This window comes from Amblyomma mixtum, chromosome 2 (genome assembly GCF_055824585.1).
Source record: "Amblyomma mixtum isolate Tamu chromosome 2, ASM5582458v1, whole genome shotgun sequence".
Lineage (NCBI taxonomy): Eukaryota > Metazoa > Arthropoda > Arachnida > Ixodida > Ixodidae > Amblyomma > Amblyomma mixtum.
In genome coordinates this window covers 286,811,032-286,882,390 of record NC_143013.1, presented here as the reverse complement: position 1 = coordinate 286,882,390, position 71,359 = coordinate 286,811,032, and the positions used below count along the sequence as shown (strand labels likewise).

The window sequence follows — 71,359 nt, the reverse complement described above, 5'->3', positions numbered from 1 at the left end:
CGGGCCGTGGCACGCACTGACACAGACGATTCACGCTTCACTGCTCTGCGACTTGTTGACGACGACGTAATGGTGCCACCCCGGTCCAGTGTGCTAGTTCTCGTGAGGAATGATTTATTCCACGACTACGAAGGTGTCGCTGATAGCCACGTACCCCTGCTGCTCGAGAAAGGAGTAGCCATCGCTCGCGGGCTCGTCCAACTACAAGACGGTTGTGCTAGTGTGCTCCTTACAAATTTTGCCAACGAGTTGCAGCACCTCGCCAAGGGCACGGCTGTCGCCTTCCTGCATGACTTCGCTGTGGTGCCTCAAGTGTGCGCCCTGGAGACAAGCCCTGAAGACCAAGCCCCACCATGCCCTGTCCTTCCGTCCGTCAGAATCAATCCCGATTTGGCGCCTGAGCAGAAGGCGCTTCTCTCGGCGCTTCTAACCGACTTCGCGGGTTGTTTTGCCACAAGCTCCAGGGTCGGTCGTACGCCTGTCGCAAAGCATCGCATTATCACCAACGAGACTACACCACCCGTATGCCAGCGCCCATACCGCGTTTCTTCGACGGAACGCGAAGCCATTAAAAGGCAAGTGGACGAAATGCTCGCCGACGATGTTATTCAACCGTCGACAAGTCCATGGGCGTCACCGGTAGTCCTCGTGAAAAAGAAAGACAACACCCTGAGATTTTGTGTCGATTACCGCAAACTGAACAACGTGACGAAAAAGGACGTTTACCCGCTCCCCAGGATTGACGATGCACTCGACAGACTACGTGATGCCAGGTTCTTTTCCTCCTTGGATCTCAAAAGCGGCTACTGGCAGATAGAGGTGGACGAGCGAGACCGCGAGAAAACTGCTTTTGTGACGCCTGATGGTCTATACGAATTTAAGGTGCTCCCGTTTGGACTATGCTCAGCGCCGGCCACTTTCCAACGCATGATGGACACTGTCTTGTCTGGGCTCAAGTGGCAGACGTGCCTCGTATACCTGGACGATGTCGTCATTTTCTCGCCCACCTTCGAGCAACACTTGGAGCGGCTGCGCACAGTGCTCCGGGCGCTCCAATGTGCGCAACTTACGATCAAGCCCGAGAAATGCTATTTCGGTTTTGAGGAGCTTCGTTTCCTCGGCCATGTTGTCAGCGCGCGCGGTGTTCTCCCAGATCCCGACAAGACCGCTGCTGTCTCCAGTTTCCCGCGTCCCACTGACAAAAAGACCCTTCGACGTTTTTTGGGACTGTGCTCTTACTATCGCCGATTCGTCCAAGATTTTTCCAAAATAGCTGAACCCTTAACAGCGCTGACCAGAGACGACACACCCTTCTTGTGGGGAAGCGACCAAGAGGATGCTTTCGTGGAGCTCCGCCACCGCCTGCAACGTCCACCGATACTCGCCCATTTCGATGACGCCGCAGCAACTGACATACACACTGATGCTAGCAACGTAGGCCTTGGGGCGGTCCTGGTACAGTGGCAGGATGGCGCCGAACGAGTCATCGCATACGCAAGCCGTACACTTTCGCGCTCGGAATGCAACTATTCAACGACTGAGAAAGAATGTCTTGCGGTAGTCTGGGCCATCAGTAAGTTCCGCCCATACCTATACGGAAGACCATTTCGCGTTGTCAGTGATCACCACTCGTTATGCTGGCTGGCCAGCCTCAAAGATCCATCTGGGCGGTTGGCGAGGTGGAGCCTCCGTTTGCAGGAGTACGACGTAACGGTCGTGTACAAGTCGGGGCGGAAGCACCAAGATGCGGATTGTTTATCACGCGCGCCAGTGGACCTTGCTTCCCCGGAAATCACTGAAGACTTCTCTTTCCTTGGTGCTGTTAGCGCAACCGATATGGCGCAGCTTCAAAGGGAAGACCCAGAGTTAGCGCCGCTCATCGCATACCTGGAAGGCTGCGACGGTCCCCGCATTCCTCGTGTTTTTCTTCGTGGACTCAAATCCTTCACTCTGCAGAACGGCGTCCTCTACAAGCGCAACTTTGAGAGCAACACTGCAACATTTCTGCTCGTAGTCCCGTCCGAGTTGCGACCTGATATCTTGAGCGCTTGCCACGACGAACCATCTGCCGGCCACCTGGGGGTCAGTCGTACCTTAGCGAGGATTCGGCAGAGGTACTACTGGCCAAGATTACTTCCATCAGTGCGGACATACGTCAAAACCTGTCGCGACTGCCAGCGCCGTAAGTCTCCTCCCTTCAAACCCGCAGGATTTCTTCATCCCATAGCGCCTCCGAAGACGCCTTTCCAACAAGTGGGAATGGACCTACTCGGTCCTTTCCCGAAGTCATCCACTGGAAAACGTTGGATTGCTGTCGCGACGGATTATTTGACGCGGTACGCTGAGACAACGGCGCTTGCAAACGGAACTGCTGTCGAAGTGGCTACGTTTTTTGTACACAACATCGTGCTGCGTCATGGCGCTCCTGCGGTTGTAATTACTGACCGTGGAGCTGCTTTCACAGCCCGCTTGACTCAGGCAGTCCTAGATCTGACCCACACCAGCCATAGGCGTACAACAGCGTACCACCCACAGACAAATGGTTTGGTAGAGCGCCTTAACAGAACCCTGGCCGACATGCTCTCCATGTATGTGGATGTGGAGCATAAAACATGGGACCAAATTCTCCCATACGTAACGTTCGCTTACAATACGGCCGTGCAAGAGACAACGCGGCTCACGCCCTTCCAGCTTGTCTTCGGTCGTCCAGTTGTTACTTCTTTGGATGCCATGTTGCCCGTCGACCCTCAGTGTGACCTAGAGCCAGATCTTGACGTCGCCACTTTCGTTCAGCGGGCTGAAGAAGCACGTCAACTGGCCAGGCAGCGAATACACCGTCAACAGCACGCCGACGCTGACCGCTACAATCTCGGACGGCGATTTGTTACGTACGAACCAGGGGACCACGTGTGGGTTTGGACACCAGTTCGTCGCCGTGGGTTGTCCGAAAAATTACTGCGCCGATACTTCGGACCTTACCGAGTTCTCCGCCGCATTAGCGACGTGACGTACGAAGTTTCACCGGCAACCCCAGGCCGCCCTTCGCGCAGACCACCGCTTCCGGATGTTGTGCACGTCGTTCGTATGAAGCCGTACCACGACCGTCCTGCTGATTGTACTTGACGCTGAGTGCCGCCGGTTGTGTGTCGTGATAGCTGTGTCTCACTTTCCGTGTCTAACCCATTTTCCCCTCTGTGAAAGCGGCCCGCATCGAGGCGATGCTGCAGGGGAGGGAGCAATGATACAGCTCAGAAGTGGACGAAGAAGAAGTGCTTCGCCATCTCGCTTGTGACGAGGAAGAAGAAGTGGTTCGTCTTCTTGCTGGTGACCGCTCGGCAGACTGGAGCAGTTCTTGTGTCTCTGTGTGCTGTGTAATATTCGTGACAATATTACACCGATAAACACTACAGTTCAGTCTTCTCATATCAATGAAATGAGCATAATATCAAAATAACAACGTGAAAAGAAAAGGATTCAAAGTTTATTCCGATGTCGTGAGCAGTGGTGGCTCTGTGGAAACCTAAGCGAATGGAAGAAGCAAGGAATTCCTTGAACAGGCTAATAACTTTAAAGAAATGCTTATATATCAATACTTCTGGATACACACCATAGTTGCCTATTAAGCTAACTGTCAGTGACTTTTCAGGGTAGCCAACTCTCCTCATTACTTTTTTTACCTCTTTTTTAAGCGCAAATTTTGAGAAAAGCTGCAGTCAGTAATTCCAGCGCAGCTGAACAATCGCAAGCGAAATCAAAAATGTCGCCTCCAGAAGCTTAGGAAAACCTCGCATTAGCTTTGCGCGACCATCCCACTAATGTGTCGGCGGCCAAGATGGGCAGTTGCAGCATAAACTCCTATTCACTCATCAAATGCTTCTCTTTAGCCTGACCCTCACAAAAGCACCAATAATTCTCCCAATAGGCACGCGCTGGGCCGTTACTGAAATTACGGTTTGAATGACTTTTGTTTGCAGCCGTTGAAGCCAGCCCAAGAAACTTATTTGCTTTTGAGTTGACTTGACGACAGAACATCCGCATAAACTCTGCTCCTTCTGTTCCGTAGTTATTTCATTTCACGGCTGGAAACACTGTCTTTTTTTATGGAAACTAACAGTTAATAAACGATATAAATACGTAAAGCCCCATAACAGAGATAAGAGAGAGAGAAAAAAACAAAAGGACCTTGGCCACTTGATTAGGCCTTGTTTAAGCAAGAACTGAATCCGGCATCAGCAATACCCGGCAAACAAAGCTATCTGTTGTTTTCTCCATGCCAGCCGCTCATCACAAGCGCAGAGCTTATGCATGCTGTTCGTCGATAATGGTTATGGTTTCTCATGTAGAGCCCGCCTAGTTCATACGCCTGCAGTCGACAACATCCACGTGCGCAGTTTTTTTTTTCTATTCTTTGCTAGCAAACGTAGAGGTCGTCGGTCTTGAACCTATACCATACTTTTTATTATCGGTACGTATAGCAAGCCTTTCAGTTTGCGAGGCATCAAAAAGTTGGCGACCTGAAATCAAAGGTCACCCAGCTATCGCCATTTGGAAGCAGAACGAACTAAGATTGGTACCTGAATTCTGAAGGATGTGTGCTCGCTATCTCATCAGTAAAAAAAAAAAATTGAACACAATTGGCCTACATTTTAGAATACAATTGGCGCACATTTTACAGCATACGGGAAAAAAATTCTTCTGTAGAAATGCCTTTCACAAAATTAAAAAGAATTATCAGCTTTGTTGAGCATTCTTCGAATGGCTCTGAACAGTGCGCGATGTTGAATCAGAAGCGGGAGTGATAAATCGTAGCAGTCAGACCACAAGCAGTCTGGCTGCCATACAGCCGTTTCGATAACGCCCCTAAAAGGTCTTATCGCACATAATCTGCAGCGTCTAGACTGCAAGGCATTTCCTTGGACAATAAAAAGGCATGTCTTGATCGAAAACAAAAAGTTTGTCAACATTTTCTTCCGGCGCCCAAATCATGGAGGAAAAAGGCAGCTTTGTTTTTCTTCAGGGAAGTAATAGTTGAAACTTCTGCATACGTGAACACGCTGGGCCGCTCTTTGCAAGCGTGGTCCATAAACTCGCCGCTGATAAGACCACCGATAAGTCGCCTCTTCCTTTGTCTCTCCCGTCCTTGAATGAGGCCCCGTAACAATACCGCGTGAGTGGCAACAAGTGGCGTCTCCTTCACGCGGTGTTCCCGTCCATCATACGTCAGCAGGCCGATAAGTCGTTTGAAGTGCTTCCATACACTCTTCAATGGCGATCTCAGCCACATTCCTTTGCTAAGCTATTTAAATCGGTGGTTACTTCAGCATCGCCGTAGGTGTGCGTCGTGTAGGCACTGTATCACTGCAAATACCCCACACTACCCCGACCGAAGAGTTGGAAGTCTCGTCTTCCCGCCAGCATGATCCGCTTTGTTGCCACTGTCCTCCTCTTCGGCTTGGCCTTAGGCCAACGCAGAGAGTTCACGTACGAAGACTGCGGTAAGCCCCTGGAATTTCCTTATTTTATGGGAGTTTTTGTTAATGCACAAAGCGAGGCTTGATAGGGTCGTGTGGAACCATTGTCAGAGTTATGGGGTTTTCAGTTCACTCGAGAACAGGAGTATCTGAATGCTGCGGCTTTGCACTGGTCGTGTATGTACTGATTCAAAGCTGGAGGCACAAAATGTTATGAGGAAAGACGTGTCGGTTAGCTATAGACAGTCCCTCGAACTCCCACCCGAGGCCTTACGGTGATGTGGAACCTAGTTGCTAAAGACACAGTGGCTTCGGAATGTGGGCCTTTGAGATACGAAAGCAGCAACGCATACTCAGACTCTTAGGTTTTATAGTAAATAAAAAGTTAAGCTATGCACAGTTTCGGCCCAGCTAAGCAATTTTTTACAAGTCTTTGACATATTGTTCGACATCTTCATTTTCTTTTATATTTGTTGCTTTGAATTGGGGTTTGTCACTCTGGAACTGTTTTGTACAGCTTGTTCAGCTCTTTCTCATAGTAGGTGTCTCCAGCACAGCAAAAAATGCCTCTTCGCTTCTTGATTCAGAGAAATACCATGAAATGTTTTCGGAGGAGGTTTACTGACTACAAATTTGCATATTGGGGTTGGCTCTGCGGGGAACTATACATTCAGTGGCGCCCGAGACGAGTGTGTAAAGTGCTGGTTTGTGCTTTTCGGGGTACTGATCCTTGCTCTACGAGGTACATAAAAGAGCGGGACGTTAAAAAAGCTCCAAAACTTCAATTACAGGCAGCAAAGCCGAAATCAAATCAGCGGAAATCGAACCCTGTGATTCTGACCCCTGCGTCTTCAAGCGTGGCTCGAAAGTCAACATTCACTTCACACTGACTGCCGGTAAGCATTTTTTAATAACTGCATTATTCGCTCGTGCGCGCACAGAAGTGTACAGTACAGGATATACTTCTCTTTAAAATGAATACCGTAGAAACTTACTTGAACTGTGTCTACTGCAGACATTTTTCAAACCCTTCAATTCTTACAATGATATGATAAAAATGGCTCTAAAACCTAATTGTGCGGTTAGCGATAAATAAGCCATTAAAACTAAAATGGTTGCTTTTAAAGGTCCCACAACACAGCAATAATTAACATCACTTTCTACATTTGAGTGCAGATGAGGTGCGATGTATTACAAATTGCTGAAGTAAGCCTATTTAAATTATAGTTGTAAATGGAGATACAAGAAAGAGAGTTTAGCAAAATCAGCTCTTAGAACCACGTCGCGTAAGTGTCAGCTTCCAAAATGAAATACAAAGACAGCACCACGCAAGATGACGTTTCATATAGTGCCGACTCATGTATTGTACTTTCTTGTAATTCAGTAACGCTTTTTACAGCATATATTGATTTATACCTTTGCCCCGATGTCGCCATTTGCTAGGCACTGCCCCTGACGCCTTCTTTAGCTCTGGCAGGCCTGAATTTTTATTTTGTTCATTGCAAGAATAAATTATTACTACTATTACTGTTATTATTATTATTATGTAACTAGCTAAACGATCCAAAGGCCTGCCATTCAAAAAAGATCAATCTTTCATCAGGCATTTCGAAACACTCTGTCACAAATAAAGTTCCTGCTTCAGCAACGTGGACTCACTTGAGAGTGGTCGCGCGAACTTCTAGTTTGTGAACTGCGAACCTTGGATCACATTTTCTAATTATTACTCACCTGATTCATCCTTATTCTTTTTTACCATTGGTTACTGCCGCTTCGGAAATCATGACTGACATCTAAACAATGTCGCTCAACGGCTCTTCTATCAAAGGCGGGGCTGGCAAAAATAAAAACAAACAAATTTATATGAAAAAAAACATTACAAAATGCAGTCTCCGGGCTCTTCTTATGCTAGATTTTGCATTCCCTGTGCGTACTTCCTTCAATTAGAGCCTTAGTGCTGTTTTTTCTTTGTCATGTAAAAATGAGAGTAGCCAGCCACCTGCCATAGGCGACAGCGTCTTCTTTCGAAAATTTTTAATTGAGGAAAAGATCTAACATTTAACCTGAATAAATTCTCCAGATCTCTAAATGGAGGCCAATACCTTCCGCACATTTGAGTTTAATTCCTCGTTGGCGCCGGCCTGAGCACAGCCGTAGGGCTACAAACGAAAACTCTACTGCTTCTTCAGAAGCTTCACTTCGCAGTTGAATGAAGATTCATCCTGGTCCAGTAATCGAACCCGGAGCCACTGTCAATCCGTGCCAGTCAATCTATTAACTAACTAAGGTAACCACGGTGGCTTGCAGATGGTAGGGCGAGGCCGTGTCTATCAGTAATACGAAGTGGTAACGGTGTTATCCCAGATCCCGATCTGAAGAATTACTACTAAAATCATTTGCTTGAGACAGCGCTTATGCTTGGCCTCCTCTCACTTTACTTGCAAAGCGCTTGGGCGAGAAGTGTATGACCCGCTTTCAACTCTCCCCTATGGTGCTCCCACTGCAGACCAGGACAGCGAGACGGTGGAGCTCGATGGCAAGATAAAGATGTTTGGTCTTTGGATCCCCATCATCGGCCTTGAGAAGGACATGTGCAAAGGGGTGGTGCAGTGTCCCGTCAAGAAAGGCCAGACGTACACGGGCACCTTGCAAGTGGCTGTTCCAACATTCGCGCCAGTCGTAAGTCGATTATGGTGGCTTTCGAAGTTACTGGGCGTAGTACTGCGAATAGAACCACTCTTGAGCTTACGTGGTTTGTCCGAAAGAAGCAGAAAAACACCAACAACACTGTATTAAGCACAACAAACGGCACAGACAAGCGCAAGAGAACAAGTTTGCGTTTCTATTCTTTTTCTGCCCTCCGTAATGCAGCTTTGGTTTAACTTTTCACGAAGCCTCGCCTGCAAGACGCGATGTTCGGCTAGAGGCAACAGCTCTTTCTTTTGTCTTTTGTAGAAATGTACACAAACCTATATGTGAGCGAAAAAAAATCTTGGCGTAGGCATTTTCACATCCTTAAAAAATGCCATTGCCAATGGAAAGGACGAAGGGCATTATTTTCATTAACAAGAATGCAATAATTCATTGTGTTCAAATCATAAAGACTCTTCGGATACCCGCAGAAAGAACTACATCACCTACCTTGAGGTCCATAGCAAGAATATGGCGGCCAGCTTGCTGCATCTGTTGGTACTTTTTTTTTAGAAACGCACTACCTGTGTGGTAGCCATTTTGTTATTCCTCCCCAAGGGAGTGTTGATCTAATGTGATCAAAAAATTACTTTCAGAAAGAAGAACACGAGAGATGCATCTTGGCCATTTGCATTTTTTTATTACTTGATTGTCTACATTTACCGTAAATTGAATTGCTGCGGGAAAACAATCCGTCAGAATGTGAAAACACAAGTTAGTACACAAAAGCAATACATTGAACAGTTCTATGCAAAATAGTGAACCTCACCATTGTCGACATCTTACACACTAAAGTGAGGCTGTCCCTTAAAGCAGTAGCGAAGTGGTAGCAATGGAAGAACTTCTTTGGCATTCAGCACAAGCGAAACGTCCTGCATTCTTAAAGCAGGTGCGCACAGGTACATAAGAAGGAAAGCGAAGAATCTAACGCTTAGTTCTTACTATGCACATAATTATAAGCCACTGAGAATGCAGTGCAACTTCCCTGCATCAAAACACGCGACTTTCGCATGAGTCGAGCCGAAATACCGTCACTCACAGTATTATTTTTTTCATTCTGCACAGATGGAAAGCCATGTCCAGCTGAAGCTTGTTGGTGAAAAGGGCGTGAGCGTGTGCGCCAAGACACCCATCTTGATTGAATGAACCAATGATGTCCAAAATCGGGGTTGCATTTCAACGCAACACAGGTGCTGGTTGTGTAAGAAGCGATGCCATCAGAAATTTCGGCATTCAGTACCTCTTCTGAGAACCCGCAGTTGTCACGTCGCCCTAAATAAATTACTCTAAAAAACAACCCATGTGCAGATTTTGTTTCTCGCGAAAACGCGGCGGAGTTTGAGGTACTTAGGAACTGAAGAATTCAGGGAGTGGTCAGTCGCCAGAAGCTGGACGGGTTAATCTGCTTTCGCTTAAGAAAACGAAGGCCAGAGCTGCGGTACGGGTGCCAACCGTCGCTTTCGATAAAGCTCTACGTCCTTCGCTCACGAGCTGGGTGGTGACATCATCAGGCTTCGCTTGCGTTAAAGTTAAAATTCTTGTACTAGATGTAAAGTTCAGTTTCCCTCTGCACTTTTTAGTGAAATAGCACTTGCAGTGACCGTTCCCCGCATCCAGTCGTTGTGTGTTTGTTTGCATGCCTGCTTTGGGCAGGCTGCCCACGTGACCACAGAGTGATGGGAAGCCTGGCACCTGCCCTCCGAGTTGTGGACAACTGCCCACGCACGCGCTTGTGCATGTTGTTCGTGTGCGCGCGTGCATACTATGGGGTTAAAAGGGGGAGATAAACACGTATTCCCCGTTTAAGCGCGGCTGACACAGTTCAAAACCGCGCTTACCCCACCCCGTGGTCGCGTACGCTACTGAGCGCACGCCGACCACGGCGGGCCTTGCTCTGCGGGAACAAAGGAACGACACACTGGCTGACACAAACAAGGCATTTATTGCTATAGCAACAATAACGCCAGCTAGCAACAAAATACACTGAGGAATCTAGGATGTCCGACTCACCAGCACGGCTACGAGCGAACGTTCGCCCACGGTAGGGCAAAGGGAAGATCCGAGGCCCGACGGGGCGAGCTGAGGGGAACAAGTTTCCACACGAGGACGCCCGCGGCACAGAGCGGAGCTTTGCGCGTGAACGTCCAACACGCTTCCCGATGCCGAGCAGAAGAGCCCTAGCCTTCCCCCGCGCCCGAGCGGCCAAATACGCCATCCGTGGCGCTGCTGTCGCTGCGACGCGAGCGCCCTCCCCTGTTAGCTAGAGTAACCAAACTAAAGGGAGTGCTTTTCGGGGGCAGCTAACAACAGTGGGGTGCAGTGCGGGAAAGTGAACGCAGGGGACGAAGGCGTCCCCACATCCCCCCAACCTTAAATAGACCCACGCGCCTGCAAGTTACATGCTATGGAGGAGTCTCCTGGTCTTCATGCACTTGAGGCAGGTCGTGCAGCGGAGGTCATGCCGACAAGGTGCACGCAGTCTTCCGCGGTATTCCGAATGCGGCGTGAAGGTCTCCGCTGGGACGACTCGCATGGCCCGCGGGCTATGTGCCCGCAGGCCCGCGAAGAGGAGGGCCGGTTGACCACTGCAGGCCAAGATTCCGCAGTAGTCGCCAGGGCAGCAGCAGCAGCCGGAGGTGGCTGCTGTCTGGTCTCGCCACGGCTGCCCGGGATGGATGCGGCGAACAGGATACAGGCCGCTCCGTCGCAGCAGGCGGCAGCGAGACGATGTGCACACGCCAGCAAGCCGGAGTGGCTCCACTGGATCTGAAAGATTGCCAAAACACACTCCGCATGCCTTTAACGTAGGTCACGGGAGGGGAAACGGCGTACACAAGGGCCACGTGGCTCAATGCTCAACTCGCTAGCAAAACGTGTCGGGCGGCTGTGCAACGCAAAGTTCGAGTGAACAAAGCCCTTTCTTGAGTTGAACGAGAATGCTCGGTTCATGCGAGGTTAAAAAAAACGGGTGGGCCAGCAAAGTGCGCCCCCTCTCAATACCACGGTCCGGTGGTCGTGTCACTTTTGACAAGGTGCAGGCAGCTATGAATAGCCTTAGGCCTCACTACCACTGTGAAGGTCGACGACCCCCAACAAAAGAAAGACCCGAAACGGGTTTCGTGCGCGCAGCCGCGAGGAGACATCAGCGTTGTGGGGTGGTCCTCCCCGCTCACTGCACGAAGCAGCTGCTGAGTGATCGGCGCCCACCGTATCGGACGGTGTCGGAACGCCCGGTGCCGAGCTGCAATACCAGCGAGCTCGTTACGGCACCCGTGGCCCCCAGGCCACCCGGCTCCCGGAGCCGCGACTCCCAGAGTCGAAAAAGAGACAGCGAGAAAATATATACAGAAAACTCGGACCACCCACGCGGCTTCCGTACTCACTCGCTTCGGGCTCGGCAACTCCGCGGGCGCTAGGCCTCGCGCTCCCTCGATGCGGACCAAGTGGTTCTTGAAGAAACTCCAGGAAGAAAACTTCACAAAAAAAACATGCTGAGCATGTCGAAAAGTTCAAACATGCTGCAGCGCAATACACCTCGCACTCAAGAAAGCATGCCGCATGTCCTAGCGATCAAAATTCACTCTAGGCCTAGCACTTGTCAAGTCCGGACAAAGAGCGTTCCTCGAACCGAACAGACTGTCGTCCAATGTTCCAAGAGCAGGCCCCACGTTGGGCTGCCAGATATGGGGTTAAAAGGGGGAGATAAACACGTATTCCCCGTTTAAGCGCGGCTGACACAGTTCAAAACCGCGCTTACCCCACCCCGTGGTCGCGTACGCTACTGAGCGCACGCCGACCACGGCGGGCCTTGCTCTGCGGGAACAAAGGAACGACACACTGGCTGACACAAACAAGGCATTTATTGCTATAGCAACAATAACGCCAGCTAGCAACAAAATACACTGAGGAATCTAGGATGTCCGACTCACCAGCACGGCTACGAGCGAACGTTCGCCCACGGTAGGGCAAAGGGAAGATCCGAGGCCCGACGGGACGAGCTGAGGGGAACAAGTTTCCACACGAGGACGCCCGCGGCACAGAGCGGAGCTTTGCGCGTGAACGTCCAACACGCTTCCCGATGCCGAGCAGAAGAGCCCTAGCCTTCCCCCGCGCGCGAGCGGCCAAACACGCCATCCGTGGCGCTGCTGTCGCTGCGACGCGAGCGCCCTCCCCTGTTAGCTAGAGTAACCAAACTAAAGGGAGTGCTTTTCGGGGGCAGCTAACAACAGTGGGGTGCAGTGCGGGAAAGTGAACGCAGGGGACGAAGGCGTCCCCACAATACATACAACTAGCAACCTGGCAACCGGGGAAGTTCAGTTCATTGAGGGAGGTCGGTCGGGGGCTCGGGAAGAGCAGTCATAGTCTCACAGTTAAGTCCCGCCGATGGCAGCACCTGCCACCTAGCGAGGCAGCGGCGCATCGCTTAACCGCTGCACCACTGCGCCATGAGTGATATGGGTACTTCCAGGGATCTATGAGTGCGAAGAGGAGAATGAAAAATTTCGCATATTATGGGCATTCAGGCATTATGGCAAGCTTTTTGAGGCAAGCTTTCTCTGTGTGCTGTGCCGGTGCTCTTAGTGCATTGTCTGAACAACTGTCAACTTCCGGGAGTTGGGGGGAAGGGGTGGGGGGGGGGGGATGGCGCTTTGTCAGGCATCTCACTCCCTTTTCGCCATTCTCCCAGGCATTTGTACCTGTCTAAATAAACTTCTTATTTATTATCGCTACCCGAGTGAATTCCATCCGTGAACAGTGGATCCAACACCCGAACCGAAGTGAAAACCGAAATGCTAGTGCAGCTAATTCGCATTTGATCTATGCAAATTGACCGCCATTTTTATAATCTTTTGCGCATTGAACGTTATACGAAAGGTCCTGTTGACGGTACTGGTTCTGTATCCGGCAGCAATTAGTTGCTTATTTATATAGCATTTCTGGCACTAAGAACTGAGTCGATTACTAAGGTGAGTATTTGTGCTCTGGAAGGGAACAGTCCTTGTCTTCGAGGCGCCTTTATGAAACTGCAGGATAAAATAATCATCAGGCTGGTCTAATGGTTTAAAAATGTCTTGAGCATTAATGTTACGAACATCGTTTTTTTCCTCCTTATTCAAGAAATGTCGTCGAAGTCTTCTCGCTAATTATTAAGCGCAATATGGCGCAACTGCAAAAATCGTCTGATTAATGAATTTAGGGTACATTTATTTCAGCTGCAGCAGTGCTGGATCTCTGGGGCTGCAGACAGCAAATTGAAAAAAGCGGCCTGTACTTTTCTAGAGTCTGTTTCGGTGCTGTAAGTGGCAGCTCGTACGATATTGGCCTTTAAGACATGAGACATAATAGCGTTATCACTCGCCTCTCATAGATAGCCGCCCCTTTCCTGCCATTCACAGCAGTTCACATCTTCAGATCTGATAATTTACACGTAAAGGAGGTCCTTTTTGTCCAATGCTTTCTAAGAAGCGCTGTCTCTCCCCCTTGCTAATTCACAGGCAGTTGGACATTTCTTTGTATGACACCCACTGCTTCTGTCAGTGGAAACGAGGAAAAAGGACGAATATCTGTCTCGAGCACCTGCAATCGATATACCTTTTTATTACACAGTAGTGTGCATTGTTCCCAGCTTCTTCTGGCAATAGTAGTTATGCGCCACGGAAGGTTTACTCAGTGCAAGGTTCATGTTCCACTTGATATCAAAATAGAAGATTTAAAATCAGTGCGAACTGCTTCTTTCATCAGCTAGCTGTTTCTATTTTCTCTCTTTTCCGAGGGGTATGGGGAAGCTCTCTTCTTTGTGCAAATGAGTTCCAGAGTGATATACGCGAGCTCGCAGCTCGATTTCGCGCAATTCAAGCATGCTACGTGATTCGTTAAATCTTCCTTTTCAATGTTCAGAGTTTTTCCAGGGGCCGTATTGTTTGATGATTAATTCCACTTTCATTCAATTTGATCCTGCCGTTAATCGTGAGAAAAACATTAGGCGGGGCGGAAAGCAAACCACTAATTGCACTCACGGCTGGCCTGGTCGCGGTGCCGGTGCCACTATAGCCGCCCTAATGCCACCGCATTCAGTCCGGCTGAGAGACAGTCGTCATGATCCGCGAATTCGTCACACAGCCGATACACAGATTCTGTCGTGTGACGGGATTGGCGGCTATAAAGTTTGTCTGGTGTGTAAAACGCTTCGTCATGCTCTGTCATTCGTCAGCGCCGGCACCAACCTGCCAGTATGGCATGGATGTGGAGCGCTCTATGTAAGTCGCATCATGAGCGTGTTCGTGCCTCGGCCAAAGAGACGTCAACACCCGCGGCCTAGGTCACCGGGAGCAGCTACCAATGACAAAGGACCAAGAGAAATAAAAATGAGATGAATTACTGCAAAGTAAGGCCCCTGGAACACTTTTCGAACTTAGTAGAGGAAACGATCCAGTAAGTAAACCGACCCAGTTAGGATAAACAAGAGTCCGTGTGCAGGAATGCGCAGGCCGCTCCGCAAGGAAAGGGGAGGACAAAGTTCATTGTAGACTTTCGAGTACATCTCTTCTGAAAAGGGGAAAAAGGAGTTAAACCAGACTTTCCCCTACCCCTTCCCCCTCCCGCTACTGGCTTGTGTGAACGATGATTAAAAGGTAAGATGACAATTTACTCGACCCCAGCCCAGCCCTCAAGTACGTCAGCAAGGATACAGGGAGTTGTAAATTGTAATGCCTGTGTCTTATGTCTATTTCAGCTATGGATTTCTTCAGCTTTCTTCACCGTAGGAAGATTTCTGTTGTTGCGCACAGAAAACGTCTCGCGGATCGGTGACCGCTACCCTGTCCCTGGGTCAGAGTAGCCTCACATAACGTCGAAAAGAATGCTGCCTTAACCAAAAACAAATAGGTCTTACGTTTAACTTACAAGGTGCTAATCACGGCTACACAATGCTGTGGGGTAAAAAAGAAAAGAAATAGAAGAGAAATTCAAATGCGCCTTACTTGCTTGCAATCACGGTTCTATGAACTCCAATCTACATGCACCGAGGCACTGAGAAGGACCGAAAAAGAAAGAGGTGATGAGGTAGAGAGAAAGAGAGAGAGAGATGGAGAGTGGCGCGCGCGCGCGCACACCAAGTGTCACAGGAGAGGCTGGTTTCCGTCCGATCCCGTTCGCCGCCGGGAGCGCCGTTTTCCTTTCTCCCGGCCGATTGGGTTTCAAGGAGAGGCAGAGAGCGCATTGACATTCCGGTCAGCGCAACGCCGGTGCCAGTGCTTTCGCTAAGTGACGTGGCCACGGCTCGCCACATGCGTTCCTTGGAGGAAGAACAGAAGAAAAAATTGGCTGTGGTTTAGCTCTGGTTAAACCTGGAGGATTGCGAAAGCAACGAGGAGATAAAGAGAGGCGATGGAGAGCGCGCAGCAGTGGCGGCGGCCCCGGCAAGCTAGCGCGGCGGCGGCACCTCTCAGTCACCCGCGCAGCGACGACGGCGGCGCCCCAGCTGTGCGTCGTGTGACGTCACCGCTCCTCGCGCATGCGCAGTATGGCCTTTGATCAGCTCAGCGAAATGGCTCGGCGACTCGCGTAGTGTTGCTTTCGCTAAAGTAAAAAAGAGAATAAATAGCAGCGCACACCGTACATTATGCTAAATTGCGTAAATTGAGAAACTGAAACTGTGGTGTGGCGTTTCGATCCTTAAGCTTATAAATCAGCTTCCTAGATAAGTTCTAGATGAACACTTTAATTTCTTCGAGATGAGGTTGTTTCAGCTACTGATGTGGCCAGCCTTGCGGATTCTGCCAGCAATTGCTCCAACGCAGCGACACTTAACTGCTTAATATGGACCACAAACCAGGCACATACCTGACACCCGACTGATCTACATGACTCTAAACACAATTACCTCTAACAGTCAATAACCAACTACTGCTGCCATCACCTGGAATCCAAGTCCGAGTATTGGAGGAACTTTAAAAGAAGACGTGACGATGTGAGCTGTATACGAGGCGTCGGTGGTGTATGAGCTGTGCAAGGCTGTGGCGCGTTTTAGTCCCGTTTCTTACCGATAGAACCATGAATGTATTTCTGCCCTGGGTTCAGTCGCAACAGCAAATCATAATACCAATGATGACAGTGTCAATCATCGCCGCTGAATGAAAACATTCAGAGGCGGCAGTCGATCTCTTTGCGAACAAGTCTAGAGTATGGAATTAATATCCTAGCGGATATACACCTTATCATTTTGCTCTCAAAAACACTCTCCGAGTCAAGATAGGCTGCTAGCTTCTGTGGGACACACAATGCACATATTCTGCGTTATATCACAGACAATGTCTTCTACGGGGTTTCGATAACGTGGTGCCCTCGGATAGCGTCTGTCAGCCGTTCAACAAAGGTGGCAGGCGCCCTTAATTACACGTGATCTCTCCGTGGAGCGACCGTCAATACGATAAGGAAAAGTCACCAATAAAAGCATGTTTACATTGAGGCCTTTGTGAGTTTTAATTCTTGTCATGGTATCTTGTGAGCGATTGCAGTTTGCTCTATGAAGAATGCATATTTCTGCAATAAAAGCTCGTGACAGAAGCATTCGCTATTAGTACAGGCCCGTGGGATCTTTAGCGCCTGACTGGCAAACACCCTAAACTTAGGACCCTGGCTGCGGTGTCATTTACAGACGCTACTAGGTTGTTCTGTGTCGCGGTAACAACTGGTTTCATCGACGAACAATCATTTTCAAGTATCGCGATCAAGGATGCTTCGCTTCGTGACTGCCGTCGCTCTCTTCAGCTTGGCCATGGGACAGCGTTATGAGTTCACCTACGAAGACTGTGGTAAGCAGACCCATCTCATTCCTCCACTTCTGTCCCTGCTGTGTAAATAGCTCATTTAACGCATGTTAATTTAAGCATCTTCGCTCTACAATTTCTCTTTGTTCATTCTTGGCGAGGAGAACTACTGCAAATAAGCTGGATCTTAATTAAAACTATATCAGCAAAGTGCTACCGCAATGACAGCAAATCCTTCATCGAAATCCTCGAAGTCAATCCTGGCTTTCTCATCTTTGTCTTTTTTAATTAATCTTAGTATGCTCTGCATCCAATCTTCTGGCACCTGCTTACTCCGAAAGACTTGCTCTGTAGGCTTGAGCAGTGCCGCTTTACTTTGCGGCGCCAGCTCAGTAACCAACCTTATCGGAATTACATCAGGACCGATGGTTGCATTCTTAGGAATCCTTTCCTTCGCTATCCTCCAGACCAGTTTCCCCAAGATTTACAACAAATACTGACGTCAGTGAAAACAGGACTGAAGAAGAAAGTTTAGGAAGCCAAAGAACGGTTGACGACACTGACAGTGCAGGCTGAGAAGACCGCTTACGCTAGGCTTTTGGTTCGCCGAAAACATGATGCTACAGGTTACACCCACTGCAAAGACAGTACGTTACGTTATTCCCATACTGCACTGCAAAACCTTCGTGACCAGAGGCGGCGTGTGTCTCATGTGGCACTCGCGCAAATCCTACAACTTGTACAAATCGGCGAGTAATGTTGGTGTGTGAAACTCCACTCAGTACACCACCACCATCAGCAAAAATCTGTTCCAAATTGTCAAATCACAGCAGCAAAGTTCCCAGAATACGGGCAGACTTAAGAACGCAGAAGCAGAGCATTTCTCAGCCTTCTAAGTCTGTACAGTAGGAGCAGTAGATCCTCTTTATCTCTTTATGAGGTAATCACGGCAGCAAGATCCTTTAATTGCTGTGGCGTTACTCGCCTACTGGGTCAACAGGGACGCAAAGCTTGCGCTGCCTATCGTAGAAAAGTTGCGCACCCTCCCTCCTGGTTCTCTGATGATTTACCTTTGTGCCGGTTCATGTTCGCTGTGACAAATCCTAGTCATCTCGTCTTGTGTGGTTCCAACGGCCATGTGACGGTCGTGAGAGTATGGAGCAAGGTAACATCGCTTTGGTGACCTTTACACAATCTTTGCTAACCTATTCCTCCATCTTAATTCATACGCACCCTGTGAACTGCAAAGAAATAAATATACAAAAAAGAGGACTGAAAGCACTCGCATGCATCATAACCGCGAGCACTCACAGTCAAAGCGAGGAGCCATCCTGATGATGTTGCATGCAAGGGCGTCCGCAGAATTTTTTGCAGGGGGGGGCCCCATTGACTGTTGGCGCCGGAGGGGGGGGGGGGGGGGGGGGTTATGTTCGTAGCAAAAAGGCACTATTTGCGGAGTAAATTTATTTATTTATAAATAAATAAAATAAATAAGTAAAATACACACATGAAAGAAAAATTACAAACAGCAAATTAAAGCGTGGCTAGGAGAGATACATTGGAGTTTATCAACGAAGAAACAATTAAAATTAATAAAAATGCAAAAAGATACTATCACTTAGTGGAGAAGAGTGCTCAGTCTTGCTGCATACGGGTTCTCGACACACCCGGATTGATGACCAGCACACAGCACAATATGTTCACAAACACGCAACGACAGTCAGTCAGTAAACAGCAACTGTAGACGCCTCGGATTTTTCTGGGCGAATTGCGTGATGACACGGGTGATAAATTCATTCCTGTGCTTCATTACACGCTCTCGGTGCACACTCATCATACAAAGGCCGTCCAGTCTGTCGTTTGTCATCGTTGAGCGTAGCCACGTTTTCACTCTCCTCATTGTACTGAAGGAGCGTTCGACCGTACAGGTAGTAACTGGCAAAGCCAGAGCCACCTCAATGGCTTTTGCAACACCAGGGAAGAATGTCTTGGCCTGATGTAGAAGCTCGCAGTAAGTTATTTCTGATGGGTCCCCAGTTTTGTTGCACCACATCTCGTACCAAGAGATGGCCTCTTCCTTGAAGTTGTCGATGCCGTAAAAGCACTGGAGTTCTTCGGCGAGAACAGCGAACTCAACACGGCTCAAGTGCTTCATTTTTGATGGATGCAGCTGGAGAAGTTTGAAGCTCCTCTCATTGCTTTCAGAAAAGCGCCGAGCTAAAGAAGCAGTGAGGGAGTCCAAGTACGGCACATATATTGCCACACGGTAGTATTCCTCCGGCGACTGAATCCCGTAGTTGTCTCGGTGGGCCTGACGAGAGACTTGTCTTGGCACAGATATCACCACATTTAAGTGATTGGCTGCCTCCCTTGCTGCATTCATGATGTTAGAGAACTCCTCTACAGCGTTCGTCCGGTGGCCGCGAAAAATACGTTGCAGCTCAGTGATGTGGTCATGCACAGAATGGAAGTCCATGGATACACCTTGCAGAATGTTCGTAACTGGTTCGAGCCGAGCGCTGTACTTCGCTACATTATGCAAGCAGACGATGAAAGATGAGCTTGTTGTTGCGCAGTAGAGGATGTGAGCTCGTTGTCTAGTTGCAGCGTTCGAGCATGATTCCGTGGACGCGAGCTCCTCGAGTGCTTCGACTATGGCCACGTAATGCTGAGAGAAGATCCTAATAGACTTATATTTTGCAGACCATCTTGTCTCACACAGCATCGGAATGTTCGGCACCAATTTTCTCCGGAGTACGCTCTCGCGGAAGAAGTTTATGGTTTGTTTGATTATGCCAATTGTGTTTCGAATTTCAGAGACGTCGTTCAGATCGTTGATGACGAGATTTAGTTTGTGACTTGCACAGTGGAAAAACAGTGCCTTCGGGAACTGTTTTTGTATAATTTTGTTCACTCCAGCTTCTTTTCCAGCCATTGTAGAGCATCCATCGTACCCCTGTCCAACGAGGTTCGAAAGAATCAGCCCGACATTCGTCAAAAACTTCAAGATTGCCGCGGCGATGCAAGCGGAGTTTAATTGCTCCAGCTCTACAAATCCCAAAAACTGCTCTCGAACGCACACTTCGGCTCCCGCCTTGTCAATAAAGCGAACGCCTATAGACATCTGCTCTTTTCCTGAAATATCTGCAGTTTCGTCAGCAAGAACGGAAAAAGCAAACGCTTTGTTAGCTTCGGTAACTATCTGCTCTTTCAGGATGTCGCCACAGATTGTGATGATCTCGTTCTGGACGCGGACAGAAGTGTACTTGGCATTGCCAGCAGAAGAAGCGAAGTGCTCCTGAAGTAGAGTATCTCCAGCTTCTACACGAAAGTCAAGCAGATCATTGAAGACTCCACTATCGGACTGCTTGCCGCGAATTGGCAAGTCATGCGTCGCGCAAAAGACAATGGTGGAAACTATTGGAAATAGTTTCTCACGGTTCCTTTCAACTTGCGCGTGGAGTGCTCTGTTCAGCTGCTCTACAACGGGTAGCTGCTTGCCTTTCATCACATCCATAAAGTTCTGTGAGGCCGTCATTGCCTCCTGGTGCCATTGGGATTTTACGTGATCCCTGCACGCCTCGTGCATTTTTCTGTAGTTACTGAAAGCGCGCACGATAAAACTTCCTTGAGTACCCCGGTGAACACGTGGAGGAAAAATGACGCAAAAACGACAAATAGCGCCTTTCGCTGTCGCTGAGTACGCAAGCCAGGGGGCGTAATCTCCCAGCCATTGATGTCGAAAAGGCCTCTTTCCAGGTGTTACATCCTTCTTAAAATCGTATGTAACATTTGGTGACCATGGCTTAGTAAGAAGACGTAACTTCAAAAAGTCCGGTATGCCAGTGAGTTTAGCTTTGCCTAGAAACTCTCCTAAGTCATATTCTTGAGGCAAGTTATTTGTTTTCTTGATGTTGTCTCCGGACTTCGATCCCAAGCAAGGAGAAAGGGAATCGTCTCGGCTTACTGCGTGACCGGAGCTCGCTGGTGAAGTTCCTTCCATGGAGACGACGACGTCGGCTACTGTCCGGTGATGAAAGGTTGCATCGCTCTGGTCAAATCCGGACTTAAATCCCAAGAAAGGAGAAATGGAATCATCTCGGCCTGCTGCATTACCTGAACTCACTGTTGACAGAGTCCCTTCCATGGAGTCGACGACATCAGCTACTGTCCGGTGATAAAAGCTTGCATCACTCTGTTCAAATGCTACACCGTTGTCACATATCACACCAGAATCTGCAGGGGCGCATTTGGATAACGCTTCGTCAGACAACCGCTGACGCTTGAAGAAGCGCCGAATGTCCATCATTCGGAACCGCGCGAGACAAAGCTGGCTATGGAGTTCTTCGGGGTTGGTAGTGTTAAAAATATATACACATTGATTGAAAAAACGGTTGAATGCGTACGTTGAAAACAAAAAATGACTATATATACAACGAAAACTTATTTACAAGATAAATGCACGCTCGCAGCTTCATACACCTCGCTCCATCTTGCTCGCGCAACCACACAGTCGAGTATTTGCACACACACTACTCGCCGCTCGTCGTTTTCTCGTCCGCTGTCTTGATTGTTCTCAGCTTCGTTGACAACCGGCCACTAAAAATACCGAAGCACAAACACAGAGGCGCGCACACATGCAAGGGCCTACTTGCCGCAGTATCCCCGAATACGCACTGTTGGATTTGAGGGTTCAGGACAGGAGTGCCGCTGAGCGAAGAGGTAGATGGCGAAAGGAGAATAGGTTTATTTACATTTTACATTGGTGGTTAGAAGTGAGACGATTCTGCCGCATCCGTTGTCGAGTTTTATATCCTTCTTGTTCCCTAAAGTCCCTAGGTTGAGGACGCCCTTGCCGGAGTGGGAGGGGCCTAGAGCTTTCACCTGTGCGCACACACACGACACTGCACTCATGGTCACGCCCCCTTCACATGTGGAGTCTGAGGGAAAGAAGGTTGTCGTCGAGGTAGCGTTGACGGCGGTAGGTGATGGCCTCCGGCCAGCCGAAGGTTTCTGCGGGTCACCGACATCTGTTGATCATCAAATGCCACCCGCCGCTCGAGGCCAGACGCGAGGTCACGAAAACGCCGAAAGTGGTTCCTCGTGCTTGGGTCGGAGATGAGGCCCGCCAGCTTGTCGCGGTGCTTGGGCACGCCAAAGAGCAACCGGAGACGAGGCCCTTTGTTCCCTGGCACGGTCACGGCAAATCGGGAAGATAACGTTCGTCTCCCCGAGGCGGCGGCGGCGTTCTACACGTGCAGGCACTTTGTGAAGGGGGTCTGGTTTTGTTCCTGCACTCCAACCGGGCAAACTCCGTAATTGAAGTCAGCTGGCACCTGGGTCCTCTCGGTGCTTGTGGTCCATGGCGGCAGGCCCGAAAGCAATCACCCTCAAGTCGCTAGCAGCCATACACAGTAGAAACAGGCGTGCTGGCGGCCACCCGGCGAGACTTGTTGTCGTCGTTCCTAATAGCACTTTGGGGGTGAAAGGAACGCCTCGCGACTTCCGAGGGGAAGGGACACTCGCCACTCCGGTCGGAAAATTTGTTTTGTGTGTTTTTATGGGGTTCAGAGCCCCAAAACGACTCAGGCTATGAGGGACGGAGTAGTACAGAGTTCCGGATAATGTCGACCACCTGGGTCTCTTTACCATGCACTGACATCGCACAGTACATGGGCGCTGTTGGGATTTGAGGCCCAGCCAGAGGTGACAGGCGAGCCAGGCGAGCCAGGCAGGCGCCATCGGGCTGCCTTGACCAAAGGCGCTGGCTTCCGGAGAAGATGCAAGGAACGCTGGTGTGGGGGCGCCTCTGGAGACTGCATCGCCGTGAACAAAAGCAACTGCTAATCCCCTTTGCCGAAGATTCTGAAAGCGGCGCTTCTACCGAACTGCGCTCTCCCGTGGATCGGAGGAGACAGCGAGCGGCGGCGGCGCCAACTCATCGCCTGCTTGCCCTTGAGCAGCCCGACAAAGCGGGGGTGGACACGGCTGATTTGTCCCTCCCTCCTGAAGAATTCATCGGTGGCCGGATTGTGCACTGTCTGCCTCCGTGTGGCTATCTCTCTAGAGATCAAAGAAACAGGCACCCATCTCAAGACGCCTCGAAACACATGCTCGCCGGTGCCGCTGTATGTCTGCAACGACGCGTCCCCGGACGCGGCACTTCGCAGATGTGACCCAAAGCTGGAAGCGGGGCCGCTTTTACTCTTTTTGCTGAGCGCACCGCCGCCCCTGGTGTGCGGCCAACACTCACGGTTAGAGTGAGTGATTTTCCAGGGGGGTGCAGCCGCCCCCCCTTGCCCCCCCCTCCGGACGCCCATGGTTGCATGCTTTGTGTTGCCTCAAGGTCGTCTGAAAGCATATGACGTTTTACTTGCAGGCAGCCAGGCAAAAATCCTTTCGGCACAAATCGAGCCGTGCAATTCCGACCCCTGCGTCATCAAGCGCGGCAAAACAACCAAGATCCATTTTTCATTGATTTCAGGTAAGATTGTCCTCGCTGAGAAAAATACTTTCTTAAAAAAAATCTAAGTCGTTGGACTTCTATGCGACAGTGAATGCGTTAAGAATGATAAAAAATGCAAAAATACGTGATTCTAAACAGCCGATAGAAGGAAGAAATTCCATCGCTTACAGCAGGCTAATCAAGTAGATTCATGGTAAGGGTCGATATTCTGGCGCCTGAAAGGAAGAAAGTGACAAAGTTTCGCACTACTACAACAGTTTACATCCAGAGAACTAGAAATAAATATGACCGAATAACTTCATTACGAATAACAAGTTGGAGCCATCTTGTGTGTCATATTGCATAACGAAAGCCATTTGTTTCCGGGATGATATGGAAATGAGGAGTAACCGCTGCCTTCAATTCGATCAGGGAATTCAGTCACTGCTGTGCAGGTGGTAACAGGACGGGCGTTGTATATCAGGGCGGCCAACACCCGTCCTGTGTTCTTTGCTTGTGCATTTTTCTCACCGTTTAAGAAGAGCATGGGGTGTGAACCAGCTCGACTTATTCACAGCACAGGCTCATTTCCAAAAACCTACGACATAAAGTACCGGTTCATTCATATGGGCCACTAGACAGCGTTCTGCTTACTCATATCGCATCCTTATTAAGGTGTCTCTAGAGAGCAGCGAAAAAGCTGCAGCTATTAGCAACGAAGAAGTAGCCCACTTGACTTCAGTTAGCGTTCAGAGGAATAGCAATTGTGTGACTCCCTCATTCACTTTCTTCGCATTGAACTTCAACAGAATAAAGAAAGTTTGTTGACTCGAGTTGTCTCAGAAACTCCCGTCCCTCGAAAGAAACAGCGACACACAAACAACATAAGTCCGCTAAGGCACGAGAAGAAACACACATTCGGGGAGCCCACCAAAGTTCGTCTCACAAGATAGCATTTTAGAGCGTCAGCTCAAAAACTCGCGTTACTTAAGGTCGCGTTAGTATGAAATGCAAGGTCATTCAATTGGGACCAGTAGGGGGTACCATTGGTGCACACATTGTGCACCACATCATTGGCGTAGAATGTTCGGAGTGGTATCAAACGATTGATAGCGTTACGGAGCATAAGATTACTTGTAGAATCAAAGCCTAGCCTATCACAGGGATTCGCACCGACGACCTCTGGTTCCCCTATGCATGACTTCTTGAAACTTGAAACGTCCTATACGGCCAAACTAATTGACGTAGGACATTCAAAGTGGTGCCAAACGATTTGTCTTCTTGCGCTGTATATACTGACATCAAAAAAATAGATATCCGGATATAACGAAAGATTTGAACCGGATATAGCGAAGACGGCTAATGACGCAATATTCGTTCCATATTGCTAACGCTCGATCTGCCTCAGCGTTTTGCTCTTTAATTCTTTTGTTGCCCACGCAGAGCAAGACTCCCAGACGGCGAAGCTGGACGCAAAGTTCGAACTATTCGGCATGATGCTGCCGATCCCTGGTCTCGAGAGTGACCTGTGCAAAGGCTCGATCCAGTGTCCTCTGGCTAAAGGCCAAACCTACAACGGCATCATAGAGGTGGCCGTGCCCTGGCTCGTCCCTAATGTGAGTTGCCCTCGCCACGTCATGTGTATGAGGTGCGAGTGCGGTTTTGGCAGCTTACTCTACCTAGACCTTGCACTGGTCGAAGCCGGGCGGGTGTTTCCCGATTTAATTTGAGCTGCGTTTGCTAAACATGTTCAAAAGAGTACGCTTAGACAAATGCCCAAATACCACAAGTATCAAATTCGAAAAACAAATACACTTTCAGATAAAGCTAAATAATAATCCGGGCGAATTTGCTTAATTTAACTTCTCTCCCAGTTGCAGGGCTTCGTTCCAAAATGTAGTCTCCCATCAACATTCCCAACTGTGACTGCGGTCTTAATCCTTGTACCTCCCACCTTCCCTCCAAGTTTTCGAAACATACGCACCTAGCATAAAAGTCTAACTAAAAAAAATGGAATCAAATCCTTAAACCACTTTTCCGAATGAACCTTTTTTTTCTGCACTACTCTGCCACTTTTACTGGTTAATTGGTACGCCCCACCTTTGATATCTGAATTCATGACTGACAATGCTCGCAAGCAGTGATTGCTGACATCGAAGCTGGCACTTCCATTATAAAGAGGGCAAATATATGTGATATTTAACCTCCCGAAGTGACACAAGACGAAAGGGGGGTAAAATAATGAATGGAAATACAAACTTTTGCAAAAAACGGCCCATATGAAAAACAAGGACAGTTGGTTTGACGAGAATTCTGAACAGGTGAACTTCGCCTGATGTCCTGTGTAAAACATTAGGATGGTTCACGCAAAAGGTGACAGTAGTGAAATTGGTCTATAAGTACTTGCCCTTTGAAGTAATTTTATATATCGCTTTTAGGGCTTTCTAAATGACTTGAAGATACAAAGGTATTGTAACCTTTCACAGAGATTTTGAAAGTAAAAAAAATGTTTAGTTTCTAAACCACTGTCACACCTTTTCTCATCTTCTAAACAATGGTCAGGAAGAATTCAAGCTTTTTAAGTATCTACTTCAAGCAAGCTACTTTTTATTTAGTTCCCTGGAAATTAAAAGCAAGAATAGTAACTTAGTTTAGTTCCCACGTCGTTGTTTATAGAGTTAATGAATGGAGGCAATTGTTCAAAATGGGAAATGATTTCGAATTCCGTTAATTTTGCTAACTTGTACGCAATGCAATTATTTCTAGCTTACGTAGTCTGTAGCATAAAGTAACAGTTTTCAAGGAAAGTAAGCTATGCTTAATCTCTGGTCTCTTTACATTTCCTGGTAGCTTGAAGGAAAGCTGAGGGCAAAGCCATGAGAGGTGATAGTAAACTCAAGGTGTAACATTGAGGTATTTTGAAGTGGAGCCTGAATTCAAAGCCAAATTCATGCGATACCACACTATCTTCATTATGAACGTGGTGATATGAACTCAGAAAGGGCATCTGATATGCACCACACATATTCAGTGGCCTCTGTAAGCAACATTATAGATCCTACTACAAACAAAGCACAAGATGAGGTCGTGTGAAAAGGCTAGCAAATTCTCATAAAGATAGTCGGCGCAATTGGTATACGACAGCAGTAATTACATAGCACATGAAAGATGTCTTTACTGTGTCGTATTCTTAATATAGCCTGCGACGATGATTATGCGACTTGCTCGGTTCGGGAAACGTTGGCGGTTCTGTGTTTCCCTTCACTCTAGAATTCAAAGCTCAATGCGCAGGTAGAGATTACAGTTAAATAGGCCCCATGAATGGTTTGCGTGTTTTGTGCAGATGCCACAATAATGCATAACAGTATTTTCATGGTAAACGAGGACAGCTTCAGTGCACTGAGGAATCGTAAATGTACTGTGGAGCTATGCGAATTAATGCAGACGCGACTGTTCTCTCCGATTCCTTAATACGTGTTAAAATTAACTTCATCTAAACAACACAGCACGAAGCCCTGTCCTGGTTATAACCTATGCCTTCTTTTTTTTTCTTATTTTCTTCCTCTTTGCAGATGAAAAGCTCGGCGCAGTTTAGTATCATAGGAGACAACGGCGTTATCGTGTGTGCCAAGACCAAGATCATCGTACAATAAGCTGGCGTGCGCCCAGAAGAAATTTATTATAAAGCGTGGTCCATGCGCAATAGCCATGGATGGCAGCCCTGCCCCAATGTTTTGGGAGAAAATAAATTCTCTACCCAACCCCGGGTCTTAAAACCGGCTCCCTATCCGCCTTCTAGAAAGTCTGTAAGTTGCTCTCTCCCCTCCGGTCGTCATGAAATGAAATGCGGGTGTTTATCTTTGTCTTCCGCTACAAGCACTCATGACTTCAGCATTCTCAACCTAAGACCTCAATTTTCCTCCAGCGTTCAATTTCTTTGCATTGTTTTTTTTTTTTCATCGAGTCACATGCTACACAAGTCTGGCTTAAGGAAGCATTTACTGTCTTTCTAGGCCAACTTCTCAAACTGGACATTTTCTAGTGGAGATTAACCGAAGTGTGTTGGCTTGTTATTTGCTAATATTGCGAAGGGACAGATGTAATAAAAGCCAGTTATAATTCATGTTTGAAGCGTCGATAATTTCAAAGAAAAAAAGACCTTGAGACAAACTACTCAGAGTAATTTATCAACATCCTAATTCCACTCAGTGTCAACTCTTAGCGCACAGTACACATAAAAATGAACTGATCAGCACAGATTTAACACGCCGGGGTTGGCTCAGTGGTTACGACGCTCGGCTGCCGGCCCGAAAGAGGCTGGTTTGATCCCGGCCGCGGCGGCTGAATTTCGATGGAGGCGAAATTCTGGAGGCCCGTGTAGTGTGCGATGTCAGTGCAAGTTAAAGAACCCCAGGTGGTCGAAATTTCTGGAGCCCTTCACTATACGGCGTCCCTGATAACCTGAGTCGCTTCGGGACGTTAAACCCCAATAAATCAAATCAATCAATCAACGAATCAGCACAGATTTGTGAACATATAAGCGGCATAATTTCAAATACAGAGCCGAAGTAGCGAATTTAAATCTACAATATGCAGTATAATGAGACAGCAGTTGAGTTTGGCAGGGGCAGTGGTGAGCGACGGACACGTATTACAAGTTTTGCGTACTTTTCCCAGTTTGGTGCACTTTTCCCTCTCATTTTAACGTCAGTGTACCTGTCTTACCGCCACTGTTGCTGCCAAAACTATTGATACGCGATTTCTGTACTCATTCTGCATAACCAGTTATCATATTGTTGCCGGTCAGTTGTGTCCGGCGTCTTGTTCCAGCGTGTGAAGTATTCTTCATCTGTAGAAATTTGAGGAATAGCCGAAGAAGTTCAGAAATTGTTTGAAGACCTTAAGCGTGAGATGAAACAAGAGTTTCGCGGGCTGAAATAATGTTTCAAGCAAGAACTCAGGAAGGATGTCAGAGATATTACGGCCAGCATGACTTTCATAGACTAGTGCTAAGAGGAAATAAAAGATTCCGCGAAAAATGTTGCAGCAGATAATGAGGCTCTGAAAGAAAGCATAAAAACGTTACAGCAAGAACGCGAAGCCCTCTATACGCAAGTAAAAGAACAGGAATCCCGACTCATGCAAAACGAGCAACGCTCGCGGTGCCTGAATATCGAAATTAAAGGAGTGCTAGAGGTACACGGTGAAAACCTGCACGAACTAACAAAACAGTTGGGTGAAGTAATCGGGATGCCTCTGAAGGGCACTGACATTTAACTCTGCCGTCGGGTTCAGACCATCGGGAATTCTGCCTTCCCTAACATAATTGTGCAGTTTACTCGCAGAGTTCCGCACAACTCTTTCTTAGAAAAAGCAAGAAAGCGCGGGTTCGTGTCCTAGCGATAGAACAAGGGGATATAATTTTTGTCAATGGGCACCTGTGTCCGGCATTGAAGCGCCTCTTCGGTGCTGTAAATGTCGCGAAAAAGGAACGAGGGTGCAAATACGCCTGGATCAAGAATGGAAAAATTTACGTTCGCAAACTGAAACGAGAAAAGTTATTCCTATCACTAGCAAGAATCAGCTGTCCAAGATTGCCTGAAATGTTACAGCTTATCCGTGCCGCATGCATGCTGTAAACATGGATTTTCTACCACAGCAAATTCATGAATTGGTCAGAAGGAAAAACCAGCTCTATCCTTTTTTCGTCGAAACGTCCGATCTTCAAGAAGCAAAAAGAATGAAATGCATGCTTTGCTAGAAGTATTTGCAGTCTTTCACTGTATGAACGCAAATCATGGTATGAACGCGAAACGGCTATATTCTGCCCACCTGGTTATCAGTGCTTCTAGCGCAATCGTCAGGACAAGAGAGGCGGTGGTGTTTCTATGCTGGTAAAAGATAACCTGCTGTGTGATACCGTAGAGAAGTTCTGTGCTGTTACTCCTGATTTTGAAATGCTTACCTTACGACACCTTGACAATTTGTTTTGCGTGATACACAGACCGCCATCTGGTACATTTAGCCGTTTTTTAACCTTCCTAGAGGAACTTTTAGAATATGTGACGGAACAAAAACTGAAGATCTCCTTGAGTGGAGACATGAATTTAAACATGATTGTACCATCCGCCAGAAAAGTAAATGGTCCACCGCTCAGGGCAGCGGATCCGGCTGCGGGGCCGCACCTCGGCGCTGTTCTCTCGCGCCGCTCGCTTGCAGCCAGAGTGCCCTGAGTGACGACAACCTTCGCCTTCAATCTCACGCGGGGGCTTGTAGCACTTGATTAATATCTAGTGTTGCCCTCAGCTGCTCTGCTGTTGACGGTCTCGACGAAGGGTAGCGCGCATCGGAAGAGAGCTTGAGACATTTGAAATGAAAAGGGACGTTAGGACAGTAGCAGCAATACGAGTAATATTAAAAATTAAGGAGGGCACTTAAGGATACTTACGTGCTTTGAATGCGAGAACATAGTTTTTATTTGCTTGATTTCCTTTTTCTAATTCTGTTTATTTTTCTCTTCCTGTATAATGACACGCCTACTCATTACCATACAGTCGTAAGGCAGCGCATACACTATGATCCCCTTTGTTCGCCAAGATGCAACGTGATTTTGTGGCCCTTGGGTTGCGTGCTCGCCTCGTGCTCAAAGACCTGGGTTCGATTCCCTGCACCTGTGGGAGAAATTTCTCTTTTCTTTGACGCCACCGTGACGTCACCTGGGACTTTTGGTACCACTGCTGCTGGTCAACACCGACGCCGGCTTTCGTTGCCAGTGAGCCACACAATGTTTTCCCATTAAAAGAATACAGGACTGCGTGAGAAGGATTAGAAGCAGCCGGTAATCACGCAGGAGGTTTACAGATAGCTGCGAGCGCTTGTAACATTACGTCACTGCAATTTCAGCGCAGGCATCGGCCGATATGATGGATGGGTTCATAGTCGCGTGGTCATCTGGCGAACAACTGCCGTCCGTGATGTGATGATGTCAGAGATGGGGCGTAAGTTGTCTGCAGGCGTAACATTGGCAGTGATATCAAAGCGTAGCTTAAATAGAGCTGCACAAAGCAAGCTCAAGATAAGGTACCTAGCGTGGCGGCTTATGCAATTCGCAGAAAAATGTTCGTTTACTTTACGCATTTTGCTGCCAATTGCACAAGGAGATAAAGGCTTTCCGTTCTCTTGTCTTCTCACGGTCGTATATGAGAAACGCTTAATCGCTGTATTTGCCTTGGATGCTATTGTGCCAGAATGTGCCTAGAGTTGCACCGAGATCTACATCAGATCGTGCGTCTGAAACTGAAAGTTTGATATTTTAATCCTTTAATGCACAGTGTGGCTAATCCGCTACGCACCGTTTGCAAGCCAAAAACTCATTACTACATAGAGCTTGGATGAAAACTTTGAGGTCAACATGTTCTCAGTAACCAACGCGCTCCGGTGAAAATGTTTGACGTCGCTGTGAGCAAGAAATGCGAAGAAAAAGGGATCGGGAAAGTGTGACTTTCAACCATCGTCCAGCAATTCATCGTCTCTCGTTTTCTGTCAGATGCTGCCGAGAAAATAGGATAATTTTTCGATAAAAATTGTTCCCTGTCACTTGTCTATTTAGTTGAATCAAGGTCTTCGATTTGTTCTTTTACACAGCTTGGACTAACTGCGCAAAATGGTCTAGATGCTGATTGTAGCTCAGTGGCGACATACCAAGCTCTCGAACTATTGCGGCACTAAGAGATTTTTTTATATTTGGATTTGAATTTACAGGCCCATTAGTCAGCATAATGTGGATGCAATGATTTTTCTTTCGATCACTTCATAATTTGGGAAATGTAGGATTAAGATTCCACAAAACGAAGCAAAGTTTCTCTCCCGCCGCTCGCTTACTTAACTAAGGAGGACAAATTTCTTTGAAGTTCTAGCCTATTTCACGGCATCTACAATAGTTTCATGCGAAACTAGAGAAAACTGTCTTTAATCGTTTGATTTTGTTTTTGGCGTTCGAGGAGTTCTCTTAACGCACGCAAACTTTCCCACCAAACATATATTCTCGTTCATTACGCTTGGTGAGCCTCCCTGATGAATCTAAGCAAAATAGCAGCGCTAAATTATGCAACCACAGAAGAAGAAAGAACAGGACACATGCGCTGTGTCTTGTTCTTTCTTCTTCCGTGTTGCATGCTTTAGCGCTGCTCCTTTTCTTAGATTCAAAATGCACCAAGTGACCCAGAAAGCAGTTTTGAGTAAAAGAAGAAAGGGAAAAAAGGTGCTGTAGTGGAGAGCTCCGGGGTAATTTCAACCACCTAGGGATCTTTAACGTACACTGACATCGCACGGCATACGGTCCCTTTCGCGTTTCGCCTCCATCGAAACGCGGCCGCCGTGGCCGGATTCGAACCCGTGAACTCCGGCTCAGTAGCCAAGTGTCCTAACCTCTGAGCCACCGCGGCTTGTTTTATTAAAATTTCCTTCGTCCGAGTCCCTGTGCTTGAAGGTAAGGAGGTCAAAAGTCCTCCGCCAAAGCAGCGAGAAGGTGCTCAAGGACAGTGACCTGAGAAGAGGTCGTTCTGCCAAAACGAACAATACAGGTCTCCTACGTGGGTAAGTTGCAGGAAAGTGAGGACAATCAATTCAGGCAGATGCCAAAATCCCCATGCGCGCTGGCGAGAACAGCGGCCCCAGTATAAATAAGCACGCTCACATTGAAATCTCCAGCCAATGGCGGCTGATCCATCAAATTCGACTATGACGGGGCTAAATCAATAAAATAATGTCATGAGATACATGCCCTCAAATCCCAAAAAGCGGTGGTAGAGTTCTTTTTTTTTTTTTTTGACAACATAGGATACTGCTGCGTGATGGAAAACGCCGATACCGGTGAGATGAAAGCTCCAGCCAATGACACCTGCACATCTGCGGTGTCCTGACACAGACACAGCGCTTGTGTCTTCTCCTTTCTTCGTCTGTGGTTGCATGGTTCGGCGCTGTACCTTTTCATAGGTTCAGAATGCACCAACTAGCCCAAAAAGAAGTTTTACTGCGGTGTCCTGTCTCATGACTTACATACAGCGCGTTACGTGATTTCTTTGAGGAAAGAAAAAGCTAGGGCTGTTCTTTCGCTATTGCGATGTTATTTTACGTTTATCGCGCAATTAAACTGATATCGACAATGTTTTCCATTTGAAAATAAACTCTCTTGAAGATGGCGTTTCGAACAGAGTATCGTAAGTCTACGTCTGTACATAATCATAGTTACACCTACACTGCATATATCGGCTTCCACAAGCTACGAATAGTCATTTATTTCGCGCAACTTCTCAGAACGACCACCCGGCAATGAGCCGATAAGATAGCGGCATAGCGCAATGAGACGCACGCCCGGTGTGTTTTAATTATCACGATAATGGCAGACATGCACACGGGTATCTGCATCTGGTTTCCTGGAGTAGCTGTAGCAATCTGCAATACTGCACGGCTCCACTGTGTCCGTGCCGCCGACGGGTGGGCGTACAGGATCTTTGCTGTCAAAGATGGTTCTCTGGGCCACTGCCGTGCTATTCTTCGGATTGGCCCTCGGCGATCACGCAGACGTCAAGTATGAGAAGTGCTGTAAACCGCCAACAGGTCAGTACTGAAATTAATATTCTGTTGTACTTTTTCTGCGCGGAAACATCATTCTGAACCAGTGGCGTAGCCAGAAATTTTGTGTTCGGTGGGAGGGGGGGGGCTCATGTTGCAGCGCGGCCTCCTCATAGAATTTGTGGAGTGATCAAACGCAAAAATAATAACTGCATTCCCATTGAAAATGACGTTGTTTATTAGATAAAGCTACTCACTGTCTTGACAAGTGAAATGGGTATTTTTTAATATCAAAGAAGGTACATTCGTATGTCTTAAAAATCTTGGCAGGCTTAGCTGATACCAATGCTTCCATCTTTTCGCGTATTTCCGAAGTAAAGAAAATATCACACGAAGTCTACAACTATATCAGACCGAAACCAACAAAGCAGCGCATGCCACTGATATGAAAAACGTGAAGGCAATGAAATGCGCAAGTAGAGGACAAATATTTTAATCTTTGTCGCTCAAGAACCTTTACATTTTTGTACATATGCAACGGCCAAGGAAAAATCTCAATGACGCTGTCCTTCGTTCCAGTGTACTGCGCATCAGCAGCTGTCACCGGTGATGTATTGCGGGTAATTGGACCAAAATTTTAGTCGCAACAGCGAGCACATGAACCAACGAGGAGTTCTGCAAAATATGCATTAGAAGTGCGAAGATAAAATGGAATGTTAGAATTCCGAAGCTACAACTTGACAACTTGAAATTTTGAATAAAACCACCTTGGTGCGAATAATTTCACGAAGTCATAAAAGACGAGGAAATTGTGAAGTTATTTGCGCCAAGGTGTTTTTATGCGAAGCATATTACTAGAGCTACACTACAGCCCGTCGAGCGCGGCGGTGGAGCTACCATTGACCTTTAGCGTGACCACGTGACACCACGTGACAACATGACGTCACAGCAGAGGAGCGATGGGCTGCCGGCTCGCGCGGTCGGCCGCGGCGGTGGAGGCTCCACATCAGAGGCGCGGCGGCTGACCACGTGACAACATGACGTCACAGCAGAGGAGGATGGGCTGCCGGCTCGCGCGGTCGGCCGCGGCGGTGGAGGCTCCACATCAGAGGCGCTGCAGCTGACCACGTGACGCTACAGCAGCGGTATAAAGCTGAGCTTGCCTCGCTCTCCGAGCACTTACGAGGCGGCCAGGTGTTGGGATGCCGCCTAGAAGCAGGGCTGATTTGAACGAGAAGCGAAAGCTTCAGCGTGCCACAGAGACCGATGAAGAGCGGGATGAACGTCAACCAAGGAAAGCCACGTATTATCAAGCCTAGCCATCAATATGCTTCGCATCTGACTAGGCTTAACCTTAGCTAAGCCTCAGCCACTTTTATTCCAAATTTCAAGATGCTCAACCAACTAGCCCAGCAACATGCCTGACTGAACAACTTGACAAAGGACAAAAAAAGTGTGGCTGGAAACAAAATCACTGTATGTATACACAAAACCTCGCAACAAGATATGTAAATACCCGTATGCCGCCATTACATCTACGTGTCTAAGCAAAAGTCAGTCCATATAATGCGTCAAACAAGGCAAATAAACATCTTGCGCAGTCACAGATAGTAAACTTTACACACGGAAAGACAGACGATCCAGGCAAAAACAAAACTATGATAGCAGAAGTCGCGATATGTACTTGGGCCATGCTGCGGTCGGTGAGAGTTCGAAAAAATTTCTGGGGGGCTGAAGCCCCATAAGCCCCCTATAGTGTTTGTATCACGATAAGCAAACGGCCAACTCACGGCCACGTGCCGGTGTTTGGGCACCGCCCCCTTGCCTGTCTGTATCTCGATATAAGCACATGCGTGTTGGTTTGCACGGGCAGTCGTCGACCAGCGGGACGCGCGGTCTGTCGGCCGGCTGACAATAAACCCGAGTTCTTGTTGCACCTCGGCTACAGTGTCGTTTCCCTTCGCAAGACACGACACCCCCCCCCCCCCCCCCCTCCCCTTTGGCTACGCCCCTGTTCTGAACGAAATATTATCCCCAGATACTACGCTGTATATTGCCACCTCGTTTCTGAATAGTGCCAATGGAAGTCGAAGGAGCTGGAGCTAAGCGCTTGAGCCTGGATCTCGGAGCCCGGGCTTTTTTTTCACTAACAACGCAATCCGCCTTTCTCCGTCTGTCTGCTGCATGCGCTTTCGTCCGTCCGTTCTCCAGCTCGTCCTCCCACCCTCTTGCCCGCTTGCCCTTTGTCGGTCCGTCCGTCCGTCTTTCAATGTTTCGTTGTTCCCACACCATACAAAATAAACAACTAGCCTGCCAACTCACTCTTGTAAGCTTGCTTCTGCTTTTTTCCTCAATTTTTCACGACTTCGTTTTGGATTAGGCACTTTCATCCTAAAATAAAAGGCGCTCACTATTTCATGCATGTATATTGTTTCGTTCACGCTATAATTCTGGATTACTTTTGACCACAGCAAATCGGTCTCGCTGCCCAGACCGTGACTATCATGATTCACGACGTCGCAAGGTTTGAGCAACCAGTGGCGTTTCGAAACCGTCACCCCTGCAGAAGACAATGTACAGATTTGATGCTATATTTTCAATTTGATGCTCGCATGCAGAGTGTAAGAAATTCATTCGATATGTCATTATAGGTTGGCCCCCGCCGAAGACCTTGTTATTGTTTTTGTTTTGTTTATGAAATAAATTACGTCAGTGCGTTAAGAACATCGGTGGAAAATAAAGTTCTTCTTCTTCTTCTTCTTCAACGCAAAAGGCCCCGCCGCAGTGGCTTAGGGGTTATGGCGCTCGGCTGCTGTCCCGAAAGACGCAACATTAGCCAGATGGTTGCCTCTTTCCTTAGTTCTAACTATAACGGAGTCGTCTTGAGCGCAGTTCGAAAAATAGCACTGGCATATTAATAGCCCGCTCTTGTGCGATGAATGTGACGTAGTCAGTGCACCAGAAAAGGCTAACAATATATGAAAGAGCGAAAGAAATTTATATACCAACAGAAAATGCCACCCAATTGTTATCAGTGTTCTCCACCTGGTCCGCATCTTCTCAATTTTTCGCTTATGTCGCCTCCAGTAAGTTGTTCATACGACAAGCACTTAAGTACATACCATACGTGGCACTCCAGCCTTTCCTGCAGGCTGCCTTTCCAAGGACCTCTCACTCCAAATCAAGTCGTGCAACCATGATTCCTGCATCCTCGACCGTAACACGACCATCAAGATCAAGTTTACGTTCACTTCAGGTTAGTTCTGTGCGCTGTCAGAAACCTCTCATTGCCCTGTAAGTAGCGTAACGGCTAATTTACTCAATGGTTAATTCTGAAATGCAAGTAGTAATCGTAGAAATTTTAAAACGAATAAGATGTCTCAGGTTGCACTTCTCTGAATTTTCTTATTCATTTTTGACGCCTCAACTACCATTTGTCTAGTTTCGTTATAGAGGCCAGAAAGTTCTTCAAGAAACTGCGTGAATTAAAGTGATAGGTTGATGGTATTTACTGTTTGAGACAAAAGACTCCAGTACACGCGTGCTTCAAATGAAGCGCAGAGCTGCATTATCGGCCGGTGACTTGGCACTACCCGCTTGTCAAGGTGAAAGCGGGACTTATCTTCTCTAATGTTTGCTAGTGAAATCAGGCGGTCGTTGGGTCAAGCCGCACTTATGTGCCAATACACCGCCATACATTCGTCATGGATACTTTTGTCTCCGGCAGTACATGAGCCTAACACACGTCATTAATTTTAAAAGATAGCCAAACCACCCGGAATATTTTCGACGTAACCAATCATTCTCAAAGGATTTCTGCGGAATAGATACGCTAAATAAGTCATTTCTCTGTCTGTACACATAGTACATCGAGACATAGAAAAAAAAAATCACCGTTGGCGTTGTCATTTCGGCACCTGGCGTCCATATCTGTTTTTTTTTTTTTTCGAACGTAAGCTTATTAGAAGCACCGGCAACGGTGAGCCACGTTTTTCTTTCCCTGACCCGACCATACCACTAACCCTGTAAGGAAATCTATATGCTGGGTTTCGAGATGTCGTCAGTAGTTTAGATCTCTATTCGTATTTACTAATATCTTGCCATTTTACGAAAAGGGCAAGATCATCGACTTCGAACAGAAAAACATGAGGAAATAAAGCGGATATTGTCACAGAAGCAGGTAGGCAGGTTTGTATTTGCCACAACGTCCAAGCGCCAGCGGAAACGGCCCGGCCGGCTAACCGACTAGCGAGCGAGCTCACGGGCCAAGAAGAGCGCGCGCCAGCCTCCTGAGCGCGACTACTAGGCGGCGCCAGTAATGCGTTGCGGCAATATTTTAGACACCGAGACGGAACATGCAGAATGAAATAGCCTAACTGCCACGTGGAGACCCTCACTACGGCACCTCTTTCTCTCTTTTTTTCTTTCACTCCCACCTTCCTCCCTTCCCTTACGGCGCGGTTCAGGTGTCCACCGAGATATGTGAGGCAGATACTGCGCCATTTCATTACCTCAAAAAAAAACAATTTACCAATTTACTGATTGCCACAGAAAACACTAATGCGGTTCTCACGTATTTAAAACATACTTTCCCCAAGAAGGTGCACTTTAAGCTTTTACAATTTTCCTTCACCGCCTCCTCACTCTTTCCAGCAAAACATGATATTAATTCCTATGTTTGTTCATGAAGGTCCACTGATCGAATAGTGCACAGAGTGATGCCATACAATCCAATGTCATCCAATTTTTTGACGAGGTTTAGTATATCCAGCATCAATGTCTGCGCGTGTTCGGCTGCGCTTATTTCATCCTGGAGCGCTTCGATCACTGCTATTAACTCGCGTATCTTTTTGCGTTTCTCACAGGCCAAAACACCAATGATTTATTCCTTGACGCCGCGATCAGCTCGTGGGCCGATATTATGATGCCCTTTCCCCGCCTGGAATACAACCTGTGCCATCGCCTTCTTAAGTGTCCCCTCGCCGAGAGCAAGAGGTACACCTGGAGCATGGAAATCCCCGCGCCGGATTTTGTGAATCCAGTAAGTTGGCCATGTAATGCTAAGTGTGCACAACTTCGGCGTTTCAATAGGTTGCATTTTCCAGAGAGCGTTCTAGTTGCGGGCAACCCTTCTTCAGCAAGTCTTGTTGAACTAAGCGCAGAAGTTGCGTGCATCGATGAAATTGCGTATTGCTCATATTAGGTCTTCGATTATTTTGTTATTAAGGATCTTGCGCCGACGGCATTGAGTCTGCATGAGCTGCCTGCGATTTCATCACTTCACTGTGAAATAGCGTGGATACTTACCAGCAAATCAGCGTTCAAGGGACAGTTTTTAAATTTCCAGTATTATACGTTCCGGTCTAACGTACATAAACTGAAAATGTCTTAATAAGGACATCATAAAGGTTTCCACAGTATATCATGTAGACAAGCCAACAAGGAGAACTGTAAGGTCCAATGTTTTACGGCTTACTCTGTTCGTTCCCACATCGTCATCGGCGGCCATGATTTCTGTTTGGCTTGAACGTCTTAGCATATCATATTGTTACGTTGCACTGGCGGCAAACAGGCAGGAAAGCGGACGAAGGCTTCGGCGGCGAACTGTCCGCTGGGTAAACTTGTGCGATCTTACGAAAAGCAAGCAACTCGTCGTTAGTGATAGCGATATGGGCATTTTGTGCAAGTCAAGATCAGAATAGCCACGATTCTCCAGTCCAAGGTGCCTTTCATCCTGAATGAAATGCATGCCTTAGCGTGTCATGAGTATTATGTTTCTGTACTCTAAGGATCGGTTGAAAACTGATGCGCTGCTTAACTCTACGAGCCTGCCAGTCTTGGCTTCATTTCAATAAACTTCGTTTATTCGCCTTATTCTCTGATGTCTGCAGGGAGAAAGGATCCTGAGGCTCAGAACTGTTGGCGACAGGGGCACGATGTTTTGTGCCAACGTCAACGTCACCCTGAATTAAGGCCGCAAGTACGCGCTTTTCCTAACGAAACCACATGTGCCACCCTTTGCAACTGCAAGATGTGTTGTTCGTCCTAATCGTTTTTATGTGTATCACTAGCGTGTTGCGTAAGCAGGGAAGTTCTATAAAGCCCGAATAAATTTACTTTTATAACAGAAGTGCAGCCCACCTTCTGGCCTCATTCATTAATGGCTCTCTAGGCTGGACCTAGCAGTTGACCTCACGCGTATTCGAAACATGCTGAATGCGGCTACATTTGCGTAAAGTTGTTACAAGTACTTTTTCTCGCAGTTGCTTCAAACAAAGTTGCAGCGTCTCACCTATTTAGAAAAAGTGGACATTTCTGTGTTTCGTTAATATACCCGACGTTATGAGCTACAAATATCACAGTTCATGCAAACATATTGCTGGTGTGACCGCAGTGGGGCACAGTTTGTATCAAACATCCGCATTGCTAAAGCTGAAAACGTAGCTCATACACTTCGCTTCTCTCTGAAACCTGTTTCTAGCCTTGTGTTACCTACAAGATGCACGTTATTGGATCTTATTACAAGGTGCACGGTAATGCGCTGTACAAGATGCATGGCATTAGATCTTATTCTCACTATCACATCCTACCTTTCCGCTTCCTAAAGCATATATGCCAGTTGAACAGAATTACTCCCTGCAGTCTGAAGGCTTCAATAACTCCATATGGATCAACAAAACTTATTCGTGACTCTAGGAGCACAGATTTTGCCAATTTCATTGCTGAATTAGAAAATCCCGTCAATACTTTAATTCCTATCTTTCATACACGAAAGTTAGAGGAAACACTGTTCTTTGTTCAAGCAACAACTAACTTAACTAACAAGTGTTATCGGAGCAAAAAGTGCTAGGACAATCAGAAAGCGATATAAGCCCATAGCCGCCATGTTTGTCGGCGATCCCGTCAATTCTTTCAGTACCGCACACTAAAAAAACGCAAGTTTGATTTTCACGTCCACTATTCTCAGTCCGGCAGCTAATAATATAGCTATGGGCTTGCTTTTCACCTCACGTGTCTTAAAGACCTTTGTCCCCTTTAGTAACTTCCACAAAAGACCTATTACATTTCACGCCCATACTCCTGTATACTAAACAAAGAAAAAAGGTATTTCGATGAGCTACAAAGATGAGTTGTGTTGTGAGCTGGACTGCATATGTCTAAGCTGAAAGCGAGTACAAAGAAGCCGTAACACAAACTAAAGTTGATTTTTATGGGGGCACATTGCCATCTTTCCTTAAAGAAATCACTATAGTAAATTTTGGAGTATGGTCTGTGGCCAATAGGCGAGTACTGTCTAAATTTACCGCCAGAGCCGCGCCTATTCCTATAAGCAGCTCTGGTTACTGCCTTGTGTTTAATCAAGTACATGCGACTTTCAACTCGCTCCCTCCATCAAATATAGTTATCCCTTTGTTGGTAGCGCAAATTTTTTGGCCATGTTTCCATTGTATGTTTATTCCTCTGGTATTTATTGTTACATGCAAAAAATAAAGGCACCTTCGTCTGCTAGAGTTAACGTAAATTCTAAGTTTTTGAGAACCATAGTGGGGACTAATTCATTATACTTCCGGCGACTTTTTGCTAGTCTCTGCAAAGGCATACCGTACCAAATGATTGCAAGCTGAGACTGGTGCTCTACGTGGTGCTGTGTGGTTTTTTTCTGGGCTTCCAGGAAGGCACCCAAAAGAGGCAGCTTGAAAAACTTGAAATAAAGAACTTGAATAAAGGATGCTATGATCTCAGGTTTACCTGAGAGTTATTAAACCAAGCGCTTCTTTAGAATATTCAGTATTGTAAGCGTGCTGATTCTTTATAATTACAAGTAAATAAATATTATATAACTGAACAAAAAGAGCATTTAAACATTATTTCCCACTTAGCCTCACTACAGCAATTCCAGACCCCATACTCACAACGTTACAAGCCACACTGAACAATACAGGCTGCGTGGAAGAATTGCGGCCAATAAATGCTTAATTATTGGCTCCCATTAATTTTAAACTGGCTCATTGGCTTAAATATTGAAGTTCTTCGTTTTTCAATTTCGTCCGCTCAAACTTATCATTGAACGCGTTAATTCAATGCAGCCAGTCTTGGACACGAGCAACACCACAGCCAGTTGTGGTACGAAGCTCTTTATTGTGTATCTTTGTTGTGTTTTTCTTTTTAGTTTGCACTATCTGTGTAGGACAGATGTATTTCTTACTGCGTGTTGTTGCCCCAAAGGTAGTGAATTCTTTCAAGCGTCCTCGCTTTTTTCCCGCAGCTTCCGTCATTTCTTTACAATATGACACGAATGCAAATTATTAATATTTTTAATATGAACGTTAATATTTTAACTAACACACGACACGCCCGCAGTGATTTCACGACGATCAAACTGCATTTAACGCCATCTTATGAAGAACGTTTCTTCAATCTAATTCAGCTGTCGGCTTGTCAAAATAATTTTTTTTAATTCTGCTTTTTGTTTTCTTTGAGAAACCGGTAAAGGTCGTTAGATTGATTTTCCTTGCATTCGCTCTATTTGTCATTTTCAAAAATAGAGAACAGAAGTATAAGGCACAGTTTAATAATAAAAAAGGTTTCGTGCCATTTATTCAATGATGCACGCTTCCTATATAATGCAGATGGAAGAGCTAGTTATTTTTAACATATTTGACATGATGAATGTCAAGTCGAAGCATACATTTCTTCATCCTGCAAGTCAAGATGAAATGCAGTCGTGTACCACGCAGAGTGAAATTGCATGTGCGGCATATTTAATTTTACTTCCGGTTCAGCAAACAAACTCAAGAGTCAAATGTGCGGCCCTGTCACCTTCCCATGGAGCCATCACACCGTTTGCTAAAAAATAGCAAAGATACTGCACGCCTACAACGAAAAAGGTAAGAAGTGCAGATATTAGGTGTGCAGGCATAGGCTTTATTTTGTATTGCACAGCTTCGCATGAAAGTCTTCAACGACGTATACTCCCTGACGGTGTAATGGAGCGCGCCTCTTTAATCCTGTGCATCGCAGACAGCCTCATAATTAGATCGTCGAGGCGACGCGCAACTCAGTATTGTGCGATTTGAGGGAGCAAAGTTTTACTCCGAGCCAGCCCACTGCAAGCTCAGCATACACAATCCACCACTGCACTGTTAGTGGGTTGGCGGAGGGAGTTGGGGTATCTGTTACAACCGTCGTCGTCGCTTCGGCTGACGCGGTTGTTGCCAACGCTTTTAGATTATTAAGAACGTTGGTTGTTGCGACGCGCGTCTGTTCTGTCAATCTTTCCTCTCACATCTTTCACCTCTCCTCTGTCTGCACGTGGCAGCGATTGTGGGGCAGCTGAGCCAGTGGGCAGGCCCATGCCCTTTCCTTTTCATCCTTCCTTCAATCGCAACAACACTGTTAGTGGTGAACACTTGATTTTCGTTTAGTAATTTCCTTGAAGCAGACACCACGTATTTTCCTTTAAGCAGATGTTCCCGTCCCCAAACCAATCGCAAGTGCGCATCGCCAGCACCGCAGAAGCGGAAGCTGAATGACCGAAAGTGACGACGGGCAAATGCGCCAAAATCGGTGGGGACCGGCTCTGGCCGGACGGAGACAACGACGAGCCGCGACTGCCATTCTTAACTTCGCCCGCGGACGCGTCCATCCCCTCGCGAGGCAGATATTGAGAATGTTAACCCTAAATTCATATAGGCGTATTGAGCTCGTGTGGGTACTGCACGCTAAAGAACTCCCGGGTGGTCGAAATTATCCGTAGTCCTCCACTGCGGCCTCTCTGATAGCCTGAGTCGCTTTGGTATTTTAAACCCCATCAACTAATAAACCGATAAGCGATTCGCCGCCGGCAAACCGTCTTGTTCTCTCTTATGGCCCCTGCATACCCGCGGTGTCGCCATAAAGACGGTCGCACGTGGTGGGCTCTACCGGGAGCTTGGAGTTCACGGCCTAGTCCTCAGAGAATGATAGCGACCTAGTTAGAATCCTCCACATAATTAAGACTTTTGCTTCCGCTTTTGCTTGTGAAATGCGATTTCACAAGAGCGCAAGCAAGCTGTGGTTTGAGAATTTTCAGAAAATTTCCCTAATGATATTCCGTGTGCTGTGGGCAATGTGAGTTTTCCTGCGGCTGTTGACACAGTTCCAACGCCGCGTTGGGAGCGTGCAGGTGGTGGCGCGATAACGAAACTAAGTCGCGTGAAAGCAAGCTTGTGGGTCGCACAGCAAGAGATATGGCTCCGTGCGCTGGCTTTGGGGATTTCGTTTGCGTCATCAACTTTTCCTTGCCCCATGCGCCTTTCAAGTCTCAAAAGCAGACGCTGCGACCGCAGCAGCGCACGTGTACGGCAGCTGCGCCCTCCTCGTTGTTCTCTGCAAGCCCTGTCTCCTTGTGCGCCACCGAACTTTAATCGTATACAGCAAATCGAAAACTATAGGACCACAAGCGCCCGTTTGGTTTTGCTCTAGCACGTTTACGGCCAGTCGTCGACTGTCTACAGGTAGAGCACAATGACGCGCCACATGGTGCTGCACTTCGTTTTCAGACTAGCGAGCACGGAACTATTGCAGCTTGAGAACCGTTCACAAACACTTGAACTGCATGCTCAGGGCAACAGGAAACTCCACGACTTTCTAACAACCATTTGGTTGCTTCGAACTGCCAAAGCACGGTACGAATTGCAACTAATAGCAAACTCTACGTAAGCCATTTCAAGTATAGGATACTCGCAGATTCCTCATTTCTGTAACACTGGCGCGGAAAGTACGAATCCGCGCCGTCAGTGCGTCTGCATGCACGGCTACCTTACGCAAACATAACGCAGTACTAAAAAAAAAAATAAAGCTTCCACCGAAAACCCTCAGTAGGGCCGACGCCATCACCTGGCGCATCTAATTACAGGTGAACTCAGGAGGGACGGAGAGAGAGGTGCGGTTCTTCGGCGTACGAAAGGGAGAAGAGTCTGAAATGTCTTCTATATATTATTCTCATCGTGGGGATCCGAAAAGGCTCGAGAGAAAAAAGTGACCTATGTTTCATCTCAAAAAAACCTGCAACGTCCACATGCCTGGCACACAGTATATAAGGACTGCTAGTCCTTCCATATTCCGTGATCACGGAGAGAACAAGAACAAAGGAAGAAAAATTCTGTAATAACTAAACAAGCATAGAGTATCAGGAAGACAAGTAGCGCATTTATCATGATTATAGTGAAACTTTAAGGGTTCAGACGCCAATTACATTTTATGCGACGAAGGACATGGAACAGCCGCCTGTATTGTAAGCCAGCTTTAATTATTTCAGAACAAAATAGTCATTGTGACAGCTGCAGGAACAGCAGTATGATTGAAAGATAAAAAGGCTGACTAAAGATGCAGAAAATCATGGCCAAGTCATCGGCCTTGAGCACTTAAATGATGTCGCCACTCTCTTCGAGCAGTCATCGGCCCCGTATGACTGATGGTCTCACGTAGTCCTGCAGTCCGCTGGCGAGCCACACTGACTCCGCTGATGTCACATGTGGCTGCGACGTGTAGGCTGGCTGATGGCTTAGCGCTGAAGATGTTTAAAAGCAAAGTGTCAGTGCAGCTGCACGAATCGGGCTGAAGGTAAGCCAGCACGCTTGCGAGGCCACTTTCACAGATTAAGTACACTGGAAGCTTCCTGTCGATAACTGCACGATAAAATCATGAAGTGTTTGCCGTGAACCTATCTTCTTGCAGTCATATTCAAAAGGCAGAAAATATTTAAGTGCAATGTTGTTGTTTTTCTGTTTTTTTTTCGGGTATGCTTTTGCGCCAGAAAGCAGCTTCAATTGAACCGAAGGCTGTATCAGGTCCCGGGTTTTGAGTTCAGAAGCTAAACATTTTGGTATTCTGTAAAATTATTCAGGCTTTTGTATGCGCAATTCGTTAGACATAGAGGACAATATTATTTCGCCCTATGACATCTAATTTTCTGGGGTCAGGAATTGATGTATTTTTATGAAAATAGAAAAGGCTACTTGCGGCCATGTTCTCTTTTCTCGTTTTGTTGCCTCTAGCCTGAAAAGCGCTTTTTGTTGCTCTTTTTTCTTTTCCTGCCGCTCAACGAGTCCCTATTGCCTGCAGAAATTTCCCCTTGCATTCTCAGGTTCTACGTTCGCCGATCTTCTTCTTAGAAGCTCTCTTACTCCAAAAAAAAAGTACAAACACACGTGCGATGTTCACCCTTCCGATATCTCACGCTGTTCGTTTTGTTCCACTGTCTTCGAAATTAACCACTTTGCACCTGTCTCGCCATTTGTTACATTGTTAAAAGGCCGCCTACTGTGATCACTTGTCTTGTAACAAAAAACATTTCACGCCTTTTCCCGCTCTTGAGTATAGAGTGCGTATAGTAAATCCTTAGCTGGCTTGCGTGACAGCCGCGTTTTCCGTGCTCCTGCAGCTTATGACGAAGCAGACTTCCGAAAATGCCGAACCTAAGCCCAGGATAACTAAGCTCATGCTTAAAATTGAGCTTTCCGCGAGTTTTCTTCGTCGTAAAACGTAGGAGCCCAGAAAAAGTGGCAGTCGAGTAACGCAAGCTAAAGACTTGGCCGCCTGTACATACACCACTTCAAACTTAGCATAAAGTCCGCTACCATACATACTTGGACAACATTCGATATGACCGCTATATAACTTCATCACATGAATGGCATAGAGAGAGAGAAAGGAATTTTAATGAGGAAAAGGTGGAGAGGTCGGCCGGTGGTAACATGGCCCTGGCCTGCTACTCCACACAGGGGAAAGGGAAGAGGAGGAAAAGGAAAGTGCGAATGAAGGTCGATGATGGCATAATACAGTGAGTTTCACGGGTGATGTCTACACACACACACACACAACACTGGCTGGCTGGCACTCGCATCGCGGTTAGTAGACGCACATAAAACTGGTGTCTGCAACACAAACACCGACACATGTCATTAACCATGTAAGTAGTGCACATGCGGTCACAGATGAGTATCCAGGCCTGTTTCACACATAAAGTTGAGCACGATCACAAGCCACCAATCAGAACGTCTCGTCCTGGCGCCCAGAAGAGTTTCCTCAGAGAGAGGGCGAGAGTCCAGTTGTTTCACGGTCGCCTCCAATGTTCTTCTTTCAGTAGTATAGTTCGGGAACTTGCAAAGAAGGTGTCCAATAGTCTCTGGAGTGTGGCACTGTACGCAATTTGGGTTACTTTCGATGCCGATCTTGTGAAGATAGTGTTTGGTGTAGGCAACGCCAAGCCGTAACCGGTGGAGTAAAGTCCCATGACGTCGCACTACCATAGAAGGCAAACGTAATCGTGAGCCAGCGTCAAGCTTACAGACGCGGTCCTGTTGATGACTCGAATCATGCCAGTGCGACTGCATTGCGGCTTGCATTAAATGCGCCAACAAGGCTCCAATCTCCGATCTAGAAAAGGATACCGAGTCATTGCAGCATAGCGGGAAACGAGCGTGCTGACGCCGAGGCTCGGATGGCACATAGTGAATGACATAGTGATCAGGTAGAAGGTGCACACAAAGTCACGTTATGTAGGCAGCTGGGCTAATGCTTTCAACACTTTGAGATACAAACACAGTCGGAGATCGCGAAATAGTTCGATATGTCGGTAATCTGATCCATAAAAAATGGCACTATATAATCTTATCCTCAATCTAGAAGCAATAATACATTGCACCTACGCGAGTGACGTGTTTCTTGGGGCGACATGCAGCCCGCCGGCGTGCTCTCAGGTCTAACCAGTTTCGAATCGAAGCCGCAGCGTGCGGCACTTTGGAAATCGCCACTGCCTAGATCTCTAATTCTGTTGCCCGTCCACTTCCGCAACGTATTTCAACCGCTAAAGGATGCGAAGTACGCCAGGCGAGAGCCTCTCCTAGGTTTTAATAAGGTTGTATTCACCAAATGACAGCAATGTGGCGAGGAAAATGAGCACAAGAGACCGAAGGCCGCCCTCAAGCGAGCCCCCCACTCAACTCGTCACGCGGTTTCTTAGCGCTAGCGCTGCCAATAAGGGGCATAGTGCGACCTTGAAACGTTCAGTAAAAGCTGTCGATGTTGCGGAGTACCGGCGGAGTAGGCCCGGATCATCTCACCCTAAGCCACGTTATTGGTTTGTGGCCTGGTCGCCCGGCCTTGGACACTCCCTCCTCAGTACGAGAAGAGCAAGCTAGGGGAGAAAACAAGTGCATGGTTGGTTGGTTGGAAGCACAGATGGATCCCCCCGGAGGTGTTAAGTCATTGTGCCGAGGGCCGGTGGGCCGATAGGCTGACGACCTAAACCTCTACTGGCCGGATCACATCGCACATACTTTCGGTGTATGAAAAACCCCGAAAAGCACTCGACGGCTAGTAGCTGGCAGGTTGGAAACATACCCTGTAGTGGAGGGGCCCCAGGTAGCTGACCCCGAGTTAGGTTTTGCTGTCTCCGGCGGTTGGAGCCCGTTGCGTTCGGTGGGTGGTCGTGCATTCCATGAGCGGGGTCGCACTATTGGGCAATCTCGATGCTCTCCCTGCCCTGGTCAGGCAGGCCAGAAATGTAGTCGAAACAAAGGATCAGAGCACGAACAACGCGCTGTCCCCATTCCCATCCCTTAATCCCGTAACCCATTTCCTGACAACCATTCATCCCATCAATTTCGCCCATACTTTCCGCTACTTCCCAGGGGAGATCAGATTCCTATTTTTTTTTTCCTTTTTCCCACCTACGGGTGGAAAATTATCATTGCCCACGGGCCTTTTCTTTTATCTTTAAATTGGTTTAAGCCTGTTGTACTTATGTGGTGCAGGCCGGGGCTTATTATTTTTATTTCTTTTTAGGTAGCTCCAACCGCATGTATGCCAGTAGGGGATAAAAACGATAAAGCGTTGCCAGTAGGAGATAAAAAAATAATTGAAGAGCGCTGTTAGAAGAAGTGCTGCATGCAGGGCAGCGGCGCGCAGTTCGATATATCAAAAGAGCGGAGAAATTGTGTTTCGATATCCTGTGCGACTTTCCTATACATTTACACTGAGTTTTAACAGGGATTACCCGTGGCCGTGTGTTCGCTGTAGTTAATAGTTCAAAACTTTTCGATATATCCGGGTCCGACAGTATTATACAAGCGATAGCAGACGAGGACTGAAGACGACCTAGTCCACATGAACATATGCCATACATGGTGCCCCTTCGCGGCCGGCCGACCGACTACATTCCCGCTAAAAAGTTTGCAATCGGACGTGCTTGGAACAGGTGGAACAGGGATAAGCAAATACGTGAATTAAGAAGCTAGCAAAATCCAGCTTTTCTTCGACGCGCTTGTATAGCATATACGTGTATTGTGCGATTCCATGTTCGTACACTATACTACGATTGTATACTATGAACCTCTATAAGACGTTTTTCCTAATGGGAGAAAAAAGGCGCTCCTTCCGTAATAGTTGTTCATGCGCTGCAAGAGCAGAAATTTTGAAGGTTGAAGACGTTGCGCAAATCTAAACACAGAGAACGCAGCACGTAGTCGCAGAAACACCACGAGACACGAACACCTGTCTTGTGTTCCTGTGTCGACGACCAGCGTCCTTTATGTTTAGGGGACAAGCAACGTTTTCAGGCTTCAAATGTTGCACCATGTAGCCTGCAGGTCAAACGCTGTCAGACCGTAGGCGCCAACAAGCATATGTGCACTGGAGAGAACAATTACCTTGCTCGAAATAAGTATTCACAATCACGTCGAAATATCGAAGCAGCGGTGACCGATCCATCAAAGTCACGGGGCTATATCAATGCGATATTTCGTGGAATATGAGTTCTAGAAGCCCAAGAAGCGGTGGTTTTCTTTAATTTCAGAAAGTAAATATTTCCGCGCGATGGAAAACACAGATTGCTGTGTCATAGAAGCTGCAGCCATGGCGAAATACGCCTCTGCTGTGTCCTCCCTCATGAGATCCATACAGCGTGTAATGTTTTTTACGGAAAAAAATGAAGGGAATTTTTTGTGGACACTGCACTTTAATTTTTCACTCAGCCTGCAACTAGCAGCACTGATACTTTGCTTCCTTGGAATAATACAATGAAAAGAAAATTGCGTTTTTGACAGAGCAGCATACGTCGTCTACTGTAATTACTGCTGTCCTCGTGTTCAATACGTACGCGAAATGTTGCTCTGTGCTGCTCGGTAGGGAAAATTAAGTGCTAGTCGCCTTGGATTTGATACAAATGATCCCATTAACATAAGAGAACACCTGTGCGTCGGAAGCAAGATCCTGCTAAGTAAAGCTCAAAAAATCAAAGAGGAAAAGAATAGGAAGTGCGTGTAAGTGTGCCGAAAGATTTTTAAAGCAGATATCAATGCAAGTGGAGATTCTCCGGTCATGCCTATCGCCTGTGATGTGGTTTTGGGCAGCATACTTTAGCCGTTCTGCTATCTGTACACAGGTCTTCGCAATCCAATCGTGTTTCTTGAGAATTTCTTGCACTTCAAACGTGTGAATATTACATTTTTTATTTTCGGATATGATAAATTTACTTCTTGAACTGTTGAAACACTTTTTCATTCTTTTGTTACCTTACAGCTGGCTCTTGCGTGTGATGCCAGGTATACCATTAGTGAAATCTCTACGTCCCTGCCTGATGCTCTTGCTGGAAGAGTCTGTTTTATTTTTTATTATTTTTTTATGGTGTTGAATTCTGCCGTCTTTGGTGGTGGGCTCAATAGACAGTACTACTTGTGCACAGTGGAGCTTGGAGAAATAACTTGTACGAAAGCCCGGAAAAGTTATAGTGGAAAGACGACTGATGGCACGTTTTCCGGCTTGTGTGTGCACGCGGCAGTTGTCAATAAGGTCGATCGCGGTGCCACAGTGTCGAACGAAAGCTTACCAGTTTTCTTTTTTCTCAAAGACTACATCAGAATGGAACGGGCTTACGCGTGACATAGTCTACTTGACAAATGATGAGTCTTTCATACCTGCTGTCATGCAATTTTTGCAAGTGCGATGTGTGTTCTTCCACTTTTTTCGCCTTTATTTTGCAACGCAATGTTTGCTTATGCTCCTACTGTTCTCGCTTCTTTCTTTGTTCGTTGCATTGCTATGTATACAACGATGGTCACTTGTACCACTCCTGCCTTGGCTACCAAAAGACGGCTGGCAGTATATTAAATAAATAAATAAATAAATAAATAAATAAATAAATAAATAAATAAATAAATAAATAAATAAATAAATAAATAAATAAATAAATAAATAAATAAATAAATAAATAAATAAATAAATAAATAAATAAATAAATAAATAAATAAATAAATAAATACTGAATCTCTCATATCACAGCGATGCTAAATCCAGTAATTTCTTACACTTTGTGAGCTGAGCACCCGTTTTCAGACCACAGCAAGCACTGTTTCTTCTCTTCATTTCCATGTAGATCAGCACGGAACAAAAACACTAACATATGTGCCTTTCTTGCCATTTTAGCTTTACTTTTGATGTTATCATGTTTTCTGAAGCATAGTACGAAATCCACTCTGACGCAGTTATGTAATACACCTGGGTACATGACATTTTTTCTTAACTGGGGCTACAAGAGACGAGGGGGATTGCGATCCTGTTCAAAAAGGTACTAAAATATGGATTGCTTGACAGTTTCTGAGCTGTAACCGTCGTCCAGTATGGCGTCGTCGTCCAGTATGGCCATCTTTGCCGCGTCCAGTATGGCCCTCTTCGTTGCTGCCGTGCTTTCCTTCGGATTGTGCGTTCAGGATTCTGGAGGCGTCCAGTACGAAGAATGCTGCAGAAACACAACAGGTCATTATCGAACTTCAGTATTTGCTGCGCAGAGAACTAGTGTCGTGTTAACTGCTGCTGGAGGTGCTTTGCGGGTATCTATTACTACTTGACCATGTAGCCGAAGCGGAATTTGCGCGATTTTAGAGCCCTGGCACAAAAAAGCTGTTAATCAACAATGTAAAATTTTTGTCCAGTTTCTCGGAAATCTTCCTATCCTGTGCACCATATCCCTTCTAGTAGCCGTGAATGAAAATGGCTGCTAGGAAACATATTCTTTGCTCAGAGTTTCTTTTTCGATTAAGTTTATAGGAGTGACCAATATCTCTATATTCTCGCCCTGTCGTATGTGCCGTAAGTTCCTGTGCGTTCCGAAAATAACACAACGTTAGAATTCTGGCAGCTAGTGTAGTACACGGAGAAATGTCACCACGCCTCTTTTCTTTTTATGCGGAAAAGTGGCAGTACTCGGAAGTATACGGTTTCTTTGCGGTATAAGTGTCGGCGCAAGTTGCATGTTTCGTGCGTTTCTACTAAAGTGTGGATTGTTGCTGGTAAACCACTTCGGCGAGGCACCCGCCGCAGCGGCTGAGTGGCTCATCTCATCCGCAGCGGATGAGATGAGCTTCTCGCAACTACGAGTAGGTGTTGAGCGCCCCTAGGGCCGTGAGGTGGGCCGTGGAGGTGTTAATCGGGAGGTCCAGAGCTCCGGTTTGGTTTATTGGTTCACGGGGTTTAACGTCCCAAAGCGACAAAGGCTATGAGGGACGTCGTAGTGAAGGGCTCCGGAAATTTCGACCACCTGGGGTTCTTTAAAGTGCACTGACATCGCCCAGTACACGGGCCTCTAGAATTTCGCCCCCATCGAAATTCGACCGCCGCGGCCGGGATCGAACCTGCGTCTTTTGAGTTAGCAGCCGAGTGCCATAACCACTGAGCCACCGCGGCGGCTAAGGTCCAGAGCTCCTTTCACGACTTTCCGAATCAAGCTAGTTGAACTCAGGTGGAGGTACGGCGCCGAATACAGGTTACGACTAGTGAGGTAAGCATGAGCGAAACGAAGCGCATCGCGTCCCCGCAAGCCCCCGAGCCGGTTAGACACGCGTCGTAGCATACGGCCTACCATTTCCCCCACGCGCTTGATTTTGGCGATGATGGTGTCGGCTTTGAGCCAGCAATGAATATGTAAGCCCAAGGCTGTGATCTCGCCAACCTCGCGGACAAGAACTCGCGGAGGGCAATGCACATCGAGGTGGAGTCGGTGTTGCAGGCACGAATGTGTAGTAGCTCGAACTTCGCTAGGGCACAAACGAGAACACATGAGTTGGTGTAAGTATTGACTATGGTCGCGGCTTGCTGGAGGTTGTCCTCCGTCTCGCCGACGCTGCCTTGGTTAGCCCATGGTGTTACATCGTCGGCATACAATGCATGCTGCACGCCCACCCGCTGCTGGAGGGAAAGTCGCTCTATCATCGCGAGAACACCGCCTTTGCTAAGCTGGTTCGGTGAGAGACGCAAACGCCTCCTTAGACAATATGCTTGCCAAAGTCGTTCCACGTTGACAGGTTTCGCAGAAGGTTTAAAAGTACTCCGTCATATGTCTGAAGCATAAGCGAACACCAAACTGAAGCACAGTTATTTTGCAACATACTGATTGCCGTTACTTGTGCAGAAGAGGCATGGATTGCGCAAAATTGCTCAAAATGAGTCATTTTGCGCTTTTTTTAAAATGGAATGATTTGAATAGGCGCGGTAAGGAAAGAGTTAAAACATAAACCACACCCGTGTAACGGTGTTGTTCGCGAAAAAAAATGTGAAAAGACATGAGTGTGATCGCAGCCGGCTCAGTCGCGATCGTGACAACGTTCACTCGGTGCCTCCCGGCGCCTGATCGGTGCGTTCTTTCCTCGCCACCGCCGTGGGCGTATGGTCTCGTCTTTCCGCCCACGAAAAGACGGAACTATGCCGGCCAGTGTCAAGTGCACGGTGCCGCGGCGACAACCGGACGTTTGCTGCTTCAGAGTACCACTTCGCTGCCAGACAACACAAATTCATATACTTACAGACAGTCTGTAGGTTGAGTTCGAAAGAAGGGGACCTTGCCTGCACCGCTTATATCGGTGTTGGTCCAATGTTTAGGGGAATCGCTCAAGTTGGAGTAGATTTTCAATGAGAGGCGCAGGACGCGGAGGGGGGGGGGGGGGGGGGGGGGGTAGTTACTTACTGACATCTATCAAAGCACAGCCATACGGCTACATAGGAAAGCTATACAAGTTCCACGGAAACTTCTTAGTTAAAGCAAAATCGTGTAGGTTCGAGGTTCGAACACGGGACCCCCGCTTTGCAGGAACAAGTCGCTCTACCAACTGAGATTAACGGGAAGGCTTGCACATGATAGGGCGAGAGCGAATCTAACAGCAACTCGAAGCGGGAACTACGAATCTATGCAGGGTAAACAGCAATGATAGGAGTGAAATATCGCATATCCTTCACATGCAAAGCGCGACTCACCGCCATAAAAGTTTCCAAAGCGTCGTTTTTATACCACTACATTGTCGGTTCCTATCGCTCCGATGCTACTAAACGTTTCTTGAAGCAGCAGTCTTGGCTTCCGCAGGAATAGAGATGGGGCTCTCGTCCATGAGCAACCATATCCCATCATATTTTTCTTTCGCATATAGCGTATTCTCGCGGACTTGGATTGCAAAATGCTACGATTCACTAAGCAGCAAACATTGCATCAAAGTTTGTAACTTTCGGTGAAAAGAGCAAGAAAGCAGGGACTGAAAATGATGGCGTTCGCCCCTCCGTTCGTGTGTTTGAAATACATAGGGATGCCTCAATCCGCTGTTAGTTTTTTCGCTTACCAAACTTCATCTCCAGGGACTAACGGTAGTCGTTTCTACCGAAAGGACGAAAATTCGCTTAGAATGTAAATCACGACATAATAATAAGAAAACTGCGTTGTTATAGTGGGGTTTCGAAGTAGTTTTTTTTTTTTGTACAAAGGAGAAAGTGTTGGGCCCATGTCTAAACGCTCGCTTCTATTGTAGGTAAAAACTGTTCCCTTATTCTAGCCCTTACTCTGCCTCTCTCAATACATGCACGATGCCCGAAGAGAGAATGCTCTCAGGTAAGGTCCAATAGCGTCCACCCCTAGGCCTCCTGGCTGGTTTTGTATTGCATGTGAAGGAAGTTATGTCTAGATGAAAGAAGTCAAAGGGGGACATACGTAAGAGAAGTTTTTATGTTGATATACTATACTCATTCACAGCTAGCCCTATACTGGCACGTACTACATGAGTTTCCACAGTGCATAGAACGCGTCTCCTGAGGTGCGAGCCCTGCGCGCCTGCTCACACGCTGGTATGCCGCAGCCGGTATGAGCATGCGCGCGGCGCGAGACGCGTGTAGTTGTTGTTGTACTGAAGGAAGGATGAAAAGGAAAGTTCAAGGGCCGGCCCACTGGCTCGAGCTGAGCCGCAATCGCTACCACGTGCAGAGCAGAGGAGAATTGAAAGATGTGAGAGGAAAGATTTGAAGAACAGACGGACGCGCGTCGCATCAACCGCGTCCGCCGAAGCGAAGACGCCGTTTGTAACAGATACCCTCCGCGCGAGCGTGGCATGCAGATCTGTACATGACAGATATCGTCGCCTGCGCTTGCGCGCACGTGCGCGCGTCGGTAGCGAGGTTTGGTTTGCAGCAAAAGGAGGACCGCGCCCTTCTCATCGAAACTTTTCTTCACGGCTTAAAGCTCATTCACTTGTCGTGAGAGTGGCAGAGAGCCAGCACCAGAAGCATGGAGTTGCATGCCCCTTTTCGACGCCTGCGCGAAGTGGCGCTTGACGGCCAGGCGCACGCTCATACAGGTCGCAGGCCTCTTTTGAGTCCCAGTTTTATAGTCCGGCAGTATACGTCTTTAATATCGGCTTCACCCAATGCGCAGTGAGTAGCATAATAATTGGCCTACGGACAGCCGTAAGAGCCTTAGCAGATAGCCTAGCTTGTACCGCAAACATGACATAATAGTCGCTACTCAGGACGCTAACAAACGCAAGAATGAATGAGCAAAGAAAATTTATTGACTCTGAAAGGTGTAAACCAAAGTAATCAGCTCCTCTTACTGCGCAACCGAGCTAGCGGTGACCTATTTCTCTCTTTTTTTTTCCTTTTTTTTTTTGCTTTTGAGGTAGACTATATAAGTTGATAGCACGAAACGTTATTGATTATCTCCCATGCTTGGAATTCTAGGCCACGCTGTGAACTGCACAGCCAAGAACGTCTCTTTCCAAATGGAGGATTGCACCCCTGACATATGCAACCTCAAGCGCAATACGACCAAAACGATCAACTTTACTTTTACTGCAGGTAGGTTTCCACACTGTACTACAAACAACTTACTGCCATGAAAGTAGTGAAACGGCCAACTCTCTCGATATTAAATTCACGAGCGTATGTAGCCAAGTACGCGTGCGAAAGAGAAAGCTAGTGATGGAGCTTTTAACAAACTCCGGTAGTTTGGTAGAATCGTAGTTTAAGAAGTCATACAACTATAAAAGTGGGTAGCAAGTCATATATTGCACTATTAGGTGTATTTTTTTAGAGGACACGATCTTTTTTATACAGTTATAAGATAAGATAAAGTTATAAGATAACAGCTTGCACAATAGCATGATATTTACGTCAATAATACGGAAAATAGAGGAACAACTGCAACTACCAATGCAATCGATCTGACTCAAAGGTATTGCAAAGTAGGTACGGAAAGCAACCGTCAGTTTTGTGGCTGCACATATTGTAAATGAAGAAATAAGCATACTAATAAGTGCAGCACAGATAAACTTTGTTACCATTGCTACTTTGTCAAAGGCATTTGAGCTTTCTTTGGCGAATGTCATTTAGGAGCAGCCCAGTGATTATTACGTTATGATACTTCTGCCCCCTATTGACCAAAAATTTGGCAAGGAAAAGTGAAAAGTGAGTTTCGTGCTTTCGTCGGCAAAGAGCGTCATAAGTGCATGCGAAACTGAGAGATACTCGAGCGTAAAACCGATAATGTAGCAGACACTGAGACTGAGCATGCAGAATGGAGTGGTCAGACCACCTGTGATCATGAGATATGGGTGCTCTTGATTCCACTAATATAGCATGCTTTTCCTAAGATGGCAACACTAGTAAGATTGTTCATAAAGGTTTACTTATCGCAAAGGGTAAGGGCGTGCGAATATCCGAAAACAGAATCGAATATCCTGCTATTCCATTCACAGGACACATCAAATAGTCATGCTCAAAATTATTTGAAATTAATCGAACATGTTCTCAAGTTTTCCCGTGGTTTTTCGAATGTATGGCACGCCGTAGTCTTCCTGGACGGCTGTTTGAAAAACAGGGTCCCCTCCGACTCCTCACAGCATGCTGCCGGGATCAGCCTGCATGGGAAATAGGGTTCAGGGCAAGAACGCGCTCCACTGGCGTGATAATCTTCATGAGATTGGGGCGACGCGGTAGGGCAGGTTTAGCAAGCTCTGCCTTCGTGCCCAATCTCCTAGGCTATAGCTTGTAACTCTCTTCCCTCTCGTTAACTAACATGTGGCGCTCGTTTCTTCGCTGTTGTAATCAACAGCAAAATGTAAGTTTCTTATATGTGTCACATGACGGTGGTAGAATTGACATTGGTATGACATCAGTTGATTTAGTATTGCGTGCCCGCAGTGGAGATCGCTGCTGTGTCTTTCGACAGCTCCAGCTTTAACTCCATCAGTCATAGTGCCGCCGCTAAGGACTCACTGTTCGGCATGAATATTCGTTTTGGGCAAATATTCGCGAAAGTTGCGAATTTAGATCCAAATATTAGATTCGTATTCGGCTCAAATTCTAGCTACACTCTTCGTATTCGATTCGCTAGCAAAGCCAGATTATTCTTATTCGAATAGGTTTCGAAAAAGTACTATTCGCACAGCCCTACGAAATAGTGTGCCTAAATTTAGATGGCCACATCGTTTCGGATCACGAACATGGTATATGGATATATGTACCGGCACGCTGCGCTATCCTGACGGGGGGCCTCGATCGCCCCTAATTACGTTTATGCCTTTTTGTGTGCATCGCAGCCAACAAAAGCCTAGAAGTGTTCCTTGATGTCAGATACGACTGGTTCGGTATTTGGTTCCCATTTCGCGGTTTACAAAATCATATGTGCAATGCCACTATTCAATGTCCCATCATGGAGAACAAGGCGTACAACGGCACCGTGAAAGTCCCCGTGCCGGCGTCAGTGTATGAGGTGAGTTTACCAGCTCAAGCAATCTATGCACAAATGCGGCTTCAATAATTTGCACTTAGCGGGCAAACTTTTGTCAGTGAATGACTGCACCTCGAGCAAGATCGTGTTAAACTAAGCGCAAGCTTAACCATCCGTGGATGAAAATATATTTTTTCCTTATTTCGGCTTTTAGACTCCTTATTCAGTTAGTAACTTGCATCTATATGCTTTGCGCGCTGGCATTACATTCGCTATTTTTTTTTTATTATTATTCGGTGCCTTAAAGACTCCTGGTATAGGACATAACATGGGGGATGGGTGGGACAGTTAAACAAGAATTGTCTTGATTGCATTCTTAAAATTGATAGCGTTGATATGATGCACGGCATCCTGTGGTAGATCATTCCAGCACCAGGATAAAATGATGAAAAAGGTCGGGAATGAGTGGTAGTTCTCGCGTCGGGGCGCAGACGACTATGTGGTGACTAGTACGGCTGGACAGATGACGAGCTGGTGATAAGACATGCTTCTAAACATAAATGATAAAATATATGAAAGAGGCACAACCCAGCAATTTAACACCGCTTTTCAATGTTGGTAGCGGCCCTCCAGCAAACGGCGTCAACCGATTTTCATGATGCGATGGTTCATCCGATTAAGCCGTGGTGATTACCCATTCATCTGCAACCTCCTGCGATTTCACGCTGGCAGGCCCAAATGGATCGGTCAAAGAAGGGGGGGGGGGGGGGGGGGGGATTCGGTCAAAGGGAAGAATCGGTCGACGCCATGGTCAGGAGGGGCTCCTTTCGGGGGAATTCGCCGCTTCGTTCTTGAACTGTATCCGGCTATAATATAATATAAATCAGAATAAATGAAGCGGATATCACGATTTCGTATTCTTTCTAAGGTTAGAAAGAAGTTAGATTGCTGAGCATTCTATATTGCTCAAGCGTATTCTAGTTTAGGACGAACAAAAGTTAGGTTTGCAAATGATTTGATGGTTGGTTTGCAAAGTACAGTCTTCGTCAAAAGTAACCAGGCTACATGGTTAGCCTCTCATTCGTATAGTAGACCCCTCACGTCTTCTCTAAAGATCAAACACTTATTTGAAGGTGAGGGCAGAGGTTTCCCTTACTATACAGATATTTAGAGCTTGAGGGCTCGCATAATAGCTTTACTATACGACTTAGAAGCAAGCCGTGGAGCCTGGTTACTTTTGACAAAGACTGTACATACAGAAAGAAACGGAGGACACTTCCGGGTCAAAAAGAACGTATTTAGAAGTAGTATGCAACTGCCTTGCATACAACAAAATCAAACATGTTTTAGTAATAATAAAAGACATTAACTATTGTTTGCACCAAGTTTCGATTCGATTAAGATCTCGTTGAAGAATGTCAGCGTCAATACTGTTAGAGATTGGGCGTTAAATTATACAATCGTCAGGAAATAACCGGAGGGTAGAGCAAATATTGGAAAGAAGATCGTTAATCCAGATAATACAAAGCAAGGTTCCAAGAACTGTACCTTCGGGAACACCTGAAATAACCGGACTGCAAGGAGAAGAGTACTTATTAACATAGACAAATTGCTCTCTGTAAATCAAAAAGTTGCAAAGCCATTTCAAACTAAAGGATAAAGATTGATGCGCGAAAGCATTAGCAGAAGTCTTTTATGAGGTACTTTATCAAAATCTTTTTCGAAATCAAGAAAGAGAGAGTCAGCCGGAATGTTTAAGTCAAGGTTAGAGTTTAGATCGTGAATAAAAGGAGCCAGTTGGGAATCACATGAAATTTCTTTCAAGAAGCCATGTTGGTTAGGATGAAAAAATTTTATGGAGTCGCGGAGCCTGACGACGTGGGAATAAACAATATGTTCGACTAGTGAGGGAAATGGGGCGGTAATTTTTGCATCAACAAGATGAACTTTTGGGGGAGGGGGGTGACTGGAATGACTTTACCAATCTTCCAATGTTGTGGAAGGACGCTTGTCGATATGGACTGCTCAAACAGGTTGCTCAATATAATGCTTACAGCGTCCCCAGTATTTTTGGGATTGTCGAATTTATGCCATAAACACCAAATGAAGATGTTACATATCCAACATTCTTGGTCAAAAATTGTGAATATTGGAAAATGGGAAGGTATTTGTATAGAAATATCGAAGGTAATGGGCCGTTCTTCCTATAAGCATCAAAATCTTTCTTTTATTGTGTTTCCATCGCACTCATCGAACAGTTTAGACGCCCATGAAAAACCGACGGGGAACGCTTTTGACGATAGCAAGAACTTTAATAGCAAAAAAAAACCAAGCCTGCCAACGGGCGATCTGCGGATATATTGGTCGTTAGTGAAATCTTACAATGTATAATAAAGAATTGCGCTCATAAACTATTTCCCGTTCAAAAGTGATTTTGTCCAGAATTGTTGGGTATGCAGTGATTCAGTGAATTTCATGATGCCATTAGCATAAAATATGATCTGTGGCATAACTGATTGGGTGAGAGCTGAGAATTTCGGTAATTCACCGTCGAATTCTTTGGTGAAAACTCAAAAGAAAGAGTTGTTAAGTGCGTGGCTAGATTCGCATTCCACAATAAGGTTACTACCGTCGTTGTCTTCTAATTTTAGAGGCCTAGAACGTGTGGGGTTGATAGTGTTCCAGAACTTGCGGAAGATGGTGCGTACAACTGGAGGTATTACCGCTTCGCTGCCCGTTTGTGTAATATTTGTATAACGCGGAAAATTTGTAACATGCAATAGTTCGAGTGCATACTGCTGTTTATTACGTCGACTGTATACCATTCTGTAACGAAAAGTTTTTGTAGCATTTATTGATAGAGCTGCACATTACTGTATTTTATAATGCTTGTAGCCACTCCCTTTTCTAAAGCGTCTGGCATTTAAGGCCAGAAATTAATTCCAGTAATTAATCATTTCATTATTAGGTAAATAAATAACACGCAGCTTCATCTGACTATCGATGCCACCAAGCTAGTTTTAAACTTTTACAGTAGTTCACATTTTGAGTTATGTGAACTGAAAAGACCGAAAAGTGATATATACGAGATATTCGCGCAGTACCGGTCCAGACAGTAACGTTGCTGCTCCTTCAGTTTTGTTTGCTGGCTGTATCTGCGACGGTTATAAAGTACGTGTTGCTCGCGCACACAAGCATATACCGTATATATGCGGGTAAGGGCCGCATTCGTGTATGGGCCGCTAACACAAATCTTGGGAGCCGATAATCTCAGAAAAAAAACAAAAACATGCCGGCTTATATCAACTGCTGTACACATGTGCACGCGTTCCCCGAGAAGCTGCCAGGTAACAACAGCTGCCATTACCATTTTTACAGCATGCACCGCTGTTGAGCTTAGCTTTATCTGTGAGGGTCTTACAGTTTCGCCCGTGAAGTTCGGCATCATTTTAATATGTGCTGCATCTTGAGCCAAGCATTTTCCAACCGGACGGCTAAGAAGAGCATCAGTTCAGCTCGCTTGCCCCTGGATTTTGAATAAGTAGCGTGCTGTGTCCCCAGACTTTGTTGTTCACAGTTTTAGATTTACGGACATTACGAATGCAATAGACGGAACAGAAGATGGCTGGATATATGTCGATAGTGACAAGAATTAGGACGATGACGGCCCGAGCAGCGGCGACAACGACAGCGATAAAAAATTATAAAAAGGGATCTCGAACAAACCGCTAGATATAGCGTCAACCTGTAATGAACAGTAAAACAGTTTCCAAGAATGTCACTTGAAAGCTGAAGTGAAAAATGCCCCGCCAAAATTTTGAAGAAAGAAAAGGTACAGCCATTACCCGCATAAATACGGTACGTTGCTCTAGAGTGCAACATACCTCTGCATTAGAAGCAGCGAAGGAGAATCAGAAGGACTGCGGGCCCACTGCTCTTCGTTCCAGTTGTAGTACATTACGAATCCGCGCAGATGCCACAGCAATGTGTGAACGTATGTCGTTGGAATGACCTAATAGCACAGTACTTTATCTTCTAACGTATGACGCTCCACCTTACAAGCGCATGCGTTTATGCGTCCTTAGCTTTTCTCTATCACTTCCGTGAAGGAAAGCTGGAAACTTAGTTGTACTGCGCCCTTCACAAGTCCAGTCCTTACTTTATAAATGTCACCTTCTTTTATACGTCTTACTGTCCGCTCTCTGCAGATGCCAACTACCCTCATGCTCAGGTTCGCTGGCAGCAAACCCGAGATCATTTGCGCCATATTCCAAGTCAACATCGTCTAACGCCACGGGCGCACACTTTTCTCAAACACGCCGTTTTTTTTCCGTGCGGTGTGACTTCCAGGATTAGCTCTGTACTCAACCGCATTTCCGTGTGTATTATAAGCGTGTCTCAAGCAAAGGACGTCTGAAACCTAAATAAACACTTTTTATCAAAATGGTGCCCTTTCTTCTGATCCCACTTCAAGCAAGTCCCCTAAACCTCACTAGAGGCTGGAGCAGACAAGTTGCGTCTTACGTTCTGCTCTGAGCGCGATTACAAATACTCAAATGATCAAGCCTTTCCGCAGACATTCTCAACAGAGTGGTAGCGTTTTAATGCTGAGGAAAATTGATCTTAAAGTGTTTCGTTAATATCCCCGACTTTCTGAACCGCAAGCCTTAACGTTTTCCCCAGGCAATATTACTACAATCGGATGCAGTTCAAAGACAGAGCGGCAAATGCCCCTAGAAGGAGATCCTTCAACCAATGGCAGCAACCTACACTCTTAGAAAAAAAGGTAGTGAAAACGTAGTAACGGCTGCTGTTAAAACCTTTTTTAACCCTTACTACCTATGCACTATGTTCCTACGACCTCAAAAGAAAATTAATTAGTAACAAGGTAGTGACTTCTGTTGTTACTACGTTTTTTGGCAGTTACTACACTTCTACTACCTCATTATAACCCTGGTAGTATCCATTACTACCTTGATTTGGAAATGGATGATTGTATACTTACATTCCTGGTGACATTGCTACTCAATGCCCCATGTTTTTATATGATGAAAAGGAAAGATGAAAAGGGTTTCCTAAATGGCAACAAATCTAATAAAATTGCCAGTGCTGTCTTTTGTTTTCAATACAATATATACGTAGCACCTATGTTTTCCATTCTTTAGTTTCATTTCTTAATTGCACTTTTTCACCAACCCCAAGCTATTGTGCCTGACTTGTGCTGATTTCTCCTTCTGGCTTTACTGCAAGATGCACCTATGTTCAATGTTTTCTCTTTTGGGGTGTTTTTTCGGACATACGATCCATTTTTTTTTTAATAAGTAAAGAGAGCGGTTATTGTCAGCGACATGTGTGCGGTGTTCCGGCCCTTACCACAGCCTCTCAACAGGCTAGAGCAGTTTGCCTAAATAAAATAAATAAATGTTAAAAAATGCAACATGCAAACAAAATTACTCTTTATTCCCGGGGCTCAAAGGAAAGAAAGACTAGAAATTTTCAACTAAACAACAGGTAGTAAACGTTACTACCTTGCAGTTACTACGTACAGTCACTACCTATGTAGTCATATAAGTGATGGTTGTTGCTACCCCAAAATATAGTAACCTCCACTACCTTTTTTTTTTAGAGTGTACTGTCATAACATCGCCATCTGTCGCCTTGCACCTGCCAGCCACCTGAGATGCCACTCTAACAGGTGCAAAGCAGTCGGCCGAGGTATCATGCGAATTGGTCGACTGTAGTGATTTAAACGCCTTCTTTGAGAGATTCTCCTTCCTTATACTGAGCCCACTTCCACTCCTATAGCGGCCACTTCCGTATAGTGTTTATCCAACTATATCATGACTATGCAGGGGTACAGTTGGTGTCAAACGGATAAAGTGTAGCTCGTTTACCTCCATTTTCTTCCAGATTTGTGCCCTGATTTCTGTCTACAGTGCATTTCCTTATCATTGATTTTATTCCCCCGCCGCGGTGGCTCAGTGGATATGGTGCTCGGCTGCTGTCCCGGAAGACGCGGGTTCGGTCCTGGCCGCGGCGGTTGCGTTTCGATGGAGACGAAATTCTAGAGGCCCGTGTACTGTGCAATGTCAGTGCACGCTAAAGAACCCCATGTGGTCGAAATTTGCGGAGCCCTTCACTACGGCGTCCCTCATAGTCTGGTAGCTTTGGGACGTTAAACCCTAATAAACCAAACCAAACCTTTGATTTTACCTCAAAGAAGTCGTCTGAGTTTTATTACTCATGACAACCTTTCACACTGGTGCCGCCTCGATCTTAATAATATGTATGCCTCAGGAAATTCAGTGGGAATAATTATGTAGAGCTTTAGATGAAGGTGATGTGAAATACGCTATACCTTCATAAATTCTACATCTATTCGTATGAGCAGAATAATAAGCTTCGATCTCAATTTCTGAAATTCGCTAGTAATATATCCGCCCCATATTTTAGCTTATATCAGTGTCAGTGAGCGAAACACTCGAAATTGTTATCCACTAGTTGCGATTAAAATCTATCGCGTGCCAATTATGGCACAACCCCACAAGAACTGATTTTTTTTTTCTGCTGTATTCGCTAACGACACACCACAGCAGAAACACAGCAGAAAGTGTCTCATACAGTGGACACTGTAAGAAAATGGGTATTCATACAGTAGGAACCTTTGCAAAACTAGGGATCGCACAAATGTAACGATTTGTTTCCCGAATCGTGCAACACCCGCTCGAAACCCCAGAAGCGCAACCATTCATTCCTTGGAGCATTGCTGCCAAGGGACGTCACCAGCAGTTAATCTCCCTATGGAATAATCCTTCCTAGTAAAAAAAAAAAAACACTATGAGGCAAGTTGCACTGCGCACAGCATGGAGAAAACGAAGCCCTAACAACTAGTTCGTCCTTTTGTCAAAATAATTATAAGCGCACAAGTTAGTGCCATTTTTTTTTTTTGTCTAGGCTTGCAGGACGCTTAAATTGAGGACATCGCGACCCCTGGGAAAGGCGGCAGTGTTCCTCCACTCTATTTGTCAATGCACTAGAGGAAAGCTACCGCCTTCGATGTGTGTCTTACCAGCACTTCGTATTTTTCTTCCGCTCAGTTGCCGTATACTGTTTTAGTGCGAAAACACTACTTCACGAGGAAAAAAACCGGCTCACCGGTTTGTGTGAAGCTTGACCTTGGGGGTGACCTTGGGCAAACCATAAATCATTAAATAGATACTTCCGAGACTGCGATTCAAACCTGCGGCGATGCGAACAGGGCAGCTCCGCTGGACACTGCACGAAAGCACTCAACATCCGCCAGTAGTTGCGAAGCCCAGAAACTACAGACAGACTATTTCAAGGTGTTACTTCCACTGGCTCTTTTCGAAAGAATTCCTTCGTACCGAAGCGGTCAGTAAGTTCCTTCGATTTCTGCGTTGTTGCCTAAAAGAGGCAAAAAATAATTGCGGAATGAACACAGACCACCGATCAGTCGCAGATTCCTCATTTGATCGTTTTTATGACAGCTTCTCGCCATGTTTCAACTGAACTAAAAAAGAAAACGTTTATTTTCTCTAGATTCATGCACGGTTGCGCTATAGCAGACATGCAGTCAAGTCATAAGCGTAAGAGACCGCAGAGGACAGGGATTAGCGATTATCAGTTGCTGCACTTGCAGCTACTGTCCGTATTTCTGAATAGCGCAACCGTGCAATAATGTGTGAAAACCCAATCAGACTTACTTGAAGCGCTATTAGTCTTTTCTGCTAGCGATCGGTACCGGCACATTTGCTGCCGACATCCTAGATGCCATGCAGCACCACCTTTGTCGTGGCTAATTGAAGTCACACCTCCTTTCGATCCTACAAGGAAAGAGGCTTACTTTAGCAAGCAGTCGTTATTAACCAGTGACAGAATTATTCACCACCAATTAGGGCGGTATGCATTACATAACTACCATAACTAGCATTAGATAACTAGCATAACTAGCACGGTATTACATAAAGCATCTGTGCTTACATGCTGAAATGTCTAGGACTTCAAAATGCGTTTGCTGCTTCTTTCTCCTGCAGCATTTCTGTTCGGCTTCTTACTTACCTTATTAATTCGACTGCATTCAGGCTGTCGTCATGCAAAAAAAATTCTGGTTTCTCCGTAACGAAATTCTTTGATTGGTCGACAGGGTCGTGGCGTCATCTGCAACTCCAAATTTTAAAATCTGAAGATTAGAATCTTTTAGTACCTTCTATTCGATTATCATATGGGAGTATTCTAATCCGACCCACTAATACACCTTCATCCGCCCCCTAATCCCCACTAATCCACCTTAATATATTTTCTGGAAAGGTCCTAGTTCCAAAATTTTGGGGTTCCTTAGGAATTATGGCGGGTTTGGCAGACTTCCAAACATTGTCGTGTTTTCTTCTTTAAGAGTGTGGTTAAGAAGGCGCCTTAGCTTTTTTTATGAGCCCACTGTGGTCTAATCTTTTTTCCCAGGTGCTACGCGATCTAGTTGTCGCTACTGCAACTGCGTACTGCTTACAAATAACAAAATGTACCCTCACCGTGCTCTCAGTACAGCGCTCCCGTGGCCAGACTGTGATCGTAGACGCCTGGTGACGAAACAACTCCATTAATTTCTCCTCAACAGCTTGAGAGCAATGGCAGAATTAATGCTGGAATTTTTAACAAGCAAAACTATTCCGTGGCTGCGATAGCAGCATCGCATTAATCTACCGCGCCTATTGCGGTCACGGGTGCTATGGCCATGCAAAGTTTCCGTTGCATATCTAATACAATATGCACTAGAAGCCTTGCGAACGATGTCCTCGGTTCACGGCGCTCAGATAATCTTATCGGCAAAGTGCAGTACCGTAGTTCTCATCTATTCGCCCCCTAATTAGGTCATAACAAGCCTGAAGAATGAAGTTTAATGCTCGTGCAACGATCCTCACATGATTAAAGGTCACTGCGCTTAATTTCAGTTCTATGCAGGGCGCATCAGCTACCAAGGCTGTGTAGTGGAATAGCTTGCAATGCCTACACTTGTCATCGTAAGCGCAAGTGCTCAGCTGCTTTTCTACGAGCAAGATTCCGTCGTACATTAGTTAAAAGTTAGAGAAATGAATGCAATAATGTTTTACAAGATAGAGCAAAATTTTCTTTGGTGTACTGTTTTAATGTATGTAAAGAAAATCGCCATGTTTATCAACGTAGCAACACGTAAGACTAAAGTGAGCAGCAGTTTTCTCGAACATGTCCTTCTTCTTTATTCATTCTAACTCATTCTATATTGAGAACTAGCCATGTTCTTTCCACCATTAGGAGTGTTGTCTTAAAATCACGTGTATATTGCGTCACTACGCAAAGTAAAAGGTCCCAAACAAGGTCCCAAAATGTCGCAAACGGTCCCATTTGCCCATCACTTCGTAGACAAGGATGCTGTTCTTTCTTTCACCATCACAAAACGCTTAACGCCCCGCCGCGGTGGCTCAGTAGTTACGGCGCTCGGCTGCTGAGCCGAAAGACGCGGGTTCGATCCCGGCCGCCGCGGCCGAATTTCGATGGAGGCGAAATTCTAGAGGCCTGTGTACTGTGCGATGTCAGTGCACGCTAAAGAACGCCAGATGGTTGAAATTTCCGGAGCCCTTCACTACGGCGTCCCTCATAGCCTGAGTTGCTTTGTGACGTTAAACCCCATTAAACCAAACAAACAAACGCTTAACCTACCCTTAAGTGCATAATAAGAACGCAGCCTGCTCCCAATGCAGCGACCACTAATCACTTCAAGCTAAAATTCTGGAGCACCGCGGCTTCTTCTGGCGTCAATGCCCTAAAGTTATGTGAGGATATTCACATGGCGAGTAATGAACATAAGTGGGCAAAAAATATCGCTCATTGCGCTGTTTTTCCGTTGGTCAACACGAGTATGCGAGAAAAAATTTGAAGAAACATGTAGGAAATGACACCTGAATTTATTGCGCTGGTGCTGTGTTTGTCTTAAGCGACAGTTTTGAACACCGCTGAGGGGGCGACTGACGAAATGACAGGTTGGACGCCTCATAGCTGCGTGCGCTGTCCCGCTAACGCGTTTCTACCATGAATGATTTGTACCAACTTATGCCCAACTTGCCACTTTGACAAAGACCATGTGGCGACGTTTCCTCTAATATGAGGTAATTTTTTTTTTTTGACAGACGGGAGGTTATTTATTACCCAGGTAACCGAAGCGACCACCACGCCTGAGCAAACAGAGGTTGCTCTTTTCGCATAGATTGCATGTTCACATCATACGCCAACATCGTTATGCGCGCTCGCCACAACCGCAGCCAGGTTCGAAACAAAAATTTGCAGTGTAATTGAACCCGCGTTTTACTGGAAAAACAGACGGCATAGTCGGTCACCATGGGCCTACACCAATGTGGCCACAGTATTTGTATCTTCGAAGGTCACGAATCACTGAACACAATTCAGTTTTCAGGTTCGAAGGAGAGCGCTTCGAAGGTGACCTGTGCTGTGCCGGTCTTCATGACTTCCGCACACTGTGCGACAATGCTCTATAGTCGCACAGTGGAAGCGTAGTAGGATGGAAGCGTTGTCTGCATTCTCGGGACGTTATTTAGCGTTCAGTTTGCAACTAAGCTTGTGGGCAATTCCTCTGCGCGGGGACGCACAGGCAGTCACTCGAGGCAGGACTTCGTACAAACGGTTTATTCTCACATCAGGGGGGCCGGTCGTCGTCGTGGCAGCTGGGTCAGGTGGTCCTTTCGGCAGGGCTGGTCCAAGAGCAAGAGACCGCGAGCCTCTCCGGTCTCGCCTTATAAAGGCTTTCTCCTCGCCTCTCTCCCCCCGCCCCACCACTCGGGAAGAAGGGTTCCAGACTACCCGCGGTGAGCGGCGCGGGATTTGACTTGCCCGCGAGCAGACCCTACATCTCCCCCCCCCCTCAAACGTCCGTCCCGGGGTCCGCCAGTAGGCGTTCGACGACCTCCGGGTCCGGGTCCATAGAGTCGTCGCAGGGGGGAGGGGTGCTCGCCGGGGGGCCGCTCACCGCTGGCTGGACGGGCTCCTCACGAGCCGCCTGGGGGAGCGAGGCGCCTGGCTCCGCTGGGGGCCCTGCCGGCAGCGCCCTCCAAAGCTCCTCGGCCGCCGGGGACAGCAGGTCTGGGCGGCTGGACTGGAGGATGCGGAGGGCCGCCTCCTCCGGGCGCCCCTCTGCAGTGGCGCAGCGGGGGAAGGCGCTGCAGCCGCCAAGCGCTTTTCCGCCGCGAAGGGGCTGCGCCTGGTCCCGCCACCTGGACCGCGCGCAGTAAGAGATGGCCGCTCCGTTGGCGACCGTGGTCCAGGTGGCCACGTGCCGCAGGACCCTGGGCCGCTTGGGTTGCGGCTGCTCGGCGGCCGAAGCGCCGGCTGGGTGCTGAGGGGGGCCCTGCGCCTGGTCGTCTCTGGCCCTCTTGCGTTGGCCTGCACCACTGGGAGGTGCTCTCCAGTGGTTAGGCATGTGGTTTGGCGGGCGGTGGGGGCCACCGCGGCCGTGGAACCTGCGCCACTCGCGCGGCTCCTGCCGCCAGCCGGGTGGCGCGCCTTGATGGCGGCCACCGTTCGACGGTGGTCTGCCTTGCCTTCTGGAGTCCGAGCCACGGGCGTCGGTCCGCTGGAGCTTCCTAGAAGACATACTGAGAGGGCGAGAGCACTGCGAGTGATAATTGATCGAGGGACACGGGTGCTACCTGGTCCTCAGGTTGTAGCGTCGGTTGCAAACCGCACCGCTACCTGCTCGTCCTCCCGGGGGTGAGATCGCCGCATCGCGCTGATTTTCCACCGCTTCGCAGCCATCGTCCTTGCGAAGGTGGAAAGCCTTCAAATCAGCGACATGCACCGGACCGGCGGTTTCGCCGTTTGTCAACAACCGCAACTGGTAGGTGAGCGGCGTAGTCCGTGCCGTAACTTCGTACGGCCCAGCCCACTTGTGCGCTAGCGACGCGGCGAAACCGCGCGCTGCGTTACTAAGTGGGTGCGTTCTCTTGAGTACTAGGTCGCCCGTGTTGAAAACGACGTGACGGCGACCTTTGTTGTACTGATCCGCCTGCTCCATGCGCGCCACATCGAGGTTTTCGCGGGCTGCTCGCTGCGCTGCCTCCAGGCGCTCCCGGAGCCTTGCCGCGTACTGCGAAAGCGGAGGGGGCGCAGGCCCCGCCGAGTCGAGTAGGGCATTCTCTAGCGGAAAAGCGATCTCTCTCCCAAAATTCAAGTAAGCGGGTGTAATACCCACTGACCTGTTCACGGTTGTCCTTGTAGCGAACGCCAGTTCGGACAGCCGCGCGTCCCAATCTCTGTGCTGCTCGGTCGTCGCGACCAGCATGCTCTTCAGATTTCGATTCACCCGCTCGGTTATGTTGCTCTGAGCGTGGTAGGGACTCGTTCTCCTGTGGCGGATTTGAAGCGCCCGACAGGAGTCTACAAAGACTTTGCTTGTGAAATACGAAGCATTGTCTGTAATCAGGTCGGAAGGGAAACCGAAACGAGTGAAAGTCTCCAACAGTTTTTCCCAAATTCGTTCCGACACAAGCTTCCTAAGGGGGAAAACCTCAACCCACTTGGAATAGTGGTCCGTTATTACCAGGATGAATTGGTTTCCGCGCGCGGACCGAGGGAGGGGTCCCATGATATCGCACGCGACCACTTGCCACGGGTAGTTGCTAACTACCGCCTTCATCATGCCAGCGGGCTTGCCCGCCCGCGGCTTGGCTACCTGGCATACCGGGCAGGTACGGGCGTATCCCAGCACATCCTTTCTCATGCCTGGCCAGGTCGCGACACGGCATAACTTGTCGTAAGTCTTACTGCCGCTGCCATGGCCTGCCAGCGCTGAGTCATGGAAGTACTGCAGGAACCGCTTCCGCAACCTTCTCGGGACCACGACTCGGAAAGGGGATGCTATCGCCGCTTCCTCGTCAAGTTGGGGAATATAGCGGAGCAGCAAGCCATCATCGCCCAGCAGATACGCGTCGTACTTGCCCTCAGCGTTCCCGGTGCAAGCTGCGCTGCTCGCAAGCTCCTTCAGCACCCGCTGGCAAAGACCGTCTGCTTTCTGGGCCTCGATCAGCTCTTCTCTACTGACCGCTACTCCCCAAGACAGATTTCTTTCTGCCTCGCTCCTAGGCCGGCGAGCGGTCGCCGCCACGAGCTGCTGTGTTTCCCTTCCGTCACAGCACCGTGCGGGACCTTTGTCCGTTTCCTCTCTCTCCAAACAGGGCGCGACACTCCCGTCCGCCCTCTCTTCCTCTCCAACAGCGGTGACGCCGCTTTTTACAAAGCTGGGCTGCGCCTCTGAAGCGCTTCCGCCAGCATTCCATGGTGCGCGCGATAAAGCATCGGCCACCTTGTTCAAGCTGCCCCGGCGGTACTCGATGGCGTACGCGTAACGTTGCAACGTCAGCGCCCATCTCGCGAGTCTGCCTGCGGGGTTCTTGAGCCTCTTTAACCAAGACAATGCCTGATGATCTGTCTGCACGGTGAAGACCGCTCCGTCTAGGTACATGTCGAACTTCGACAATGCGAACATGATCGCCAGGCATTCTTTTTCGGTCACGGAGTAATTCCGCTCCGCCGATGTGAGCGTGCGACTAGCGAACGCGACAGGGCGCAGTTTGCCCTCGTGTTCCTGTAACAAAACAGCTCCAACACCGTAGTCACTAGCGTCTGTCTGCAAGACAAACTGCTTGTTCAGGTCGGGAAGGCGCAGACTAGCGGTATTCGCTATCGCGCGAGCCAAGGCAACAAATGCGTCACTCTGTTCCTTGCCCCAGACCCACTTCGAGCCTTTACGCAACAGCAGGTTCAGCGGCCTTGCAAGCTCCGAACAGCGCGGGATGAATTGCCTGTAGAACGCAACCATCCCCAAAAACCTCTGCAAGCTTTTCACATCCATGGGGCAGGGGTAGTTCAGAATTGCCTGCAGTTTGTCATCATTCGGTCTCAGTGTGCCATCATCCACGACAAAGCCCAAGAGGTTCACTCTCTTCGATGCCAACTGCACTTTCTTTGGATTTATGGTTAGACCGGCACGTCTCATTCTATCGAGAACGGAATTCAGGTGAATTAGGTGCTCCTCGAACGACTGTGAGAATATCACAACGTCGTCGAGGTACGCCATGGCGTAGTTGAACCTTGCATCGCCCAGCACGATGTCCATCAGTCGCATGAACGTGCTCGGGGCGTTAGACAAACCAAACGGGAGTCGAGTAAATTCGAAGAGCCCGCGGTGGCAGGTGAATGCGGTTTTCTCAATGTCACCTTCGGCCACCTCAATCTGCAGGTACCCTCTGCTTGCATCTAGGACTGTGAAGAACCTCGCGTTCCCTAACGCGTACATCACAGCCTCGATCGACTGAAAAGGGCACGCAACCGT

At 47.2% G+C, this 71,359-nt stretch overlaps 3 protein-coding genes and 1 pseudogene across 3 annotated transcripts in view; 3 read left to right on the top strand and 1 right to left on the bottom strand.

Moving 5' to 3' along the window:
• The first annotated feature begins 5,172 nt into the window (after nt 1-5,172).
• Nucleotides 5,173-9,416, top strand: LOC149364364 (mite group 2 allergen-like Ixo r 2). Its single transcript, XM_089570091.1, has 4 exons — nt 5,173-5,495; nt 6,263-6,367; nt 7,978-8,150; nt 9,228-9,416. The coding sequence occupies exons 1-4, from the start codon at nt 5,417-5,419 to the stop codon at nt 9,306-9,308; spliced, it is 438 nt and encodes a 145-aa protein (XP_089426217.1). The 5' UTR covers nt 5,173-5,416; the 3' UTR covers nt 9,309-9,416.
• A 7,301-nt stretch (nt 9,417-16,717) lies between these two features.
• On the top strand, nt 16,718-27,498 carry LOC149364363 (mite group 2 allergen-like Ixo r 2). Its single transcript, XM_089570090.1, has 4 exons — nt 16,718-16,975; nt 23,310-23,414; nt 24,819-24,991; nt 26,948-27,498. Exons 1-4 carry the CDS (start codon nt 16,897-16,899, stop codon nt 27,026-27,028), a joined length of 438 nt encoding a protein of 145 aa, XP_089426216.1. The 5' UTR covers nt 16,718-16,896; the 3' UTR covers nt 27,029-27,498.
• Nucleotides 27,499-32,899: 5,401 nt separating this feature from the next.
• LOC149364362 (uncharacterized) lies at nt 32,900-38,920 on the top strand (annotated as a pseudogene).
• Nucleotides 38,921-67,611: 28,691 nt separating this feature from the next.
• Nucleotides 67,612-71,359, bottom strand: part of LOC149364361 (uncharacterized) — a 5,566-nt gene continuing 1,818 nt past the window's right edge. The window contains exon 2 of the mRNA XM_089574303.1: nt 67,612-68,624. Coding sequence (XP_089430429.1) covers nt 67,895-68,623 — 729 coding nt within the window. The 5' untranslated portion in view covers nt 68,624 and the 3' untranslated portion in view covers nt 67,612-67,894. The remainder of the gene's footprint in view (nt 68,625-71,359) is intronic.

Bases quoted from the DNA above. Each gene is read 5' to 3' on its own strand.
- LOC149364363 (XM_089570090.1), top strand. From the start codon at position 16,897: ATGCTTCGCTTCGTGACTGCCGTCGCTCTCTTCAGCTTGGCCATGGGA. The intron at 16,976-23,309 runs GTAAGCAGACCC...TTTTACTTGCAG, and splicing joins GTTCACCTACGAAGACTGTG to GCAGCCAGGCAAAAATCCTT. The intron at 24,992-26,947 runs GTGAGTTGCCCT...TCCTCTTTGCAG, and splicing joins TGCCCTGGCTCGTCCCTAAT to ATGAAAAGCTCGGCGCAGTT.
- LOC149364364 (XM_089570091.1), top strand. From the start codon at position 5,417: ATGATCCGCTTTGTTGCCACTGTCCTCCTCTTCGGCTTGGCCTTAGGC. The intron at 5,496-6,262 runs GTAAGCCCCTGG...CTTCAATTACAG, and splicing joins GTTCACGTACGAAGACTGCG to GCAGCAAAGCCGAAATCAAA. The intron at 8,151-9,227 runs GTAAGTCGATTA...CATTCTGCACAG, and splicing joins TTCCAACATTCGCGCCAGTC to ATGGAAAGCCATGTCCAGCT.